This window comes from Leopardus geoffroyi, chromosome B1 (genome assembly GCF_018350155.1).
Source record: "Leopardus geoffroyi isolate Oge1 chromosome B1, O.geoffroyi_Oge1_pat1.0, whole genome shotgun sequence".
NCBI classification, from domain to species: Eukaryota; Metazoa; Chordata; class Mammalia; order Carnivora; family Felidae; genus Leopardus; species Leopardus geoffroyi.
The window spans coordinates 142,432,007-142,504,095 of NC_059327.1; the positions used below are offsets into that span (position 1 = coordinate 142,432,007).

At 40.1% G+C, this 72,089-nt stretch overlaps 1 protein-coding gene across 1 annotated transcript; it reads right to left on the bottom strand.

Annotated features, from left to right (window-relative positions):
• Nucleotides 1-2,529: 2,529 nt before the first annotated feature.
• CXCL13 (C-X-C motif chemokine ligand 13) lies at nt 2,530-8,976 on the bottom strand. Its single transcript, XM_045473655.1, has 4 exons — nt 8,851-8,976; nt 7,012-7,144; nt 4,153-4,233; nt 2,530-3,385 (listed from the first exon to the last, which is right to left on the bottom strand). The coding sequence occupies exons 1-4, from the start codon at nt 8,912-8,914 to the stop codon at nt 3,361-3,363; spliced, it is 303 nt and encodes a 100-aa protein (XP_045329611.1). The 5' UTR covers nt 8,915-8,976; the 3' UTR covers nt 2,530-3,360.
• Between the last annotated feature and the right edge of the window lie 63,113 nt (nt 8,977-72,089).

The window sequence follows — 72,089 nt, forward strand, 5'->3', positions numbered from 1 at the left end:
TTTAATGGATGTTCCATTACATAGGTGTGATTGATTAAATCATTGGCCATTGATGATTGAAAATCTCCAGCCCCTTTCCCCTCCCTGGAGGTCAGAGGTGAGGCTGAAAGATCCAATTCTTTAATCACATGGTTGGTTCCTCTGGAAACCAGCCCCCATCCTGAAGCTATCTATGAGGTAACCAATGGTTACCTCACTAGCATAAACTCAGGTGTGGTTGAAAGGGGCTCATTCTGAACAAAAGACACTCCTATGAGTCAGGAAATTCCAAGGGGTTTTGGAGATCTGTGCCAGGAAATACAGTTTTTGTTATATCACAGTTTATTACAACTCTGGGCCCAACCCCTGGGTTTCTGATTCAGTAGGCCTGGAGAGGGGCTTGAGAATATGTATTTTAACAAGTATCCAGATGCTGCCAATGGTGCTCTTCAGAGGGACTATGCATAGAGAACTTCTGTCCTTGAGGGTCACAAAATGATGTGATATCTCTTTCAAATATTACCCTTCTGACCCATGGGCTTCCTCTCCTTCTCAGTTCCACCAAGTTTTCTGTAAACCAACACATTCATTGTGTTTAAAAGTACCACCAAACTTTACCTCAGAGCAAAAAGCCTTGGGGAATGTACCAATCCTTACACAGAGTTGGAAGCAATAAAATGACACATCTCAGTGACAGGGAAGAGTTGTAGAAAGGAAGGCAATAGAAAATGGAAACCACTAAGGCAGAAGTCATACAGCTGGGCAAGCCATGTCCAGGTGAGGTAGGGCTAAGCCCCTTCAGGGGTTAGAAAGGAGAATTCTGCTTCCCTTTGACATAGAGAATCTTTTCTTTTGGGCTTCTACCAGTAAGATGGGTTTGAGTAGAGCAATTGAGGCTTGGCTCACTTTGTGAGAGGTTCCCTGTGTTATGCTACCAAGAGCTCCCTGCATAGCTTGGCCTTCTAACTCCTGCACTTTGTTTCCCAGAGTTGAACGTCCTGCGTTGGCCAGCATTAGCTTGTGTTTTCCCTTCAGTTCTATTTCACTCTGGATTTTCATTAATTTAATTATGTATGTTTGCATGTATGTGACCATGGATTACCTGAATTTTGCCTTACCATTTCATTATTCTCTCTTTCTGAACCCAAACACGCTCAGATCAGCTAATGATCACTTTTCCTCAGACACTCATTAAATGGCTCAACAAGTTATCCTGCATTTAACTGTGGGTTAAGATCCCTGTCCCCAATCAGACTGAACACCTCCAAATCTACTGTGACTTTTGAGAAGCTGGTAGTTGTGTGGTAAGGAAAGCAAGTTTGAGAACCCTCCCTGGTCCTGTTGTTTCATTTCTAATCCCACATTTCCCCACTGTCTTCATGCTGTCTTCTCAACCCAAGGGAGGCTTGGATCTTCTGGAACTTTGATTGGCCCTGAAAAAAATGGTGGACAAAGGGGCTGAGGTAAGAAATACATATATTTAGGAGTCAGGAGGCCCTGGGTTTGAATTCTGGTTTTGTCTTCTTACTAGTTATGTGATTTGGGGCAAGTAAATGTTCACTTGCATCAACTTCTCCTTCTGTAAAATGGAGCCGGTGATGTCTACTCCCTATAAAGTGTGGTCAGCATTGTGTGGTGATTAGAAGTATGCACTCTGCATGAGTTTGAATTTTGATTTGTTGTTTAGTAGCTGTAAGGCCTCGAGCAAGTTATTAATCCCTGTGTGTCTCAGCTTCTGCCTCTGTAAAATGAGGGTGACATGAGTAGCTGCCTCATAGAAAATGGTAATAGTTCTTATTTGAGGATCCTAAATATTCATCTAGCTGCATTCTCAAAGACCAAAACAAAACTAAAGAGTGATGTGATTCCTGACCTCTAAAAGTAGAAGTCTGGAAAGTGCTAGAATGCAGGATTTTGATGGCATTTTATGATTCCTGTTGTAGACAACAGAAAAAGTAGCATTAATAGGTTCTCTTTACTCCCATCCAAGAAATCTATTTAATAAAAATAAATCAAAAAATAAAAAAGAATTGAAAGCAGGAGCCAGATATAGCTTTAAACCTGGGTGTGTTTGGAGTGGGCCCCCCAAAGTGGCAAGGGGAATGAGGGGCACTAGGGCAGTGGAACCCAGCCTACTGGGAAAGCCCAGCCCTGATGGGAGAGCCAGGCTGCATCCAGGGAAGGAGGGGATGGGGGTTTAAGGGTCTACTTCTTCTGTTTGTCAAACCCAGTGAAAAACTTTGTCAAAGCAAACATTGGAGACTTTAAGAACCAACATAAGTGAAAATAGGTTTTGGTAAGAATTTGGAAATCTCTAGAGGAAATAATGATGAGTATATCAAGGAAAAGAAGCTCTCCTAGTCAAGCATTTTCCCCCTGTGTTAATATCAGGAATAACTTCACTCACCCATTGCCACATAATTTAAAACAACTGTAAAAGGCAAGCATCATGCAAGCAAAAATTAACATGATGAAGTCCTACTTTTCATTGTGATGAGTCAGAGTGTCTAAATTTGAGCAAATGCTCTATTAAGAATGAGTTCCTCATAATTAAGTAAAACGTTTACTTGAGTTTATTGAATAGCATTAGATCAACAGGAAGCATTAAAGAATCAGGTACCAGAGACCAAGGGAAAAAAAAGTCTGTGCAAAAGATATGAGTAAGAAAAGTTCGTCAAAGCAAATGTATAAAAGAAGACATCTGAATATCAGTTTTTAAATGCTTTTCCTGAATATTCTACGAATTTAAGTCTGGAGATTGTTGAATGTTATTAGTTTTTGTCCAGGACAGTAAATCTCGTAAAAGAACTCTTTCGAATGAAAAGGACTCCATTTTTTTCAATAGTGAGCTTTTAAATGGAAGATAGCTACTATGAGAGCCCTCTGTCTCTTATAAAATTCCCTGGGTTTCCCAGGCAGGTTTCAGTCTCTTATGGAGGCCTGCTTTTCTTATGGCGTGAAATGATTGAAATGAATTCCATCATTTCCTTCTTAATTCAAGCCACATGTTCAGATTTGAGGTTTAAATTCTTGTTCCCCTAGTTTCTAGGAAAATTTAGTGTAAACAAGAGGTATACTATTCAAAGAAACCGATGTGATTTATTACTAAGTATCCTCAAGGAAACTTTCTTCCTGATTGATAAGAATGCCAAGTCCAAGTGTATAAGGGTACTATAATTTTTAAAAAGCTCAAGTTGGCCACATCAGCTTCTGTAAGCTTATTTAACATATATTTTCATGCTTGCTTATATGGGGAAGTTCTTTTTCTTGGAAAGACTCAGCCAAATACAAAACTAAAACCCAGAGCAGGAGGAGGGGCATAGGCAGGTGTCCTTAGTAGGGATATTGGCATCAGTTGACTCTTTTCTTAAACGCTGGAGCTCATGGAGTTGAAACAGCACTTTTTCTGTGAAATAAAAACAAAAACAAGAGAGTCATATTCACAGAGAGACTTACTAAAAACTGGTTTTCCTTAAAGATATCAAACAGGGGCGCCTGGGTGGCGCAGTCGGTTAAGCGTCCGACTTCAGCCAGGTCACGATCTCGCGGTCCGTGAGTTCGAGCCCCGCGTCGGGCTCTGGGCTGATGGCTCAGAGCCTGGAGCCTGTTTCCGATTCTGTGTCTCCCTCTCTCTCTGCCCCTCCCCCGTTCATGCTCTGTCTCTCTCTGTCCCAAAAATAAATAAACGTTGAAAAAAAAAATTAAAAAAAAAAAAAAAAAGATATCAAACAAGGACTGTTGTGCATATTGACTTTCCATTTAGTTTATTGAGCTACTGAAATGAGTCACACTTACTCATTTGAAAAGTAATAATAGTGAAGAATGGATATTTGTCTTGGGAATTTCTCATAAATTTAAAATGGTCCCCATTTAGGGGCTTCTAGGTGGCTCAGTCGGTTAAGCATCTGACTTCGGCTCAGGTTATGATCTCACGGTTCGTGGGTTTGAGCCATGCACCGACCGGGCTGTCTGCTGTCAATGCAGAACCCACTTCAGATCCTCTGTCCTCCTCTCTCTACGCCCCTGCCCCAGTCGTGTACTCTGTCTCTCTCAAAAATAAATAAACATTAAAAATAAATAAATAATTAAAATGGTCCCCATTTTGACTACCCATGAAAGGGAAGCCCTTCAGTACAAATTGGAATCTGAAAACCCTTGGGATGTCTGACTTACCTCTGTAACATTTTTATTAATTTTAGTATCCATTTAGCTTGAGGGTTCAAGCATACAACTGACTTATTCTTCTTCCAAACTCTGGGGGGAAAGAAAAATAATAAAAATAAGGCAGTGTTACATTTTAGTCAATCCTGCCCTTAGGGAGAGTGGAGTAGAAAAATATTCCCGGATGAAGTGGAATTGGAGGTGGGCAGTTTGGGATCTGTGTGTGAGCCAGTGGAGCTGAAGATGAGGTTAACAGAATCTTACGTGTCAGGGGTTAATGCTTTGCTGACAATCTTTACATGAATTGGAGGTGGACCAAATAGCTGACTCTAAGATTGGCTCACTTCTAAATCTATATCACATTATCTTTATGTCCCATAAAATAGATGGTTGTCTGTTGAGCTTGGGAGAACAAAATAAACGATAGGAAACACTCTCTTGAGAAAATTTCATTTGAAAAGCAGATCCAATGACATTTAATGTGGGAGAGGTTACAGAGCTGATTGCTCCGAGTGCCCCTGGCATTTTGTTGAACCTCTAGTTAGTGAGGCTTTCACTGCTCTGAGAGATTCGATAACAACAAAAGCAGCAACAATAATAGCTAATATTGATCAAGCACTTACAATGCGCCAATCGCTATCCTCAGCAGGTAACATGGATTATGTCAATCTCACACAAGTCCTTTGCTATAGAACTATTATTTCCTTACATTTAGATGAGGAACCTGAGGTTTAGAGAGTTTAAATAACTTGCCCAAGATGGCACGACAAATGCAAGGGCAGGGCAGCATTCGAATGAAGGTTATCTGCCTCCAGAACCCACACTTTTAGCCACCACTCTACATGGGCAGCATCTAAATAGTTATCAATAAGTGCCAGACACAGTGCTGAATGTTTTACCTGCAGTGAAAGATGTGAGGTCTCCCAGGTGATAGTGACCAGGGACACTCAACCCTCTATCGGGGTGACCTCTGAGCAAAACGATTTCTTCACCTTCACCTTAGCAAGAAGGATCTGTCCATCTAGCTTTGAAACTCCACCCTTGTAAATGAATCTTAGGTCAGAGGTCACAGCATTTTGGGGTTCTTGGGCAGAGTCTTCCAATTTGGTTTTTGAGTTCATGAGGGAAAATAGATTTCTGACCATCTGGACTCATAGCATTTTTACCCTGATTGCTATGTATTTCTCGTAATTTCCAGCTTTTGTTTCTATATCTGGTTAAAATTCAGAAATACAGAATTTGGTGACACGATATAAAATCAAATTTTTGCCCCTTCAAAATGATTATTGTTAATGAAGAGAAAGTTGGGGTGCATTACTTCCTCAGGTTGAGAGGTAAGAGACTTGACTCATGACAGCGGAAATGTAATAAAAGAGAGAGAGAGAGAGAGAGAGGAGAGAATCTCAGGTTTCTATGCAGCCAGAGGAACTGCTCTCAAGGTCATGGCTGGACTTGACATCTCTGAGTTTGAGGCCAATAATTGTGGATTAGTTAGAACCTTCATCAGTGAAGACATTAGGAAAAGTATAATGCCTTTTTAATGAAAAATTTTTGCACACGTTTTTGATATCCCATATTTCTTTTTTACAAGTTGAACACAACTAGTGCGACACCCAAAGCACATATCAAAATGGGACAAACAAAAAGAGGCTGATTACAAACATATCGAATGTCTAAAGAAGTACAGGGGCAGAGCTGCTAGTGAGAGTAACGTCAGGAAATGTGGAGAAAGATGCTGTGCCTAATATGTCCACGAGCTGTGGATGCTTGGTTCATAAAGATAGATCTAGGAAGGAGAAATCAAAGTTCCAAGTAGTGATACACAAAATATCTATAGGATTATTTAAAAAATGCAGTGTAACAATCCAACATTGCTTGTACCTCTCCTCTATGCCAGGTAAGGGATAAAGCATTGGGAGTAGAGAAACAAATAAATCTGGTCCCTGTCTATAAGGAACTTATTTCTGGTGACAGAGAGAATGGGAGAGAGAAAGAGAGCCACAAACCTGATTGCTTCAACACAGTGATGCTATAATAATCACAGCTAACATTTACTGAACATTTATTACATGTACTGTTGTGCCAGGCACTATACTAGGGGCTTTGCATGCAATGTGTAAATTCTCATTTGATGTGCCATGGAAAATGTTATGATAGAAGTATCAACAGATTTCTCTGAAAGTACTGAAAAGGGTCACAGAAACAAGAGGTCATGCTATTTCAGTTAAAGAAAATACCTATTAAACTTGCAGCCACAGCTGACTCCATAGCCTAACTCTTCAATCAGAGTAATGGTATCAAAGTTGGTAGATCTTAAAGCTAAGGGGCCGTCCCATAAAATAGATGTTCAGACCAAGGACTGTAGTGGGTACTTATTTTCTTGCTCTTTAACTTCTGGGGAACAAAGTGTCTGCTTCTGCTGGTGATTTGAATTTGGTAGGAGAGAAGAGGCTTGGAGGGGGAACACCTGGGTGGAGTCCTGGTTCTGTCCCTTTCTAAGGGTTTGCCTCAGGGCAGTTGGTTAACCTCCCTAAGCCTCAGTTTCTGCACCTGCAGAGCAGTGATAACACTAGATGTAACTTAATGTCTGTTAAAGGAATGTGATGAATGAATGTGAATAAAGCACTTAACTCAGGGACGCTGCAAAGTAGGTACTTAACAAATATTGTTGAGTCCCATTATTAGCTTGAGAGTTGTTAGCAACTCTCAAAATCAATCCCTTTAAGATTCTTGAATAAGAATACTATGCTGTACATATGAAATTAATGCAACATTGTATGTCAACAATACTAAAAAAATACTATATGGCAACATTTGATCTGATTTTCATTGGGAGAAAAGAATCACATACATTTTTCTCTTGCAACTTACATGATTTCTTTGTTTGGGCACCCATTCCCAGGAGGCAAGACCTGAAGCTTTTCAATGAGTTGGATGGGGATAAAGGCTGAGGTCTCTTGGACGCATTTACACTTTAAGTTTGTGTTAAAGGCCTCCAGAACACCTGTAAACACAATCAGTTATTTTAATCCCTTTGACATATAATTCATAACTTGAATTTAATTACTGATCTTTCATACGGTGCATTTGAAGATTTAAAAATTTCAAGTTGGCGCTTTCACCCAGATGCTTTTAGTTTGTGTATTTCTGCTTGTCTTGGCTTATTTTCGAACATTTTCTACCAAAACCTTAAAAATAAAATTAGCTTTCTAAAAGTACGACACCTATTGAAATTTGTGATAGCATTATATTGGTGCTCAGGTGATTGTATCATAAAATTTGAGAACCGCTGCTCTGGGGACTTAAAACTCACTTATAATTCATACAGTGTAAAATCAACTGATTTGATCTTCCCTCCAAACACATAAAAACCAAAGACATGAATCCCTTACAGTGTCCCCAGAGTAGTAATAAGCTGTTCTCATCATGCTCACCGCCCCCTTCCTTGTCTCTCCAAGGAAACACCACGGGAGATGATATATAGATATAGATATAGATATAGATATAGATATAGATATAGATATAGATATAGATATATGTATTTTAATACGATATATATATATATATATATATATATATATATATATATATATATATGTATATATGTATTTTAACACGCTGGTCCTTCATCTCGGTTGCAAATTATTACCAATGAAAGCTGACAATAAAAATTCAAGACTATTTTTATTCAATAACAGAAGTCATTAGTACTAGATACTTTTATAAGTCACTCTATCTCATGTATTTTAATGAAGTCTACCCTCTTAAGCCCAGTGCCTAACATAATGCTTGACACATATTTGCAAATAAAAGGGCCCTGGCTCTCAAGGCATTTACAATTTGGTGGAGGAAACAAATGAACAAAAACTAAAATGTCACAGAATGTTGTATTTCACACCCAGGATCCAAACTACATGATGGGAACAGAGGACTTTGCCAGGGCAATGGGACAGCTTTATGGAGGAGGTGAGAGATGAAGTTCTTGAAGAATAAAAATAGCATGTGAAGCAAAATAATCGAAAAACAATGCCTTACACTGTAAGAGCAAAACTTTGTTTTTTATACCTGAGCAGACTATATCATTCAGACTATATCATATCAATCCAAGGCACATGCCTTGGATTTCCTCATAAAAACTTACAACTTCAACTAGATGTTTATCTATTTATACAATCGTCACCCCATTTAGACTTGGAAGTCTCTGTCTTTGCAGAAAGCATGTACTTAAGTACCCATGTTGTGCTTACAGTGGTTCACGTCAGAGCTAGCCAAATAGAATTGCACCAAACGTTCTCTGCAGGAGACCAACCTGTTGAGGTCAATTATCTTTAAACCCTATAAAGGGTTTAGTCGGAAGGGGTAGCACTGAAAGGCAGAGCCAAGAAGATATATACATGGAAAGAATTAGTTATAGCAGAGCTGAATCTGAAAAAGACCAGGAATAGACAAACCAACGATAAGTCACACGGACGCTGAACTTCAGTATCTCTATCTATGGATAATAATCTTAACAACATAAGTGTCTCTAACCTCTAAGAGTTAAATCTCTAAGCATATTACTTTTAGAAACCGAGGAGTACTTAGGTAATCTCCCCCTTCCCATTTCAGTCATATTGCTCCCCATTTTTTAATTAAAAAAAAAAAAAGGAAAGAAATGCTGAAGACTATTTCTGCTCAAAGCACAATGAGAAGATAAGTGAAAGTTCTCACCATGGACTGGAGTGATGCTGTAGACCAACAGCATGAGAAGCAGAAATCCCAGAGAGAACCTCATTCTGCCTCAAGGTGGAGTTCAGACTTCAGCTCTGAGTCTAAACTGTGGGTTCTGAGGACAGAGATTCCTATTTATTTATACCAGTGAGGGCCCTCCCACTGCCTGTGTCTCCAATAGGTCAGCTGTGTCATCAGTTTTAAAAGTCCCCAAATATTGCTGAGCTTGCTTTTTTTTGAACTCCCCTTGCAAATTTTATGAATTGGCTTCAAAGCACTTTAAGTATAATGAAATATGTCTTACAAATATAGATTATAAATGGCAGGGATGCTGCAGAAATTTGGGAGTGGGGAGAGAGGGAAAAGACATCAGACTGGAGGTTCTACAGGTCACTGTGATTGTGGCTTTGATTGCTTCTCTCAGTGAAGGGTCAGCAGGCTTCCTCAATGAAATTTGTTTTGTTAATTTTTATTTTTTTTAAATGTTTATTTATTTTTGAAAGAGAGAGGGAGGGAGAGAGGAAGTGGGGGCAGGGGAGGGAGAGAGGGAGACACAGAATCCAAAGCAGGCTCCAGGCTCTGAGCTGTCAGCACAGAGCCCAAGGCAGGGCTTGAACCCACGAAATATGAGATCATGACCTGAGCCAAAGTCAGACACTTATCCGACTGAGCCACCCAGGCGCCCCTCTCAATGACATTTGAAAGCATGCGCCAGGAAATCAGGGAACTCTGTGGAGCACATCCTTGTGCCCTTGGCCCCTGTAAGAAAGTCTAACCTTTGGCAGGTGCTTAGTAAATATTTGCACACCTAATGAATGTCTCCTTATATACATATTTCTATGCTGACTAGGTTACTGTTTTCCTGCCAGACTTTCCCACCTTTTATTTCATCATCTGAAATATATAATTGCTTATGTAATTTGGTCATTGTGGAAATGCTGGAAGGGGGCAAGTATGTGTCTCCTCATTGGTGTGCCCGCGTCTCGATGAAGGGAGGGAGGCAACAACTTTGAGGAAGAGAATCTTTCAGTCTCAAGTATGCAGGTTATTGAGCTTTAGAACCAGGTGTCAGTGGAGGGTGTCATTAAAATTTCATCAGATACTGAACTCAGTATTACAGTATGTTTCACAAAACATATGCGCAGTTCATTTTTGATCCTCCCAAATGAGCCCATGTGGACAATGAGCTTATAGCCTTAACTCACTTGCTAGGAGTTCTTTGACTAAACAAAAGAAATAAAAGCATGTGGACAATAGGTGGTCTGGCGTAGAGTACCACTGGGCTGTCCTGGGAGTATACAAGTATGGATGTATGAAACCAGACTCATCAAACCACTGAAAGTTATGGTCTTCCTGGTGTGGTTTCCTAAACAATTTGTTTTTTTGTACTCACTTAGCATTGGGGATGTTTAGCATCTTAGATGTTCCATGGTGTATGGGGTTGGGGTTGTGGTAATGTCACACGACCTTACAACAAGTGGTTTTCCTCTTGGCCTGAATGACTGCAGTGACTACTGAAAACTCATCAGTGTTGAGGCAGCCTATCCCCTTGTTTGTGCAGTTTTAGTTGTTAGAAAGTTCTTCCCTATGTATATGTGAAAGGTGCTTCCTTAGTAGTTCAGTCAGTTTCTCCTAATCCAATACTTCATCACTATATGAAAACAATTCTAAATGCCCTTTTATATGATAACATTCCAAATATTTGAAGACACAGTGTGTGTCCCTCAGGAAGCACAGTTGGGTCCCTCAGGAAGCAGACAATGAGATGGATGTTGGAGTGAAAGAAGTTTCTTTTGCTGTTGTTTTCAGGATGACTCCTGTAGTAGGTAAAAGGGCAGGGAGCAGGAGTGGGCAGAGAGAGCCTCAGACTGCAGTGCTGATCCGACAAAGTCTGTGACAACTTCATGGAGATACCCTGAGAAAAGACTATTAGAGGAGCCCATAATGCAGAAATATCCAGGTCCTGCAACCCCTGCCATACTCAGTCACTGGGGCTTCTCAGAAACAGTATGGTCTCTGGTAGAAGGCACAAGGAGATCCCGGAGATATTAACAGCTGGAGGCTGTCAGCTGACTGTACTTTTCACAGCCGGCCAGCAAGTTATTTCTTTAAGGGACATCTGAGCAGTGAACTTCCATGGCTGTCACATAGGGCTATTAAATAGAGGTTAAGAGCACAAGCTATGGAATCACCCGGTCAATGACTTTGGACAGGTCACTTAATTTATCTCTGCCTTATGTTTAGTAGTTTTCACATGGGGATAATACTAATTTTAAAGGATTTTTTGGAGAATGAAATCATTCAATACATGTGGAGTTCTTGGTAGAGCGCCTGACACATATAATACATTCAATAGATAGCCTGTCTGTTCATCCGTCTATCCATTCATCCATCCATCCACCCATTAACAGGTCTTAAGTAACTTCTGCTCTAAAACCCGCATAGACACACTTCGAAGGCAAATATCTCTAGGTCCTTTAACTTATAACACAGTTTGAAATTCTTTCAACTTCTTTCCACCACTTATCTTCAAAAAGAGAAAGGTTATCTTTTTGAAATCTGTTGGGTCTTTTTCATTGTTTCTCCTAAATCATGACTGCTCTTCCTTTTGCCTTCCCATACTTTCACTGAGTCCCACACACACACACACACTCCCGTGTACACACATATCTGAACGCCATAGTACCCCAAGTATGGCTTGGCCAGTGCAAACTAGAGGAGGCCCATTACCTCCTTTGTCCTAGGCACTATTCTATTAATGCCTTCCTAGACTGAATAACATTATTCTGGTCACTTATACTGAGTAGACAGGCAATGAATTTTTTTTTCTTTTGAAAATGGCCAATTTCTATGTCTCACTCATTTCACTCTTGTGCCATTTGATTTTGGGAACCAAGTGTAGCAGTTTTACACTTGCCTCTGTTATATGTACTATATATCTCCTTGTTAGAGCAAAAATGAGTGATGCTGACAATAACAGGAAGAATATAGGGACAAAAGTACCTGAAAGAGGACTCTGAATAAACCCAGGAAATTCCACAATTGTTAAAATAGGACCACTGGGTCAGGGAGCTAATTCCAGAGCAATTCTAAAGTTTGATTTTGGTCTTTTTAATGCCCAGAGTTCTGGATTTAGCTTATACTGACAATAGGAGCCTTATGCCTGCTTCCCCCAAGATAGGATTGGAGGTTGGGCAGCTCTCGGGTAGCCCAATTGTTCTAGAAGTTTCCAGAATGACTCTCCATGATCTCATTTATGGTAGGGGTATAAATTGCAAAGACTTTGAATCCAAGAAGAAAAGTTTGAACCAATGGATTTTATTTTTAAAATAGCTTTTATGGATACCTTTGTTTAAAAATATAAAAATACATAACTTGATTTACACCCTGATTTTTATGATTGGATACATAAAAACAGGAAAAATGAGAAAATTATGGGGAAGGTTTTCCTCCCTGACTTCGGAAATAAGCCAGATTTTCTCCTCAGACCCAAGAAAAACTGAGGAGTTTTGAGCACCTTAATACTCGTGGTCCATGGACCAGCACCATCAGCTTCATCTGAGAAGTTGTTAAAAATGCAAAATCTCAGGTCCTGCACTTTAACAAGATTCCTAGGTGATTTGAATGCACCTTAAAGTCTGAGAAGCACCTGTAGCAGAGCATGAGCCACACACACATTCAAATTGTCTTCAGAGACATGCTTGCCCAAGTAATCTCCTCAGGGTATGATGTACAGATATCCCTGAGTGAAAGCATCCAGGACAAACGTGCCCACTGAGAGCTAAGTGCAGAGCAGTGATATCAACAAGAAAGACACTCCTTCCCAAGACATGAAGAAATGAAATGTCACTAAAATAGAGAGGTGGCAAAACTGGCCTAAGTATCTACCAATCTAGCAGGCCAGTAGTCATTGAACAGGGGAGCTCTGGTAGAGTTAAAAATTCTTACAATGTTTAGTAGTTTGTAACAAAACAGGAGATAAGACAAAGGTCACTCGGACCAAACTGAGAACATTTTCTTTCATGCCATTTAAAAAGCAACCCAAGTAGAAAATAGAAACTTACTCCGTTCTGTTAAGTGTTTTAACCTGCTGAAAATCTGGCATCTATTTGCTTCTGATAGATTGCTGGTAGGTAAGAGCCCAAGTTTTGAAATCAGACCATCTGGGTTTGTCACCCCCTCCAACACTCACTTGCCTTGTCACCATCCCCAAGTCTCAGGTCCTCCTGTATTAATAGGATTATTTACTGTAATACCTTCTTAGAGATTTGTATAGGGAACACAGTACCAAGAAAGTGCTTTGCTTGGTGTTTGGGCAAATAGCAAACACTCAATAAATGTTAGATTTTTTTTACCTTTGTGAAAACACAAAAATTTATGAGATGGTATTGTATTGTATTGTATTTTGATAAGAATACAACATGAGATCTATCCTCTTAAAAATTTTTTTAAGTGTGGGCGCCTGGGTGGCTCAGTCGGTTAAGCGTCCAACTTCGGCTCAGGTCATGATCTCGCGGTCCGTGAGTTTGAGCCCCGGGTCGGGCTCTGTGCTGACCGCTCAGAGCCTGGAGCCTGTTTCGGATTCTGTGTCTCCCTCTCTCTCTGACCCTCCCCCATTCATGCTCTGTCTCTCTCTGTCTCAAAAATAAATAAACGTTTTAAAAAAAATTTTTGTTTAAGTGTACCATACAATATTGTTGACTATAAGCATAATCATGCACAACAGATCTCTAGATCTTATTCATCTTTTTTAAAAAGCAACTTTGGCTTATTTGTGAGTCAAGCTCTTGATGTGAATTAAAATGTCTCTAGGTTTCTGTTGGACATTTATGATTCCTTCAGTTTGAAGGTCCTCTGGTCAAAAAGCTGTTCCTTATTGAGACTGATCACCCACACTTCATTTCTACCCACTTTCAACAAAAAATATTGATCTATTTCCCCTAAGGAGATAGACATGGAGGTTTGTATTAGTTATAAATGTACTGAAGTCTTTTTTTAAAAAAAAATTTTAATGTTTATTTATTTTCGACAGAGAGAGAGCACAAGCAAGGGAGGGAGGGCAGAGAGAGAGAGGGAGACACGGAATACGAAACAGGCTCCAGGCTCTGCACCGTCAGCACAGAGCCCAATGCAGGGCTCAAACCCACGAACTGTGAGATCATGGCCTGAGCCCAATTCAGATGCCTAACCAACTGAGCCACCCAGGCTCCCCTAAATGTACTAAAGTCTTACCTAGAAGGTGTTTTACCTTTTGCCATCAATTTCATCTCAACTGAATTGCTTACAACAGTCTGTTGTTTTCCAGATAATGGTTTCAAGACCAGTATTTGTGGAAAAGGTATTTTTCAAAGATAGTTAAATTTACATTTCAAGTTTTGCTCAAGTTCAACTCAAATACGGTGAACCCGAGACAAAGCTAAAATGTGCCTTCAATTCAAAACGGTGATTTGCAAGAAGACTGCTAGGTGGCAGCATTACTTATGAAAACAGCTTGCTGGAAGGGAAAAAGGCCAGTCCTCAGGTAAAGATCCCGGAGTGCTGATAAGAGTGCTGTGCTGCGTATTCTTTCAACGTTCAAATCATTTATTTGATTTGGTTTGTTGCTTTCTAAAGCTATATTGTGAGATTTGAGATTTTTTGATTAGGCTGAAATGTTCATCAAAGAGGGGAGAAAAACCCCTAAAAATCTGAAGTAATCCAACAAATTCTGGGCCAAATCTAACTTCCTGACCCCAAGATTGCAAAATCAGATGCCTCAGTGCTCTGGCATGCAATCACATTGGGCCTCAGCAGAGCTGGGTGTGAACCTTCTACGATGAGAAAGTTTTCGGGGCGCCTGGGTGGCGCAGACGGTTAAGCGTCCGACTTCAGCCAGGTCACGATCTCGCGGTCCGTGAGTTCGAGCCCCGCGTCGGGCTCCGGGCTGATGGCTCAGAGCCTGGAGCCTGTTTCCGATTCTGTGTCTCCCTCTCTCTCTGCCCCTCCCCTGTTCATGCTGTGTCTCTCTCTGTCCCAAAAATAAATAAACGTTGAGAAAGTTTTCAGAGAACAGTGAAGCTACCACATACCAATGTCAAAGTGTAGTCAAGTTTTCCAGCCTTTTAAAGTACACCACAACGAACATTAGCAAAACAGTCACCTTGTTTCTTTCATTGATTCCCTAATCTATATGTTATTTTCTCATCTGCTTTTCTCACCGAGCATACATATCTTTATGTTATAACCACGTATGGAGTCCTGGATGTTATAAATATAAATCAATGGTTTAATTTTCCAGCAAGAGCACCCCTATTTACTTTTGAAAGTTTTTGGCATATCACTCTGTCCTTTTAACAACTGCTGATCCTCAGCCCTCAGGTGTCTCCAGGCAGTCCTCTTGGCCTTATATTCCTTTTCCAGCGTGTCCCCTTTGTCTAACCAGACACTAAGCTCCTCTTCTCACTGGATACTCTTTCCCCAGGCAAGCATGTCTTTCCCCTGCTTCAAATTGAGATATAAGTCCACTCACATTGGTATCTATCCAATAGCCTACTGGTCATTACTTCATAGAGGCCTTTTTGGTCTCTCCAACCCATCATATTCAAAAATGAACTTAGTCTCTCCAAAATCTGCTCTACCTCCAATATTTTCAGTCTTAGTGAATGGTATCATCATCCACCTAGTTGCTCAGAAGCCGGGAAGTCATCTTTCCTTCATTTCCCTTAATCTTGGTCTCCAATAGTTGCCACTTATATCTGTTACAGTGTCTTGGCTTTGTCCACTTTTCTCCACTCTCACTGCCACTTCCTATTCCAAGCCACCATTGTTTATTGTTGGAACTACCATGGCAACAGCCTCTCTTCCCATCCCTATTTTCACCCTGCTGCCAGTCATCTTTTCAAAACACAAACCTGATCATCTCACTGCTCTGCTTCAAAAGCTTCTCACTGTCCTTAGGTGGCTAAGTCCTTACATGGATCTTGGCCTCCTCTCCAATTTCATCTCCCCTTACTCCCTTGCTCTCTACTCAACTTTTCAGGTGGATTTGGGAACCCTGTGTAATCCCTCTGCCTTCCACTAGGGGTCTGAAGTTCACAGGTTGAGCATCTTCTGCAAGGACTCCAATGTTGTATTCTAAATGGATACTTTCTTCCTCATTGTCAGTACCTTGATATTTTACATGTTTCCTTCTAGCTCTACTGCTATGGCTTTATTTATATTTATTCTCAATAACAGGGTGTTGTAGGTGGGCTAGAAGTGGAACATGGATATTTTTGAAGCTTATAATTAGGTAATACCTTACCTTCCTCCTGAGTAGAACATGTTTACTTTGGACTCTCAACTTGTTGGTGTATAATGAAGAATGTTTCCTCCAATAACCTTGACTCTAGTATATTGACACTTGCTTTCCTGCTATGTAAGGCATCTTTTGCTTAGCTTAATACCTTCTAGGTCCATCCATGTTGTTGCAAATGGCAAGATCTCATTCTTTTTTTTATGGCTGAGTAATACTCCATTGTATGTATGTGTGTTTATAGCTCTATATCTGTATCTATATATCTATATCTATATCTATAATCTATATATCATGCCTTTATCCATCTATGGATGGACACTTAGGTTACTTCCATATATTGGCTATTGTAAATAACACTGCAATAAACATAGGGGTGCATATATCTTTCTGGATTTGTGTTTTCATATTCTTTGGGTAAATACTTAGTAGTCGAATTACTGCATCATATATTATTTCTGTTTTTAAGTTTTTGAGAAACCTCCATACTGTTTTCCAAAGTGGCTGTACCAGTTTGCATCCCCACTAACAGAGCTCCAGCTTTCCCTTGTCTCCACATCCTTGTCAACACTTGTTATTTCTTGTCTCTTGGATACTAGCCACCCAGAGGAGTGTGAGGTGATATCTCATTGTAGTTTTGATTTGTATTTCCCTAATGATGAATGATGTTGAGCATCTTTTCAAGTGTCTGTTGCCCATCTGTGTGTCTTCTTTGGAAAGAGAAGGTCCTTTTTCAGGTCCTCTACCCATGTCTATTTGGAATTTTTTTTTTTTTTGGCATTGAGTTTTTATAAGTTCTTTACATATTTTGTATATTAATCCCCTTAATTGATATATGATTTACAAATATGTTCTCCCATTCAGTGGGTTGTTTTGTTGATGGTTTCCTTCACTGTGCAAAAGCTTTTTATTTTGGTGTAGTCCCAATAGTTTATTTTTGTTTTTGTTTCCCATGCCTCAGGAGACCATTCTAGAAAAATACTGTGAAGGCCAATGTCAAAGAGATTACTGCCTAAGTTTTCTTTTAAGATTTTTATAGTTTTAGGTCTCACTTTTAGGTCCTAAACCATTTTGAAATTATTTTTGTATATGGTATGAGAAACTGGTCCAGTTTCATTCTTTTGCATGTAGCTGTCTGGTTTTCCCAGGACGATTTATTTAAGAGACTGTCTTTCCCCATTGTATATTCTTTCTCCCTTTGTTGTAGACTAGTTGACCATATAAGTGTGGGTTTATTTCAGGCTGTCTGCCCAATGGAACATTTCTGTCCCGTTGACCTATGTGTACATTTTTATGCCAGTACTATAGCTTGGTAGTATATCTTGAAATCTGGGACTGTGATACTTCCAGGTTTGTTCTTTTTTTCTCAAGATTGCTTTGGCTATTCAGTGTCTTTTGTGGTTCCAAACAAATTTTAGGATTATTTGTTCCAGTTCTGTGAAGGCAACATTTTTTTTTTTTTTTTTTTTTTTTTAGTATGACAAGGTCCATAAAGAAGTATCATGGGGTATGGCTTTATTTAGTCAATTCTCTATCCCCACGCAAACTGAAAGACTATTTGGGACCATTGATAGATGATTGGAATGCCAAGCTGAAGACACGCTGTGTGATAACATCTCTGGACAGAAGCATGCTTATTTGAAGTCCAGAACTTATTGTCTTAGGAAGTGGGACAGAGAACTGGGTAGAGGTCATTTCCCCTAACTGTGCTACAGATGATAGTAAAGCTCCGAGACTATGAAGGCTCAGGGTGATAGAGCAGCATCCTCAGAAGGCCCCTACAGTGCAGCTGTGATGCATCCTGGCAAAGAAGCTAGAGCAAAAATCACTGACAGTCTTGTTACACATTTCCCAGAAATCAGTAGGGTGCTTCTTGGGGGCGGTGGACAGAAGTCCTATAGACAAGTGAGTCAGAGTCTTAGAAGTGCAGTATCAATACATACATGGCTACGTTTATAGTCAAACGCTGTGGCTTTCACACTTTTTTGCTGCATTCCTCTGTGAGTCATGAACAAAGAAAGGCTTATTAAATCTCCTTCTATGGTTCAGTTTTATTTAGGGTCCATGCGTGAACTAAGTCACTATCATTGCTCTGTTCTTGCTTTCAAATGCACAGACAATTGAGTGTCTACTATATGTCAGGCATGCAATATGCATTAAAAAAAAAAAAAAAGGTGTGGCCCATGCCGTGTGAGAATCAGCCAAAAATTTAGTACCTTTACTGCATGCACTTGGGTTTCTAAGTGCAACACACGCTGGCCCAGAGTTTAAAAGCACAAATTAGCATTACTTTTACTCAGGGTGATTGGAATGTTCTAGTACAATTTTCTTTCTTTCTTTCTTTCTATTTATTTTTGAGAGAGAGAGAAAGAGAGAGAGAGAGAGCACGAGAGAGTGACGGGCAGAGAGGGGGAGACACAGAATCTGAAACAGGCTTCAGGTTCCGAGAGCTGTCAGCACAGAGCCCAGTGTGGGGCTTGAACCCACAAGCCACGAGATCATGCCCTGAGCTGAAGTTGGACACCTGACCAACTGAGCCACCCAGGCTCCCCAACACATTTTTTCCCCTTAATTATGAAACATAAGAGGTCTTAGTAGAGAACTCAAAAGCAGCAGCTGCCCATACTAAATGAACAGAAATATGAGTCATGTCCATAGACCTTCTATCTACTTCAGTGATAAGCAAAAAGTTTTTGTTTCGTTGGTTAAAAAAAAGTACTGGTAAATGTTTTATTTGTTTGTTTTTTAAATATTTATTTATTTTTGAGAGAGTACAAGCCGGGGAGGGAGAGAGAGATGGACTGAGGATCCAAAGCAGGCTCTGCGCTGATAGCAGCCGTTTGTGGGGCTTGAATTCACCAACCGTGAAATCGTGACGTGAGCTGAAGTGGGACACTCAACAGATGAGCCACCCAGGTGCCCCTGTGCTGGCGAATGTTTCTGGAAATAGTTCTGACGTGTGGCATTTGCTACCCATGTGAGTTCACTGAATGTGGAGTCGGGGATTGATGAGAAATCGGAGCTCACTGGCATTGGCACACCACGGGACCTGCCTGTCAATACAGCCAGAGCAGTGTCCCTAGGATCCATGACATGAAGTGTTTATTCTGTGCCTTGACACTCATCTTAGCGGAGGCCTGGGCGGCCGTCTACAGGTGAATGTCCGCAAGGAAGTTTTTGAGCTATTTTGCTGCCCACAGCTCTAATGACAAAGCTGACAAAATGGATGATTTTGATTCAAGTATCAGTAAACAATCCCTATTTGTGGAGGAGACAAACTGGCTCTAACAACCTTGTCCTCCACAGAAGTAGTGCTACAAGGGCCTTTGCCGTGGCCTCAAGGCATTGGGAGTAGCTCTGAGCACCAGGGTTTCCAGGCAGAGGAGAAGCTGGGCCTCTGTGGGCCAAAAGCCAGTTGTCTAAGAGCTCATCCCCCTTCCCTTCGTTGACTTGCTCTAGTAGTCTCCTGAGATACTCAAAACTAGCCCTTCTGACTCAAAATCTGGTATTCTTACCATTAAGCTGAGCCTCAAGCACTTGCACTGTGGTTCAGTGTTGCCAGGAAGCAGATGTCACGTCTTAAGGAAAAGCAGCCTTGCCTCTATGACATGGCTTGCAGTGCGCATGCACATCAAACAGGAGCACTGCCGCCCTTCTGCTCGTGCACAGAGTGACACTGCTCTTCCTAGTCCCTTCAGCCAGCCCCATCTCTGGGTTCAGCCCCAGATACCTGTTAGGAAAACCTCTGGCAGCTGTCTGTCTGCTCCCATGTCTGGGGCAGTACTGGCCTCCCCTCCCCTCTACAGGTTGAAGGCAGAGCTCTCTATCCGGGTGCTGATACCACTGTGGCAAGCCCTCCTTCGTACAAAAACAACCTCTGTCTTCAAACACTCTCACCTTTTCCCTGGAATTAGGAGACCTAGATTTGGAAGCTCACTGTTCTTGAGCTGACTACTTAAACTCTGAGCTCCAAATTTTCTCATCTGTGAGAAGGAAATAACAGCTGTCTACATGAGGGTGACATAGGAAATTAATGTATGTGAAGGTATTTCATAAAGTATAAAATGATTTTGAAATTCAAGGTATTTTACTATCTCTCCATTACTCTGTTTTTGTGTTTCCATTGGCTTTATAAAGTTGCTGAGATCAACTTCCTGAAAGCCACATGAATTTATCAGCTTGGCTTCGGAAGGCTAGGTCTCCAGGGAATGCCACTCCGTCATCATGTCAGCACCAGTGATGCATCTCCAACTCTGGCGTGACTCCCAACAGGGGGCACATATGGGAGATGACGTGAGGCAATGATTATTGCTCCTTCTTACTGTAAATTGGAGGTGATCCTCTCTACTCCTTGAAGCTTGGTTGGCTCTTAAAATGTTTAATTGGTGCTTTGACAGTTTTGTTTTAACAGAAAGTGATTCATAATAGCACACAATTGGGGAAATGGAGCAAACTTTCAGTTTCTACTCATCTCCTCTGGTCAAAAATTTATCTTGTTGGTTTGAAGAAGAGTGCCCAAGACCACCCAAATCCTAGGGAATGATGGAAGAATAGAGCCTAAAGAGAGGGGTCTAGAGGGAGAGGAAAGAAAGATATGAGTCACAATTACAACTTTGCTCACTTGTTTGTAAGTCATTAACCTCTCTGGATTACTTAAAGTGAAGCTGATCATAACATAATGTACATTTAGCTGCTCAGAATTCAAAATTTCTTGTTTTGGAGAAATATCCCACTGTGTGTCTTGGGGGACAGTAAGTTCTCATTTCCACTATGGAATCTGAAAAGGCTCCTAGTGGTCAGGACATAAGAGCCAGGATGGCAACCTTAGTGATCTCACCCACAGCTTTGAATCTTGAGTGATTCAATGTCTGTGTTTTAACTGGCCTGCCTGTGGCATGACCTCAGCATGGTTCCTGCTGCCCAGTTCCCATGGCCTCCCCTGGATTCCATGGCTTGTCCAATATGCTTCCAATTATTTCTTTAGGTAGCCAGAATTGTTTTTGTTGCTCCTGTATGTCAGTGACAACCTTGAACTCTGTATAGAAGGACATGATTCTGTTTTTTGTAGAGATGAAAATTTAGAGCTCAGTCTAAGTGGTTAGTTAAAGATGAATGAGCTCTCTGATTTAGGTGCCTTGATTTTAAAGTCCATCATTCAGCAGTATTTGCTGCACATCGACTGTGTGCCAGGCTCTTTGCTGGCATGAAGAACATGGTGGTGAATGACATGAATAGAGCAGAGCAGGGCCATGTGAACTGTGGCCTGGGTTCTCTAGGTATCAATACAATTTGGGAGCACTTATACACAAGTGGATTTCACAGTCCCACTGACGGAATCCAAATTTACGGGGGTCAGACTAGAAAAGCTGCATGGTTAATAAGCTCCCCAGGTTCTGAGGATATAATAATGTGTAACATAGTGAGTGTAGTTAACAGTACTGTATTATATACTTGAAGGATGTTAAGAGACTAGATCTTAAATGTTCTCACCACAAAAAAAGATATGGTAACTATGTGATGTGTTGGAGGTGTTATCCAATGCTATAGTGGTGATAATCATTTTGCAATATACAAATGGATCAAATCAACACATTGTACATTTTAAAGTTGTACAATGTTACAGGGCACCTGGGTTGGTCAAGTGCCTGACTCTTGATTTCCGCTCAGGTCGTGATCCCATGGTTGGTGGGACTGAGCCCGTGTTGGGCTCTGTGCTGACAGTGTAGAGCATGCTTGGGATTCTCCCTCTTTTGTCTCTCTGCTCTTCCCCCTGCACACACACTCTCTCTTTCTCAAAATAAATAAATAAAAATTAAAAAAAATAAATTTATACAATGTTTTATGTCAATTACATCTCGATTGAAGAAAAGAAAAAGCTCCCCAGGGGATTCTGATTCTTGGTAAAGTTAGAGAACCATTCCTAATATGGTGATATCAGACATAAATAGTCTGAGTGCATATACACAGTAAATAGTATGAGATAGGTAGGATTGCTTACAGATGAACTTTATATAGCATTAAAATCTTTTAACAAACTCTTTCTTGTCACAAAACAAAAGGACCAGCCCTGTCCTGGGGTTTGGAAAATAGAAGCACACTCGTTCTAAGCCCCCTGAATTTATAATGCTCTCAGTCCTGCCCCACAGAATTAATATGGGGTATGGCTATTGAAGAGGGGCTAATTCATGGGTTACTGTCATGCCAACGGGCCTTATCTTAGCTGTTTGGTTTCAAAGCAAGCAGTAGAAAAAGGAAGGAATTGCAATGTTACTTGTGTCCATGGAATGTGCATTCTTTAGGCCTTTTGGAGGTAAGCTAATGATCAATATTTTGATACTGTGTTTAGCTTTATTAAATTATTATGCCAAGTGCACTTCTATTTAAAACATTTATTTTTTTAAAAAAAGGAATAATACTTGTATTGGCTGAAATTAGTGAAGAGTTCAAACTTCCCGTAAATTGCCTCTGTGATTCCCCCACAGCCATCAGCTTCTTTGAAGTGGAATGGTAACTTGAATAAGCACTTTTGACCTTGGCCCACACATTGTTCTGCTGGAAGGACAGACTCTGCTTTACCTTTGACTGTTTCTTTCTCCTGTGGAAACTGGTTTCCAAAGACAAAGTAGAGACATTTCTCTAAAAGGACATTTTGGACACGCGTGGTAAGTTGTTAGCAATTTATATATAAATTTGGAAGGTGATTCTGGTTCTGAATTAAAAAATATATCTTACCATCTCCTGGAGCCACTCAATGTAAAGGTCTCTGACTTGGAAGTTCCCTGCAAACCCCAAGGGGCTGTGACCACACTTTAATAAAAACCGTCTTCTATGCACTTCAATCATACAGCAAATTTACATGGGCCATGAATTTTGCTACGCGGGAGATGTGAGCGTGGGGAACGTATATGTAGGTGCTGAGGGGGATGAAAGAGTGAAGAGCGGTATCCTTCTTCTGATGCAAGCACAGGCGGTATGTCTGTGTGTTGTCTACTGAATTGAATGAACCTTCTACAAACTTCCTACACTGAATCGATAGAAAAGGAACATTCGATAGGTGAGGCCTTTCAAAAGTTTTCAGTTGAAAACGCCAACATCTTTCAAAGTCTCTCTATGACTCCGGCAAAGCAAACAGCCTTTCTCAAATATTTGCCAATGCCAACTCCATGCCAAGCCCTCGGTGTTTGGCCCTGGGGTCAGGAAGTAAAACTTTGACACAACTTTCAAAAATTTCCTCTACCCCTCCTACCATCAAAGCAAGATCCTTGCAAGCACTTCTGTAAATTACAAAATGTACATGGCCCATAATAATCTGTAGCCTTTCCAGCCACAGGAGCCTGAAATAGAAACTTAGACAGATTGAAAATAGAAGTGTCTCAGAAGAAATTGCTTCAACCTTGGGGGGGATATTTTCATTTCTGGTAGTTGTAAAAGGGAACCTTCTAACTTCATCCCCTTGGGTTTGATTTACCTACATTACTTCATTTAGTGGTTTTAAGGGCAGTGTGCAGTGATTGCTATGGGAGTGTTCAGTTTGGCTCTCATTTTTTGAGGTTGGTGTCTTGGGGGTGAGCAGAACCTGTGAAGTTAACCCAGGAAAAAACCTGAAGAAAGAGGGTCCATAAGGGCAGATGAAGACAATGGAGGTGAGAACCAGATCCTCTCTCTCTCAGTCTAAAGTAAACTCATAGTTTAAAGGACAGAAACCCTAGTGACATATAAACATGCCAAAGACAAATAAGTAAAGAATACAGGTTTAAAAAAAGCAACAACTATATTTTAAAGTAGGTTCCACACCCAACGTGGGGCTTGAACTCATGACCCTGAGATCAAGAGTTGCATGCTCTACCGACTGAGCCAGCCAGGCTCCCCAAAAGATTACAGGTTTTAACTTTCTCACACCATTCACCAAAATAAACTCAAAATGGATAAGGGACCTGAATGTGAGACAGGAAACCATCAAAACCCTAGAGGAGAAAGCAGGAAAAGACCTCTCTGACCTCAGTCGTAGCAATCTCTTACTCGACACATCCCCAAAGGCAAGGGAATTAAAAGCAAAAATGAATTACTGGGACCTTATGAAGATTAAAAGCTTCTGCACAGCAAAGGAAACAACCAACAAAACTAAAAGGCAACCAATAGAATGGGAAAAGATATTTGCCAATGACATATCGGACAAAGGGCTAGTATCCAAAATCTATAAAGAGCTCACCAAACTCCACACCCGAAAAACAAATAACCCAGTGAAGAAATGGGCAGAAAACATGAATAGACACTTCTCTAAAGAAGACATCCGGATGGCCAACAGGCACATGAAAAGATGCTCAACGTCACTCCTTATCAGGGAAATACAAATCAAAACCACACTCAGATATCACCTCACACCAGTCAGAGTGGCCAAAATGAACAAATCAGGAGACTATAGATGCTGGAGAGGATGTGGAGAAATGGAACCCTTTTGCACTGTTGGTGGGAATGCAAATTGGTGCAGCCACTCTGGAAAACAGTGTGGAGGTTCCTCAGAAAATTAAAAATAGACCTACCCTATGACCCAGCAATAGCGCTGCTAGGAATTTACCCAAGGGATACAGGAGTACTGATGCATAGGGGCACTTGTACCCCAATGTTTATAGCACCACTCTCAACAATAGCCAAATTATGGAAAGAGCCTAAATGTCCATCAACTGATGAATGGATAAAGAAATTGTGGTTTATATACACAATGGAGTACTACATGGCAATGAGAAAGAACGAAATATGGCCTTTTGTAGCAACGTGGATGGAACTGGAGAGTGTTATGCTAAGTGAAATAAGCCATACAGAGAAAGACAGATACCATATGGTTTCACTCTTATGTGGATCCTGAGAAACTTAACAGAAACCCATGGGGGAGGGGAAGGAAAAAAAAAAGAGGTTAGAGTGGGAGAGAGCCAAAGCATAAGAGATTCTTAAAAACTGAGAACAAACTGAGGGTTGATGGGGTGTGGGAGGGAGGGGAGGGTGGGTGATGGGTATTGAAGAGGGCACCTGTTGGGATGAGCACTGGGTGTTGTATGGAAACCAATTTGACAATAAATTTCGTATATTGAAAAAAAAAAGATTACAGGTTTTAAATAATTTTTCTCGTGTGCTCTTTTGGCTGGCATCAGCACTGTCAGTAATGAGTAAAGCTAAACATCTTTAAGGCTGAACTAAGCTGACTGGAGTACGAAAACACTAATGATGCTTAACTACTGGAACAGTGACTCTCAGAGGTGGGTAGCAGGTTTGGTACCAGAATCCCTGAGGGTCGGGACCAATCTTCTGTGCCTGCCCCAATTGTAGTGATCCAGTTTTCTGAGTTGCAGTTTGTCTTATACCCCGGGGGTGGGGACGAGGGTGTTAAGAATCAGTAGAATAAAATATGTATCCAAATTCAAAGTAACATATGATTGTCCATTGGAGCTTTTTCTATGAAGAACACAGTGGTGGAGATGGGGGAACAGCCCTCTTGGAAAATTAATGTAGGAGTCACAACATTTAACTGAAGAGACTTTTTCTCTTTCCTGAGTCTACCAAGGGTAAAAAGAGGAAATAAAGATCATACAAAGGAAGCAAGACAGAAATCCCCTTGGCCACCGATGCTAGGGCCCTACTTCGTTCCAAAGGCCTTTACGGAATGGTTATGAGGCTGCGAAGGTGGGTACAGCATTCCTTGAAAGCAGCTGAAAAGGATGGAGAGGTGAAGAATGCTGTTAAAGGTCCATGCCAGTCGTGAGGGCCAGCTCCTCTATCCTGTTCCCTCTGCAGTCAGGAGTGGAAGTTGGCCTTGGCTTCAACTTGTCCACACTGCCACCATCCCTTACATGACCCTACAACCCCAGCCAAATGGACCGGGCAGTTCCATACTCACTGTCCTTGCCATCGCTGGGCAAGGAGTGCCAGAGAACTGAAAAGACAGACCTGGACTTGAATCCTGTCTCTGCCTCTTATTAGATAACTTTGGATGTGTTACTTGCTTTCTTTGGAGACTGGGTTTTCTGATCTTTCAAATGATGGCCATTGGACAATTAAATGAACTGAAGGAGGTAAAGTATTTGACACAGCACCTGGAACAGATAACAGCCTTTGTGAAGATTCCAATTTAGATTCTTTGTCTCACTCCTTTGAGCCACTGTTCTACCAAGTACCCACCCACATTATTGCATTCACCCCTGAGGAAGGCAACCATTTGTTTTTATACATCATTTGTATACATTATCCTTAGCTAGACTGTGAGTTCCTGCAGGAAGAGGTCAAACTTTACAGTTTTGTATTCCTCACACTGTAATTAGAACATGCTCAATGAAAGTTCATGGGATCCCCTGGTTCCTCTGCTGACTGAATGCATAAGTGAATGAATGGGATGGGGGATGGGGGAGAGGAGAAATGAAACTGGAGGTTTTCATTAATAGAGGGGAATGTTCCAACGTAGCATCCTTTTCTTGTTTTGACGGGTTCAGCAACTAAGGCAGCAGATTTACCGGATTTTATTCTGAGCGCTGTTGACTAGTTTGCAAATAAAGGAAGTCTAGGCTGTATTTACTTTTAAAGAGCCAGGCAGGGAAGCCTCCTCAGACTTTCAATACTAGGCTGCTGAGTTGGTTGTGACTAAGAAGAAGAAACCTCAAGCTGCCAGGACACACTGTGGTTTCTCATTCTCTGTCACCTGCTGGAGAGGGCAGCGTCCTCCGCCTCTCACATTTCAGCAGTGCCTTGCCGCAGTGGGTCTGCAGTTGTCTATGAGAGCTGTGCTAGCTAACCAGCCTTCATTCTTGCCCAGTTTTCAACTGATGTCTAGATCCTTTACTTCCCTGGACTTTCTCCTGCCATACAATTATCCCTCAAAGTGTTCCTGGCCAACACTCTTCTCACACGAAGTTAACGGCTCTGTCTTCTATTTCCAATTGAGAAAATGAATTATTTCTCTGAAACCAGGAAAATATGGCTGCTAAGCAATGAGCGAAAAAGCTATTCTTTCTCCACTGTCAGAGACCCTGTTCTGAATATGCACGTCTGGTGAGCCACTTTGTGTAGGTAATTGCCTAGTCTCTTGCCCAGGGCACTTGGTCTTGCTGTCCCTGTGGACAGAGGGGAATTTTAGATCATTCATACATATTGCCCGTTAAATTCTCTTAAGCTCATATTCAGCTGCCTTGGCATGAGATACACAGTAAGCCATGTATAAAAACTAGACCATGATATTCCGTATTATTGCCCAGCCAGAGATACTGAAACCTTACCAAGATGTAAAAAAAAAAAAAAAAAAAAAAAGAAAGAAAGAAAGAATCCTGCTAACATCTTGATTTAAAGAATAGCCCTCTCTTACTAACCTTAGTAATCTTGTTCCTTTAAAAAAATTAAAAAATGATTTCATTGTGTCCCTTTGAAGGAGGAAGAGCAAAGTCTAGCCCAGGATGACCACTGGTATAGTCTGAGGCCTTGTGTCAGGAAATGCACCAAATTTAGACTTTAACCTTCACTTCAAATGAGGTTTTACACACTGACACAGGGACCCAAGATGGGAGTGAAAGGTTTTTTTTTTTCATCCAACTATAAAATTGTCTCATTATAATACTACACAACCTGAAGTAATTTTTATAAGTTACTTTGTAACAGCACAATTGTGTTAAGCTTATATATTTTACAAGTGTTAATTTATTAAATGCAGACACTTAAAATACACTCTATTTTTATCACCTTGTTTTGACAGGTCCTTGTTAAATATACCGGGGCTCAACCTCTGGGAAGTGCTGCATGTGAGTGGCATCTGAGGCCTCGGGAAAACTTCCAGGTATGGATTTCATGTGTCATGATCCTACTTGCTGCATGGCCTTATGGAGGTAGAAAGGCTCTCAGCCAACTGCGGGCTTATTACATAGAGCTTCTCAAATGTGTCGTGCCAAAGTGTACGTGGCCAGTTATTTTACCATAGAAGTCTAGTTCTAAAAAAATATCCTTTAAGCGAGTATTGTTACCTAGTAACAACAATTTTTTTTTTTTAACGTTTATTCAATGTTGAGAGACAAAGACAGGGGCAGAGAGAGAGGGAGACACAGAATCCTAAGCAGGCTCCAGGCTCTGAGCTGTCAGCACAGAGCCCGATGTGGGGCTCGAACTCACAAACCACGAGGTCATGACCTGAGCTGAAGATGGACTCTTAACCAACTGAGCCACTGTGGGGCCCCAATGGTTACCTAATAATTAAGAATTTGTCATGAACGAGGTGTAAAATGCCACAGATTTGGTGTTTACTGGATGGAACGGCTTCTCTTTCCCTGACCTCATGTATTTGAATAGAAAGGAAACGGAGTGTCAAAGGCTGCCCACCAGACTGCCTAATCACCTTTTGTGTGTGTATTATGGGAAAATATGGTGTGGGTGAGGAAGTTTAGGAATCAATACTGCAGCTTCCTGGACAGTAAATAGCAGCCAACGACATCAGCACCAAAGTACTCTGCTGACCTTGAGATTTATCATAATTTAAACATTTTTTGAAACTTAATTTGTCCTTAAGTTCAATATTCCTGACCCGCGTCATCCAAGTCCCCCCGCCCCTGAGCATCCACACTTGGAAAGAAATTTTATTTTTTATGTTATTATTTTATGTATTTTTTAATCATTGAGGTATAGGTGATATACAATGTTGTATTAGTTTCAGTTGTACAACATAGTAATTTGACAATTCTATACATTATTTAGGGTTCACCACGCTAATTGTAGTCACCATCTGTCACTATACAATGTTATTATAATATTCTTGACTAGATTCCCTATACTGTGCATTTCATCTCCATCATTTATTTATTTTATAGCTTGAAGTTTGTAACTTTTAATCCCCTTCACCAATTTCTCCTAACTCCCCATCCTGCTCCCCTCTGGCAACCACGTTTATTCTCTGTTTTGTTTTTTTTTTAATGTTTATTTATTTTTGAGACAGAGAGAGACAGAGTGCAAATGGGGAGGGGCAGAGAGAGAGGGAGACACAGAATCCGAAACAGGCTCCAGGCTCTGAGCTGTCAGCACAGAGCCCGACGCGGGGCTCGAACCCATGGACCGTGAGATCACGACCTGAGCCGAAGTCGGACGCTTAACCGACTGAGCCACCCAGGCGCTTGTTTGTTCATTTGTTTTGCTTGTTTGTTCATTTGTTTTGTTTTTTAGATACTGCATATAAGCAAGAGAGACGTTGAATAACCCAAATAGTAAGATTGAGACTTTTATTAAATAAAGTAACCACCAGCTTTGGTAAAGCCTCTACTTTCAGTGGCCTGACAAGGGTTCTGAGATAACAACGATGCTGCAGGATGGTGATGTGATTCAGGACACTCCTTTAGAAAAGCTTGCAAGGGGTTCTGGGCTTATTACAACATCGTGTGCTCAGCCAGCTGTGTGTCTTTTCATTCTGCAGTCTTTGGAGAAGGAAGAATCTTTAGAGCGTATAATAGGTTCTGCAAAGGTGTAAGTTATAGCTGTCATTAAGGCAGCTTTAGGATTGAGGATAATTGGATTTTAAATGCCTCCTATATCTCCTGTCTTTTGCCATTAAGCAAAGCCTAGGGTAAAGACAGCAGATCAGAGTACCCCACTTCTCTCCTACCTCTTGCCTAAGGGGTAGAAGTCCTTGACTGGATTTTCCATCTCCTTTCAGGCAATTATTTTCTTGCCACAACTCTCCCAGACAGTCAATGAGCTGGATGTTCTGGGCCAATAATAAACTTCATCTCTGAGCTAATTCCTTGCCATTCCTATGCCCCAGAAAGTCCAATTCAGTCAGGGATGTCTTCAGTGAATTTCTCCACACTGTTAAAAATCTATCTTCTAAAGATAATTCAGATTTTTAGAAGGCTTGGAATGATCTGGAATGACTTTTTGTTTTTGGTCAAGTTCTGAGATTATTTTGAGTTCAGGTGGTAATTAACAAAAGAGTATTTTCTCTATTCTCTGCATATTGGAACAATGTCAGCATAAAATGATAAAAGGCTTGGACTGGTCTTCTTTCTTGTTCTGAGCACATATTGGTTTTATCAACTATCTAATGAAGACAGGGCATTTGGGGAATGGCAAGTAGACCAAGGTGATTTGAACAGAATTGGGTGGTGGGAAGAGCTGGATAGGTAAGGGTTAACCAGTGGTTGGGATACAAACCCTGGGTATCATCTATTGTGGCCACACCACAGTTTTTGAAGAATAATATTTAACGACTATTTTAGGCCATTCATCTGTGTGTTGGCCCTAACCTTGAATGCAGTGTTCTAAATCAGTGACATGGGATGGACCTACACCATGAAGCCCCTTTGCCTCTCTACTTTAGGACCTCAACTAGATCAATTTCAATGGCATCCTTGGCCCATTTCCCCAGGGTCCTACCTTGGCTGTCACTTATTTTGTTTTAAAGGGTGAAAGGGGGTATGGAGGGAGAGGATGTACCATCTGTTCTTTAGAAGGGCTCACTGAAATCTAAAACAACAGTAACGAGGAATAGAGGGAAGATGGCGGCGTAGGAGGACGCTGGGCTCACCGCGCGTCCTGCTGATCACTTAGATTCCACCTACACCTGCCTAAATAACCCAGAAAACCGCCAGAGGATTAGCAGAACGGAGTCGCCGGAGCCAAGCGCAGACGAGAGGCCCACGGAAGAGGGTAGGAAGGGCGGCGAGGCGGTGCATGCTCCACGGACTGGCAGGAGGGAGCCGGGGCGGAGGGGCGGCTCGCCGGCCAAGCAGAGCTCCAGAGTCTGGCTTGCAAAAGCGGAGGGGCCTGACGGACTGTGTTCCGACAGCAAGCGCGACTTAGCGTCTGGGAGGTCATAAGTTAACAGCTCTGCTCGGAAAGCAGGAAGGCTGGAGGACAAAGGGAGGGAGAGCTGCTGAGCCCCCGGATGACAGAGCTCAGTTTGGTGGGGAACAAAGGCGCTCGCCAGCGCCATCTCCCCCGCCCATCCCTCAGCCAAAATCCCAAAGAGAACCAGTTCCTGCCAGGGAACTTCCTCGCTCCGCGCAAACACCCAACTCTGTGCTTCTGCGGAGGAGCCAAACCTCCAGCAGCGGATCTGACTCCCTCCCGCTGCCACAGGGCCCCTCCTGAAGTGGATCACCTAAGGAGAAGCGAGCTAAGCCTGCCCCTCCTGCCCCTGTGCACCTTGCCTACCCACCCCAGCTAATACGCCAGATCCCCAGCATCACAAGCCTGGCAGTGTGCAAGTAGCCCAGACGGGCCACGCCACCCCACAGTGAATCCCGCCCCTAGGAGAGGGGAAGAGAAGGCACACACCAGTCTGACTGTGGCCCCAGCGGTGGGTCGGGGGCAGACATCAGGTCGGAGTGCGGCCCCGCCCACCAACTCCAGTTATACACCACAGCACAGGGGAAGTGCCCTGCAGGTCCTCACCACTCCAGGGACTATCCAAAATGACCAAGCGGAAGAATTCCCCTCAGAAGAATCTCCAGGAAATAACAACAGCTAATGAGCTGATCAAAAAGGATTTAAATAATATAACAGAAAGTGAATTTAGAATAATAGTCATAAAATTAATCGCTGGGCTTGAAAACAGTATAGAGGACAGCAGAGAATCTCTTGCTACAGAGATCAAGGGACTAAGGAACAGTCACAAGGAGCTGAAAAACGCTTTAAATGAAATGCAAAACAAAATGGAAACCACCACGGCTCGGATTGAAGAGGCAGAGGAGAGAATAGGTGAACTAGAAGATAAAGTTATGGAAAAAGAGGAAGCTGAGAAAAAGAGAGATAAAAAAAATCCAGGAGTATGAGGGGAAAATTAGAGAACTAAGTGATACACTAAAAAGAAATAATATACGCATAATTGGTATCCCAGAGGAGGAAGAGAGAGGGAAAGGTGCTGAAGGGGTACTTGAAGAAATAATAGCTGAGAACTTCCCTGAACTGGGGAAAGAAAAAGGCATTGAAATCCAAGAGGCACAGAGAACTCCCTTCAGACATAACTTGAATCGATCTTCTGCACGACATATCATAGTGAAACTGGCAAAATACAAGGATAAAGAGAAAATTCTGAAAGCAGCAAGGGGTAAACGTGCCCTCACATATAAAGGGAGACCTATAAGACTCGTGACGGATCTCTCTTTTGAAACTTGGCAGGCCAGAAAGAATTGGCACGAGACTTTCAGTGTGCTAGACAGAAAAAATATGCAGCCGAGAATCCTTTATTCAGCAAGTCTGTCATTTAGAATAGAAGGAGAGATAAAGGTCTTCCCAAACAAACAAAAACTGAAGGAATTTGTCACCACTAAACCAGCCCTACAAGAGATCCTAAGGGGGACCCTGTGAGACAAAGTACCAGAGACAACACTACAAGCATAAAACATACAGACATCACAATGACTCTAAACCCATATCTTTCTATAATAACACTGAATGTAAATGGATTAAATGCGCCAACCAAAAGACATAGGGTATCAGAATGGATAAAAAAACAAGACCCATCTATTTGCTGTCTACAAGAGACTCATTTTAGACCTGAGGACACCTTTAGATTGAGAGTGAGGGGATGGAGAACTATTTATCATGCTACTGGAAGCCAAAAGAAAGCTGGAGTAGCCATACTTATATCAGACAAACTAGACTTTAAATTAAAGGCTGTAACAAGAGATGAAGAAGGACATTATATAATAGTTACAGGGTCTATCCATCAGGAAGAGCTAACAATTATAAATGTCTATGCGCCGAATACCGGAGCCCCCAGATATATAAAACAACTACTCATAAACATAAGCAACCTTATTGATAAGAATGTGGTAATTGCAGGGGACTTTAACACCCCACTTACAGAAATGGATAGATCATCTAGACACACGGTCAGTAAAGAAACAAGGGCCCTGAATGAGACATTGGATCCGATGGACTTGACAGATATATTTAGAACTCTGCATCCCAAAGCAACAGAATATACTTTCTTCTCGAGTGCACATGGAACATTCTCCAAGATAGATCATATATTGGGTCACAAAACAGCCCTTCATAAGTTTACCAGAATTGAAATTATACCATGCATACTTTCAGACCACAATGCTATGAAGCTTGAAATCAACCACAGAAAAAAGTCTGGAAAACCTCCAAAAGCATGGAGGTTAAAGAACACCCTACTAACGAATGAGTGGGTCAACCAGGCAATTAGAGAAGAAATTAAAAAATATATGGAAACAAACGAAAATGAAAATACAACAATCCAAACGCTTTGGGACGCAGCGAAGGCAGTCCTGAGAGGAAAATACATTGCAATCCAGGCCTATCTCAAGAAACAAGAAAAATCCCAAATACAAAATCTAACAGCACACCTAAAGGAAATGGATGCAGAACAGCAAAGGCAGCCTAAACCCAGCAGAAGAAGAGAAATAATAAAGATCAGAGCAGAAATAAACAATATAGAGTCTAAAAAAACTGTAGAGCAGATCAACGAAACCAAGAGTTGGTTTTTTGAAAAAATAAACAAAATTGACAAACCTCTAGCCAGGCTTCTCAAAAAGAAAAGGGAGATGACCCAAATAGATAAAATCATGAATGAAAATGGAATGATTACAACCAATCCCTCAGAGATACAAACAATTATCAGGGAATACTATGAAAAATTATATGCCAACAAATTGGACAACCTGGAAGAAATGGACAAATTCCTGAACACCCACACTCTTCCAAAACTCAATCAGGAGGAAATAGAAAGCTTGAACAGACCCATAACCAGCGAAGAAATTGAATCGGTTATCAAAAATCTCCCAACAAATAAGAGTCCAGGACCAGATGGCTTCCCAGGGGAGTTCTACCAGACGTTTAAAGCAGAGATAATACCTATCCTTCTCAAGCTATTCCAAGAAATAGAAAGGGAAGGAAAACTTCCAGACTCATTCTATGAAGCCCGTATTACTTTGATTCCTAAACCAGACAGAGACCCAGTAAAAAAAGAGAACTACCGGCCAATATCCCTGATGAATATGGATGCAAAAATTCTCAATAAGATACTAGCAAATCGAATTCAACTGCATATAAAAAGAATTATCCACCATGATCAAGCGGGATTCATTCCTGGGATGCAGGGCTGGTTCAACATTCGCAAATCAATCAACGTGATACATCACATTAACAAAAAAAAAAAAGAGAAGAACCATATGATCCTGTCAATCGATGCAGAAAAGGCCTTTGACAAAATCCAGCACCCTTTCTTAATAAAAACCCTTGAGAGAGTCGGGATAGAAGGAACATACTTAAAGATCATAAAAGCCATTTATGAAAAGCCCACAGCTAACGTCATCCTCAATGGGGAAAAACTGAGAGCTTTTTCCCTGAGATCAGGAACACGACAGGGATGCCCACTCTCACCACTGTTGTTTAACATAGTGCTGGAAGTTCTAGCATCAGCAATCAGACAACAAAAGGAAATCAAAGGCATCAAAATTTGCAAAGATGAAATCAAGCTTTCGCTCTTTGCAGATGACATGATATTATACATGGAAAATCCGATAGACTCCACCAAAAGTCGGCTAGAATTGATACATGAATTCAGCAAAGTTGCAGGATACAAAATCAATGTACAGAAATCAGTTGCATTCTTTTACACTAACAATGAAGCAACAGAAAGACAAATAAAGAAACTGATCCCATTCACAATTGCACCAAGAAGCATAAAATACCTAGGAATAAATCTAACCAAAGATGTAAGGGATCTGTATGCTGAAAACTATAGAAAGCTTATGAAGGAAATTGAAGAAGATTTAAAGAAATGGAAAGACATTCCCTGCTCATGGATTGGAAAAATAAATATTGTCAAAATGTCAATACTACGCAAAGCTATCTACACATTCAATGCAATCCCAATCAAAATTGCACCAGCATTCTTCTCGAAACTAGAACAAGCAATCCTAAAATTCATATGGAACCACAAAAGGCCCCGAATAGCCAAAGGAATTTTGAAGAAGAAGACCAAAGCAGGAGGCATCACAATCCCAGACTTTAGCCTCTACTACAAAGCTGTCATCATCAAGACAGCATGGTATTGGCACAAAAACAGACACATAGACCAATGGAATAGAATAGAAACCCCAGAACTAGACCCACAAACGTATGGCCAACTCATCTTTGACAAAGCAGGAAAGAACATCCAATGGAAAAAAGACAGCCTCTTTAACAAATGGTGCTGGGAGAACTGGACAGCAACATGCAGAAGGTTGAAACTAGACCACTTTCTGACACCATTCACAAAAATAAACTCAAAATGGATAAAGGACCTGAATGTGAGACAGGAAACCATCAAAACCTTAGAGGAGAAAGCAGGAAAAGACCTCTCTGACCTCAGCCGTAGCAATCTCTTACTCGACACATCCCCAAAGGCAAGGGAATTAAAAGCAAAAGTGAATTACTGGGACCTTATGAAGATTAAAAGCTTCTGCACAGCAAAGGAAACAACCAACAAAACTAAAAGGCAACCAACGGAATGGGAAAAGATATTTGCAAATGACATATCAGACAAAGGGTTAGTATCCAAAATCTATAAAGAGCTCACCAAACTCCACACCCGAAAAACAAATAACCCAGTGAAGAAATGGGCAGAAAACATGAATAGACACTTCTCTAAAGAAGGCATCCGGATGGCCAACAGGCACATGAAAAGATGTTCAGCGTCGCTCCTTATCAGGGAAATACAAATCAAAACCACACTCAGGTATCACCTCATGCCAGTCAGAGTGGCCAAAATGAACAAATCAGGAGACTATAGATGCTGGCGAGGATGTGGAGAAACGGGAGCCCTCTTGCACTGTTGGTGGGAATGCAAATTGGTGCAGCCGCTCTGGAAAGCAGTGTGGAGGTTCCTCAGAAAATTAAAAATAGACCTACCCTATGACCCAGCAATAGCACTGCTAGGAATTTACCCAAGGGATACAGGAGTACTGATGCATAGGGGCACTTGTACCCCAATGTTCATAGCAGCACTCTCAACAATAGCCAAATTATGGAAAGAGCCTAAATGTCCATCAACTGATGAATGGATAAAGAAATTGTGGTTTATATACACAATGGAATACTACGTGGCAATGAGAAAAAATGAAATATGGCCTTTTGTAGCAACGTGGATGGAACTGGAGAGTGTGATGCTAAGTGAAATAAGCCATACAGAGAAAGACAGATACCAAATGGTTTCACTCTTATGTGGAGCCTGAGAAACGTAACAGGAACCCAATGGGGAGGGGGAGGAAAAAAGAAAAAAAAAAAAAAAGAGGTTAGAGTGGGAGAGAGCCAAAGCATAAGAGACTGTTAAAAACTGAGAACAAACTGAGGGTTGATGGGGGGTGGGAGGGAGGAGAGGGTGGGTAAAGGGTATTGAGGAGGGCACCTTTTGGGATGAGCACTGGGTGTTGTATGGAAACCAATTTGACAATAAATTTCATATATTAAAAAAAATAAAATAAAATAAAACAACAGTAACAAAAAACAAAAACCAACAAACATGACAAAGCAGATAAACAATAACAACAGGTACCCAATAAGCCCACCTAGTCTCTCTGAAGAGTACATTTCAGATAGATGGTTATCCTCAATGCCTTCATTACTTCTACCAGGTACTTTCCCCTATGGCCTACAAAGGGCCTTAATGGAGATGAGCATATCGTGCTTTCTCTGCGAGTCAGAGGGCACAGTCAGTGTAACATCATAATTTATATGCTGTTCAATCTGGTGAAGTAACAACAAAGCCTTATAGCTTTTCATATCCTTACGGCAAATGCATCTGGGATCCAGGGAAAGGACAACTCAGTACCACCAGGTATGTAAGAAGTGTTGTACGAAGAGGCCCTAATTGAAATACAAAAGGAACTGCAAGGGAAGGAGTAGTACATTCTGAAAAGGTTGAGGGAAATTACTTCTCCATCCTTTACTTTTCTGTCTTCAGTATCTGAAGCAATGGATTCAACAGTGGTCATGATTGAATGCTATTTGTCAAACCATAGGGTGGCAGGAACTAGGGAGGAAGGAGAAAATTCTGTCAGCAGATAAAGACTGGGAAGATATCTCTGAGGGATTTTGCATTTGCACTGAACTCTTTTCAATTCCCAAAGGGCTGAGGTTTGGGACTAAACCTAACCAGATGGTCCAGATGGACAAAGAGTGAACCACAAGAGCAACTTTTGTTCTTCTAGCTCAAGGCTTCAGGTATCTTTTCTAACAGCCTCCTCCACCTAGCTCTAGTTCTTTCATGGTCTTCTGACATGAGGGAGGGGAGAGGGGGGAACCTGTCTCAGCCGGATTACTCTGTTTAACTGAAAGAAAGTGTTTCAAGCCTCTGTTCCTTAACGTAAAAAAACTCCAACCCTGACAATACAAGGCCAACAGTATCCTCAGCCATCACCTTGATATGAGTACTTTCTTCTTGAGTTTGGAGGAAGGGGGAGAAAGCCTTGAGATTTTCTGATGATTAGATGGTATCCCAAAAGTCTACATGCCTCCTGTTGACTTAAATCTCTGTGGAATCCGTCAGCCATTAACTCTCACCTATCCTACATTAATAGCTGACTCACTGCAATCTCTCTCTCTCTCTCTTCTCTGGCTCTTGTGCTAATTCTCTATAAAATGCAGCAGGATCATTTTTTTAAAAATTGATGTGATGGTGTCCTTTCCTTTGCTTATAACTTTCCATGCCTCCCTATTGCTTTTAGGATAAAGAACAAAACTCTTACCATGACTTAGAAGACCCTATCAAATCTCTCTAACCTTTCCTTGTATTCTCTTTGTCCTTCCTGCATGCTGCTTGCTGTTGTTTTGCCTGAAATGCCTTCTCTCTCTCTCTCTCTCATTCTCTCTCTCCCTGTCTCTCTCCCCCCTTATTTTCTATGAGAGGAGAAGCACAGGATAAGTAGAAGTTAACTGGACAAACAACTTGCCCATGAACATCTTCCCTGATCCCACTACCCATCTCATCAAGGTCACCTTCCTTGTCATTGTGTGGTTTCTAAGAATTATGCTCTTTCTTTTGGAGTTATGCCCAGTTGAAAAGTGTACATCCATGTAATTCTCCACCAGACTATAAACTCTGTGAGGACAGGGTCTTGTTTGTACAAGGGCCCATGTGGTATAGTGGTTTGTTATGATTTCAAATCCACTTGTTTGTGACTCAAGTGAAGTTGCTTTTGTCTAAAGGTGAACGTGTTTACATTGAGGAAGCTGTTTCAGGATGTTGTCATCTGTTGTTGATAAGCACTCAGTAGCTCAACTGTTGTCAGGTGCCTCTGGGGACTTATAAGTAGAACATATGGAAGAGTGGGTATGATGTAATACTCATTTAAACTTTAAATACCAAGAATTTGTGGGGACTTACCAAGAGTGTCAGGTCTGGGACAGGATACCCTTTGCTGATCTAAATAGCTCTCCAGGGACCTTGAGGCAGTAACTCCTGCTGTGGCAAGGAGATCCTTTGCCTTCAATGGTAAAAGCCATGCAGCAGCATGGTGAAGGAGATCGTTTTGTCTGCCAACACCAGAGCCTTCATTCCCTTAGGATTGTGCTCTAGCAATAAGGGACTTTTGCTTTGTGCTGGCAGCTGGACATCATCTCTTGGTTGGCTAAGCTGACTCCTCCAAGAACCAACTTGTAGAAAGGTACACCTCACCTAAATTTGGACTTCGTTTCTTTCATCTCCCTTTTATCTGGAACAATTGCATAATTAATCTGTCATTGGTTTGGAGTATGTTATTTCTTTATTGGCTTATTAAGAAACACTTTCCTGTATGCTATTGGTTTATGAAATATTATTATAAATTATAATTCCTGAAGTGAAACTGTGTTAAATAAATTATTGACAAAGATAATCTCAGTGTCTAAGCATAATTTTCTCTGAATACAACAGCCCATCTTAGTTAATTATTTGTTGAATGAGTGGGGCAGACTAATATATATAGGGAGGGGAGTAGTCCTTGCGGAAGATCCACGAAATGTCAGAACTCTGGTGAAATTAAAAAAAAAAAAACATTTTCTTAGAGTTTTAAAATTGCTGGGGCACCTGGGTGGCCAACTCTTGATTTCGGCTCAGGTCATGATCTCACAGTTCATGAGTTTGAGCCCCGCATCAGACTCTGCGCTGATGGTGCAGAGCCTGCTTGGGATTCTCTCCCTCTCTCTCTCTCTGCCCCTCTCCTACTCACATGCTCTCTCTCTCTCTTTCTCAAAATAAATAAATAAAACAGAAATATTAAAAAAAAAGGGGGGGGGAGGGTGCCTGGGTGGCTCATCAGTTAAGCCTCAGACTTCGGCTCATGTCATGATCTCAGTTTTTGGATTCATGACTGGCGTCGGTCTCTGTGCTGACAGCTCGGAGCCTGGAACCTGCTTCAGATTCTGTGTCTCCCTCTCTCTCTGCCCCTCCCCACTCATACTCTGTCTCTCTCTCGCTCTCAAAAATAAATAAAACATTAAAATTGTTATGTTAGGGGAATAATGATGATTTTTTCCATTTCTATTTTTTCTGGATTTTCTGGGCAGAACAATGGCAAAGCATTGAAGAAAGAATTAAGAAAAGGGCATTAGACTTCATGACTTACTGCCCTTTTCTAATGACCTTTAGTAGAAGCTTCAGTAGAGTAATGAAAACCAAAATTATCAGCAAAGGAGTAGGAAGGAAAGAAATGTTAGTGAATATAGATTATACCTAACAAGTTTGTAAGTAAAAATAAAGCGGAAAGATAAAACAGCTGACCTGAGAAAGTAGCAGGATCAACAGAAGGTTGTTTAGTTGCATGAAATTTTTTATGCTAATAGAGACCAGGAAAAATCTATAGGCTGAAGGGGAAGACCGTGGTGGAAAGAGACCATAGAGGTTTGTGAGGTTTTTGTCCTGAGAGAAGAGAGAAGAGAAAAAGTATATGATACCTAATGCATATTCAATAAATAATAACATGATGGACCAGTCAAGTCAGCAGGATGAGGTGCCTGGGAGAGCTCAGGTCTCATCTCAGGGGTTCTAAGCAGCTAAGAGCCAGCCACTTGTCCCTGTGCAGGAATATGGAGCTGTTAATCCTGGAGATTATGATCTCAAGACTGGATTTTTATTTGAGAACCCTTTTTTAAAAAATTTGATGACTGATTTAAACAGAAGTTAAACAAAAACACCAATATTCAACCAACTGGCAACCACTTGAAAACCTGTATTTTAGTACATGTTTCTCCAGACCATAGTTGCTAGCATGGTATTTAACAGTTTTTAAGGACATAACATTTACAAATACAGTTTACTCATTTAAAGTGCATGGTTTAGGGGCACCTGGGTGGCTCAGTCAGTTAAGCGTCCGACTTCAGCTCAGGTCATGATCTCGAGGTTCGTGAGTTCAAGCCCCGCGTCGGGCTCTGTGCTGACAGCTCAGAGCCTGGAGCCTGTTTCAGATTCTGTGTCTCCCTCCCTCTGACCCTCCCCCGTTCATGCTCTGTCTCTCTCTATCTCAAAAATAAATAAATGTTAAAAAAATTAAAAAAAAATAAAGTGCATGGTTTAGTTGTTTTAAGTAAATTCACAAACATATGCGATCATTACCACAGACAATCCTAACATATTTTCATCATTAAAAAGAAATCCTGGACCCTTTAGTTATCACTTTTCTATCTCCCTACTTTCTCACCCCTAAGCAACCACTGATCTACTTAAGTCTCCATAGAATCACCTATGCTGGACACTTCATTTCAGTGGAGTTGTTTATTATGTGGTCTTTTGGGACTGGCTTCTTTCACTAGGAGATGGGTTTTTTTTTAATGTTTTATTCATTTTTGAGGAGGGAGGGAGAGAGAGAGATAGGCAGAGAGAGATGGGGAGAGAGAGAGAGGAGGACAGAGGATCCAAAATGAGCTCTGTGCTGACAGAAGTAAGCCCTATGCAGGGCTTGAACTCATGAACCACATGACCTGAGCCGAAGCCAGATGTTTAACCAACTGAGCAACCCAGGTGCCCCAGGAGATGGTATTTTTTAAGTGAAAAAGTAGGAACATGAAAAATTTGGCAAGCTTTTAATCTCAGTGAAAGGGAGAGCCAACTTGTCCTAATACCAAGGTGAGTAGGGAAGAAAAGAGTATGTCAAGGTTTAAAAAAACATCCTTTGGAAATGAAGGAAAAGCAAAGCCAGATAAAAGTCCTGAAAGTATTCTGCAGCTGCAGGTATAGGACAGACACCTCAAGGATCAGTCTGTGTGAAAACTTTGATTTTGATCATCTGTACCAGGGCTGAGAGACTGCTGGTATGCACAAGCTTGGCTGTATCAGTAGTTTGCACAGCTGAGGACTGGTTGGATTGTGCCTGTGCCCTGCTTGTGGCTAAAAGATATAAATATCACCCTGAGTTGCACAGATGTTCTTCAGGATGTTAGCTTTGAGTAAGTCCTTGCTTCTAGTTACTAGCATTGCTTAGAACAAGCAAGAAAAGAGAGAGAGAGAGGGAGAGAGAAAGAGAGAATAATCTAAGGATCTTGGGTGCCTAACTCCAAGACCTCCAGGGTTATCTGCTTATAATAAAAACAATCATCCAAAAGCACCCACTGCAAAGAAGCAGAGAGTTTCAGGCAGCTAACACACCATTCCCAAGGGAGCTTAGGTCTAATTTCAAGGGCTTGGCACTCATTGCAAAAAAATTCTTCCTCAACAGCCTACCAGGAGACATGACTCTGGAATTTTCAGTAAAACCACAAGAGCAAAGAAGGCTGTTTAAAATATGGGGTATGAGTTGGACACATTGCTAATAAAGATTGCAAGACTCCTGGGGGCTTCCAACAGCAAAATACACTGAGAGAAGATCAATGACTTTTTTAAAAATTTAAATCCAAATTAGTTAACATATAGTGTAGTAATGGTTTGAAGTGTAGAATTTAGTGATTCATCACTTACATATAACACCAAGTGCTCATCCCAGCAAGTGCCTTCCTTAATGTCCATCACCCATTTAGCCCATCCCCCCACCCCCCATCCCTCTAACAACCCTCAGGGAAAGTAAGATAGATAAGGAGACAAACCGTTAGAGAGAGACAATTAAATACAGAGAGCAAACCGAGACTTTCTGGTTAGTATCTGATGATGGTTGCTTCACCAGTGTCAGGACTGCCCTTGGACCCAGGGACAACCTTGTATAGGCAGAGGACCCGCAGTTTTGATGGGGTAACAACAGCAATACTTGCCTTATCACAGAAGTGGTCCCCCGCTCTACCATTCCAAAATTACACCTAGACAGGAACTCCTTAAGAGCCTTCTGAACAAAAAAGTATTTTGTGTGGGTAAAACTCTATCAGTTAGGATGATGAGTATCTGAAAGCCAAAATAAGGGTGCCTTCAATGGGACAGAAGTGCATTTCCCATTTGGGGCCAGCTTGAAGGAGGGTGGCCCAGGGCCATCCAGAAGCTCTTCTTCACCATCTAGCCACTTGGGCCCGTTTACCTCACTGCCCTGGGGAAATGAGTGTGGCCCATGCAGTGCTGCCATTCTGGCCTCACATTCTCAGCTTGAGGCAGCAGATGGAAGAAAAGATGATGAAATAAGTTCAAAGAGCATTCCCACAGCCCCATTAAAGAATGCTCAGAGATAGCCATCTAACACTTCTGTTTATATTTTGTGGGCCAGATTTAGTCATCTGGAGATATGCAACTGCAAGAGAGGTTAGGGACCACACATTTTTTTCTGTACAATTACACACCAGCTAAACCTTGACAGTGTGATTATGCTGCTGGGAGAGGAGGGGAGTGCTGGTCCCTCGTTCCTGTGGCACACACTGCTAGTTGCTTCTCAACGTCCAGATTAAAAATGGGGAGAAAGTGTATTGGATTATCTGGCATCTATTAGTGACCAGGAACGTGAAGAAACGACATTTGTTGCCTAGGGAGAAGGGGAAGGAGGCAAGGAATGATCACATAATAGACATAGAGGGCATCCAGCCTTGTTTCCTGAGTTTGCATTTGAGAATAACAAGGCCCAGGAAAGCTGAGTGACTTTTCAAAGGTCATGCAACCTGCCAGTAACTAGCACCCAGCACTGATTCCCAACTAGCGTCTTCTTGTGCCTCTTGGATACCCAGGGCCCCACAGATGTGGAATATTTCTCTACTCCATGGAGCCTGAGCATCCAAGAGGTTGCTCACACTATAGGTGGCAGATTCAAATAGGATGGACTGGAGACAAAAAGCGAAAAGAAAGAAATTCCTGTTTACTATTACTGCATCCCTTGTTAGTGCTGGCCATTGAAGTTCCCCAAGTCTATAAATCCTGACACTCTTCTACCTCTGGGCAACTTTGCCAGTAGCTTATTTTGCCTCTGCTTCAGTCTCTTCGGTGATGGTGGGACTACTTTGAGGTAGCCCACCCTAACTTTATGCTGTTTTAGTTGTTACATAAGTCCCGATACGGAGGAAAAAATAGCTTCCCTCCATTTTGTGAAGAGGCTCTGAATGGAGTATAAACCATGCCAAGAATTTTTTTGTGGGGAAAGTGGTTACTATTCTTAACTGACTATCAAAATTTGGGACATATACCGGAATCCTGAAATTTCCTTTAATAACTTCATTTGCAACCTAATTCTAGAGGTACAACTTGTCGAACATCTCAAACCATTCTTATGGTTGTGTTTATGAATTCATAGATGACTGGTTCACAAATTTGACATGTTGTTATTTAAAAGGCTGATTTAGGATAAAAGGAGAAAGGAAACACGCTAAAATTAAGAGAGGGAGGGACGGGAACTGTGAAGTATTTTGGTAGTTTATGTGCTTGTAGGAAAAACAGAAGCTATAAATTGAAGAAGAACCTTCAAGGGTCTCTATTTTCTCATTTCACATTCTAAAAATTTATTTTTATAATTTAAAACAAAGTATATGGTAAATTTTATGGTTATTTATATTTATCACAATGATAATGTTCTTAAAAAGGGGGAAACAGGGGGCACCTGGGTGGCGCAGTCGGTTAGGCGTCCGACTTCAGCCAGGTCACGATCTCGCGGTCTGGGAGTTCGAGCCCCGCGTCAGGCTCTGGGCTGATGGCTCAGAGCCTGGAGCCTGTTTCCGATTCTGTGTCTCCCTCTCTCTCTGCCCCTCCCCCGTTCATGCTCTGTCTCTCTCTGTCCCAAAAATAAATAAACGTTGAAAAAAAAATTTAAAAAAAAGGGGGGGGGAAAGAAAGATGTGGTCTAGGGAATAGAAGCACAGCAATAGTTTTAGAGTTGATATGCCTTGAATTACACTTGGTCTCTTCTCTAACCCCTATTATTTGAAGGAACAGTGCAAATTCAGGAGTCAAAGTTTTGTGCAATGCTTTGCTTTTGTAACAGGTATATCTTTTTTTTTTTTATTGAAGTATAATTAACATACAATGTTCTATTAGGTTCAGGTGTACAACACAGTGATTTGACAATTGTATACATTACTCAGTGCTCGCCATAAGTGTAGTTACCATCTGTCACATATGACATTGTTACAATATTATTGACTACATGCATAGTCATATTCATGCACATTTCATCTCTGTGACTTATTTATAACTGGAATTTTGTACCTCTGAATTCCCTTCACCTATTTTGCCCATCTCCCCACCCACCTGCCTTCTGGCAACTGCCAGTTGTTCTCTGATAGGTGTACTTTTTTAAACCCTGGAATGGACTGGTAAAAAAGAGGTAGGGACATACGTTTCTAGCCCTGGATGTTTTAGAACATTTTAAGTATTTTTATTTTTATTTTATTATTTTTTTAAATCTTTATTTACCTTTGAGAGAAAGAGAGACAGAGTTCAAGTGCGGAGGAACAGAGAGAGAGAGGGAGACACAGAATCCAAAGCAGGCTCCAGGCTCTGAGATGTCATCACAGAGCCCAATGCAGAGCTTGAACCCAGGAACCGCGAGATCACGACCTGAGCCAAAGTCAGACACCCAACCGACTGAGCACCCCAAGTATATTTATTTTATAATAAATAATTAGATTACCCCAGAGGGCTGTACACATTTGACTCTCCACAAACACCACTTGCTGACACATTCTTATTAGAATTATATCAATAGAGGTGCCTGGGTGGCTTAGTTGGTCAAGCATCCCAACTCTTGAATTTGGCTCAGGTCATGATCTCATTGTTCGTGGGATCCAGCCCGAGTCAGGCTCTGCACTAACAACACAGAGCCTCCTTGGAATTCTCGCTTTCCCTCTCTCTCTGCCCCTCACTGGCTCGCACATACATACTTTGTCTCTGTCTCAAAAATAAACATTAAAAAAAGAATTATGTCACTAAGGAAGGTGTGCTGTCATCATCAACTATGAGCTGAATCATACAGAAGTCCATCTGGATCATAAACAAAAGTGTATGAAATTTGACACATAGGCTCAGATGTTGAAGAGTGTGTGGGATAGGAGAATCCTCCAGGAAAAGACATATTAAAAAGCCCAGTTCCTGCCTTCCAAGAAGGCTTTTCAAGGTCTGTGATTTGTTCCTGTTACTTGTGCTTCTATGAAGCAGTTATTTCATCTTCTCTTGGGAAACTAATTACATGTCCATTCAGTGGACTGAATTTCTTTAATGCCAAACCTGATTGCCATCATTGTATCAATTTTCTCACATCGCACAGTCATTGGCATGCTCTCCTTTCTTGACAACAGGAGGTGGTAAGTGGCAAAAACCATGACTGGCATAGATAATTACTTAGGTCCTCTTACCAATTAGATTGTGAGTCCTTTGACAGCAGGCTCCATTGTGTTTTATGCATGATCGATAGTCAAATAATTGTTGGATGCTGTAGAAAGCAGAAGGAACAGTTAATTCCAGGTTTGAATGGAAGGGTTGTCATTTGTAGATGCTTCTGAGATGGCCCTATAGAGATTTTTTTTCTTTTTTTCTTTTTGGAAAGACCTGGTGCAAACAAATAAAAGAATCTTTCTTAAACTGGGAACAAACTTACAGCGAGCATTTGGCACAGAAAAGTTTCAATTACGTTCTGTCCAGTGCTCCACAAATACCAAATACCAATATCATCTTTTCTCTACTGACCCATATTGAACATGAGTTGTGTTTGGGGAGGAGGAGGGACATGTGACCTACCTACAGCTAACTCATTTTCTCCTGGTTGTTTTAAAATGACAGCCAGAACAATGATTTTTAAACATTTAATTTTAGTTGCAGAAACTCGTTTTCTTTTTGCAAGCTAATTCTTATTCATCTTTCCTGTATTGAGACTAAAATGGGCGAAAGTACGGTTGCCCAAGTTGTAATCAGCAGGAGCCTGAGACCCTCAACTGAGTCCTGTCTTTCCCCACAAGACCTTTGAGTCTGTCAGCTGACCGGCAGACTCAGTGGAACAGTTTGAAGACCGCTGACAACCTGACGTGGCCTGGTGGAAATCCATGGAAAATTGCTTGTGAAGCAAAATGGACTCAGGAAAACCCCACTTGGACTCCTCAAGGTCTGTGACTGTTTATTTGCTGCTGCCCCTATCCCATCCCCCACCCCTTGGGGAATGGGGAACTTTACTGCACTAAGGATTGCACCACTGGGGACTTGGCCTTTCCCCTTCAACTTCTCTAAGGGGGACTTTCAGCACAATATCTGCTTCATCCACCTCTGGGTGTACAAAACTATTGCACTGGGGAGGGGGACTCTGTTGTCATTAAGAGTTTGGGCTCTAGAGTCTGCCTGCCAGGGTTCTTAACCCAGGTTCCAGGATTTGCTAGGTGCAAGAGCCTAGGGCAGTCACTCTCATTTTGTCCCCAAATTTCCTCACTGGTGATATAGGAACAGTAATAGCACCTGCCTCACAGGGTTGCTGTAAGGATTAGGGATGACTTTCAGTCCCTTAGAGCAACGCCAGGCACAGAGTAAATGTTTTGTAAATACTGGATGTCATTAGGAACACATATTTGCTTGCCTGATATAGAACAACTAGCTCAAGTGACTCACTTCTTTTGCTCCTAATTTTCTGGGTCACCTGAATTTTCCTTGCTAGCTTCACATCAAACATGTGGCCTCTGCGATCACATCCATGTATATGTAGGTTTGAGAAGTACCATCCAATTTCCACATTACATTGCATTCCTTCTGCTCTCTATGCAGCAAAACTTTAATGACAATTCCCAGAAGCTTCTAGAAATTCCAACTTTGATTGGTGTTTTGTTTTCCCAAAGATACTTTGTTTTTCAACTCCTGTAGTTCCTTTAGCTTGACTTCTCTTTCTTGTATCATGAAAATCTATATTTCAAACAATCTTTAATTAGTACAAAGAGGACAGGCTACATAATTTTCAGGACCCATTGCAAAATGCAAATGTAGGGTACCTTGTTCACAATGATTAAGAATTTCAAGGCAGTGACAGCAGAGCATTAAACCAAGTGCAGGGCCATGAAACTGGCCCTGAGTACAAACATATTTAAAGTCTTTACTTTCTTTATGCCACAGTCAGATAGGATATTCAATTTACATAATGAGATTTTGTAACCTGCAAGACCCAGAAACCTGGCCTTTACTGCCTACTTGCTTGTACTCACTAACCTTTGTCTTACATTTTTCCTTAAGTTCTTCTATATGGCTTGCCTCCTAACTCAGGCAATGAGACCTGAAACCACCACTCAGGTGATGGCAACCTGACCACCAAGGCCCTTTGAGTTAAAACCCCTGACTTGCACCTGCACAGATGGACCATGGAGTGACCACCTCACCACACCCATGACCAGAATTGACTTTAGCCTATTTTAATACTAAAATCTCTACTCCAGACCTCAGCCTTATTTACATAACATACAATGTATGTATAGGCATGTTTCCTTAAAGTGCATGTGTGACCTTATGGCCTCCTTTACATATGATGACAAATATTCATCCTAACTCCAAACAAAAGGCACCCATTAACCCTCTCTCGGGGAGTCACCACTTTGGAAGCCATTCCCTGTGATCTTCTTACTTGCTGCAAATAAAGTTTTCTTTGTACAACAGACAACTCAGTGTGGTTTCTGTGACTCACCAAGGAGTGAACTCACATTGGCTCAGTTAAAATTTCTCTTACTTTCATGTATGAAGCCTCGAGGAACAGAAAGTATGTATGTTCCAAAGACATTTGTTTATTTTTCCCACAGATAATAGTTCTAAACCAAGGACAAGAGATTCTTTCTAAAGATCCATGTAACAGATACCTGTAGAAGAAAATCACATCTCTCTCTCCACTGGGAAAGGAGTTGACTCAGTTTTTTTTTTCTTGGATTTCCCAATGACATTTCATTTTCATAAATATCACAGAGTCCATCTTTCACCTGCCACCAGTCTTATAAAAAATTTCACTATTGCTAATGGTGTTATATTCACTATAATCAAGATTATTCACTTCTACATGCTTCTTTTTTTGTGTGAGAAATCTCTACTAAGAACTGGGCTTTTTCTGCTGCCTTAATGCTGATTCCCTCCAGAAGCAGAGCCTGAAATAAGGATTTAATTATCGATAGTTTGTTGGGAGGTGCAGGGAAATAGGAAAGCAGCCAAAAATGATGAATTATTAAACCATCTATCACAGCAGTCAATTGGAAATTAATCCTGCAAATAAACTTTGAGATACTTTAAAACACCACAGAATTATCTCACCTGGAGGCTCAAGGGGGTAGGGCCTTTAGACATTAATTGAGAACTGCTGAGAGGGGCAGAGCTAAATCTAGGCAGTGCACTCTGGGATGGTATGGTCTCCGGGATGGGAAGACGCTGAGATTGCCTGCTATATCTACAATAGAACATTGGAAAGAGAGTCTTCAAAGCAAACAGCTCTGGGTTCCAAGATCAGCATAACTGATTTGAAGAATGATTTGGGGTGAGTTAACATCTGAGACTTATTTCTCATCTATAAAATAGAAATACCACATTTACCTACCTTTGGTGGTGTTGGGATTATGAGAACCATATGAAACATCAGACATAACCATTTGTATATACAGCTACCATTAAATTGTTTTTTAAATTTTTATTTATTTATTTTGAGAGAGAGGAGAGAATGTGAACGAGAACAAACAGGAGAGGGGCAGAGAGAAAGAGAGACAGAATCCCAGGCTAGTTCTGTACCATCAGTGCAGTGCCCAATGTGGAGCTCAAACTCACAAACTGTGACATCATGACCTGAGCCGAGATCAAGAGTCAGACACTTAACCCAGTGAGCCACCCAGGCATCCCTAACTTGTTTTTTAAAACCAGTATTTCTGAAACCTAATATTCATGACAATCACTTGAAAATCTTGTTAGAAGGCAGATTCTGACTCAGCATACCTGGATGGGGTATGAGGTTACGAGGTTCTGCAATTTATAATAAGCTCCCAGATGATACTGATCCTGCTGGTCCCTGGATTACACACAGCAAGATTTCAAACCATTCTAAAATTTCTCTTTAACCACCGTATACAATAAGTCATAAAACATTTTCCCTAGGTCTGTTGAGTTTAATCATAGTAAAAAAAAAAAGTTTGAACACATCCACAAGAGCCTTATGTGTTAGCCTTATATGGAAAATAACCAGCTGTGTTAATCACTACTAATAAACTTAACTGCTTGGAGTTCCCAGAACAGAGTTACACAAGAGACAAAGTGCAGAGTGAAAAATATATAGAATAGATAAGGATTTCGGCATTATGGGAAATGTAAGAAAAGATAAAAGTTGCATCATTATTAGAGAATGAGGAAAAAGAAGAGATCCCAAAACATATTTCTAAGCAATTCATGACACATGGCACTAATACAAAATTGATGTGATGTGCTTTGAGATGTCTCCTATGTGCAATACATTATGAAGGGTAGAGATGTAAAAGCATGTATGTGCTGTTTATAGTCTGTCGAGGGGAATAGAGCCAAACGTGAAGATGCTAAGCAGTAAAAACGTGAATAAATAGTTCTTAGCGGGAGAGATTTGTTAGGCATAGGGAGGTTATTTTGGTCTGGAATACCTGGGGGAAAATATAGTTGGTGATTTCAGCTGAGCTTTCAGAGGACAGGTAAGTCTTGCTGTGAATATTGTGGAAATGTATAGGGAAATAGTCATGACTTTAGAGAAATGATTTTATAAAATGTGCCTCAAAAAGAGCCCTGTTTAGGAGTATGTGTTGTCAGTAACAGGGCTTGGTTAAGAACAGTGGCACACAATGTACTTATTGACCCTTAGCTGAGGGAGAGGGAGGTAAAACAGCAGGCGGCCAATAGTATTGTAATCATTACAATCATGGAACTTGGAGGCAGATCTGGATTCACACAGATTTTTAACAAAAGAACTAGTTGTGGGATTTAGAAACACCCTTCATCCTATTCACCTTAAATCTCTATTTTCTTATGCATAAAATGATAATTTCATGATTTCTAAATAGGATTGAAGTGATGCTTAGGTAATTCATGAAAGGAAATCCATTGTATATTTCTTAGTACGGACCTGCTTCATAAGTGGATAGTAAACATCAACTTCATTGATGGATAGTAAACATTAACATATTCAAAACAGAAAGGACAAAATCCTGCAGAGAGGCTATATATATATATATATATATATATATATATATATATAATTATAGTATATATAATTATATATATATGTATATATATATATATATATATATATATATATATATACATATACATACTGTACCTCCTTTGGGAATTGTCCCTTTTTTCCCTTATCATGCCCAGCATGCCTCGGCTATGTGTGGGACAATTTATAAGCCCAATGGCGAAGTGGGTGGTGGGGTCAGATCCTGAGGCAGGCACATGTTGTCTTTATATAATTATTATATAGTATATAATATAATATATAATATGTCTCAGTTTATACTGTCAATGACATACACAGAGCAAATTTTAGTCCTTTCATAAAAGAGAAGGGCGTATGATTATTAAGATGTGCTGTCCAAATTCCCCTCCAGGGATAAAGAAGCTATTACCCCGATTCTGGGAGTGCCTCTAGCTGAAGAGAGCCACCTTGCCAAAGTCATGCTCCTTCTTTGGGTTGTCCACATCAAGTGACTGTTGGCAGAGATTTAAAGGCTCAGCCTTCTCACTCCAGTTGTGAACAATTCTGAAGGGTTGTTTCATCTTCACAAACCTCCACAGGATCAATAGAAGCTTTACTCAGACTGCATAACATCTCAATTTCTCCCTCTGCCTAATCATATATCCTCCCCTTCCCTCTGCACTTGTTGAACCTTCTGCAGAATAATTTCCATCTTAGAGTCTGCTTCCTGGAGAATCCAACTGTGACAGATGGTGCTGCTGGTGGTGGGTGGAGGACAGCTAGCCATTGACACCAGGTGGTAGTGCAGGTGTTAAAATGATCACAGGTGATGAAGTTGGATGCTATACTGGTAAAAGAAAATACATTAGCTGGTATTGAATTCTGCCATTGGAGAAATAGGAAAATACCATAAAGACTGTGGAATTGAGTGCCTTTTCTAACTCATTTGATGTTTTGGAGAAAAGATAAGCTAGAGGTGAAAAGAGGAGATTCACCTTAATAGCATATAAAGAAACTCTCATCTCCCACAGCATGAAGGGGTGAAAATATTGAGGACCAGGAACTAATGTAAGAGTAGCTGAACTTCAGAGGAGGTTAAACTCTCAACCTAAGCAGATCTGTTATGCCAAGCTTGTAACATGTGGGATGGGGACACCTGGGTTGATCGTTGATTGCTTCTCTTCTCCTATAAAACCTTAAATCTCCAGATTCCCAGGAGCCCTACAGAAATAGTTTGCTCCTCCCTGTTAAGGGCCAGAACTCTTCACTAGCTTGAAGACAATGCAGAAACCTTTCCCTTGCAAGACAACATGTGCCTGCCTCAGGATCTGACCCCACCACCCACTTTGCCACTGGGCTTATAAGTTGTCCCACACATAGCTGAGGCATGCTGGGTATGATAAGGGAAAAAAGGGACAATTCCAAAGGAGGTACAGGACTTAGCCATCCTTTATAAACATGTACTGGAAGATTATAGATGGTTTCTGAGTGTGCTGGATCAAGGGGTCAGAAAATACTGTTCGAAAAGAGAGCTTATCAATTTGAGAAACTCCTTTAGGATACGTGATTTAAAATTTTAGCAAGAACACAAAGGAATGGTGCAAACACACCTCTACCATGGCTCTTAGATGCATGAATAAAGCAATAGTTCATACTAAGTAGGAGTAAAAATACCAAAGTTGCCATAGCAGATGGTAGAGGAAGAAAATAAAAGGCTCAGAGAAGTACATAGCCTAGAATGGGTACACTATGAAGGCTGGAAAACCCGCCAGACATCTGTCTCCCAGAGTGTGCACCATTTACCCAACCAGTAAAGATGTCCCTTGTAAGAGGGCCACCAGCATCAGCAAGAAGTTCAGTGTTGGCAATTCTTAGCAGGTAAGTGCTGACAGTAGGAAATGCCATTACAGAACTGGGCTAATTGATAATAGCACTCCTCCAACCCCCCAGGTGCACATCATAGAAGACAGGTGTTAGTTCTCAATCATCCAAAGCCAGGTTGATAAAATTATCATAATGTATAGCAATGCCAAGAGGGTAATGATGAATCTGACTTACAGGTAAGTGTGGAGCTGATTAATAGAAAACTGTGTCCCTCGGGGAAAAATAGAAGGGTAACCAACAGGGCTACTACTCAATCTGTGTAATCAAAAGAAGTTGAGGATGGATGATTGCATGGTTAACAGCAGTTACCTTAACATATAGTCATGGTCCATGGTTCACTTCCCAGATTTGAACCATTTTTTAGGCCTGGAGCCCCAAAGTTAAAGAAAATCCACGTACCAAGGACTCTGCCATACAATGTCAAATGCACACAGGGATGATTTCTCCCAGTCCTTTTCCAGGGTCATTTACATAAATAAATGTACACTATGGAAAGAGTCCTATTGGACATGATCTGAAAATATTGATGCTGAGATCTGAAGCACCATTGTGGCTCCAATAGAATGGACGTATAAGGAGCCCAAGGAATAAATGGATTCAGTGGATAAACTGACATTTTAATTTAAAGATTTGTATCTTATACTCAGGAAAATCGTGTTGTTTCCTTTCTCTCTACCATTTCCCATCTTCTTGAATGGTGGACCTAATCTGTATTATTTGAATTTTTCTCATATTTTATGTCTTTACAGTGTAAAAGATTCCTTCAACTTTTTATTTGAATATTTTTATAAGCTTATTTTTGCGTTGATTTTAAAAATCAACTTCACTGAAGTTGAATACACATAGAGTATAATATATCTACTTTAAATGTTTACTTTGATGGGTTTTGACACATGTATATGTCTACCACCTGATCAAGATATGGAACATTTCCATTACTCCAAAAAAGTTTCTTCATCCCTCTTTATTGTCAGTACCCTTCTTCCTCACACCAGACACAAATAACTGCTGCTTTCTTCTGTCACTATGAATTAGTTTTCCTCTTCTAAAATGTGACTTAAAGGAATCATACAGTATATATTTTTTGGTATCTGGCTTCTTTCACTCAGCATGTATTTGAGATCCATGGTGTGTTTATCAATAGTCTGTTGATTTTTTTAAAATGTTTATTTTTGAAGGAGAGAGAGAGAGACAGAACCTGAGTGGGGAAAGGGCAGAGAGAGAGGGAGGCATAGAATCTGAAGCAGGCTCCAGGCTCTGAGCTGTCAGCACAGAGACCGATGGGGAGGCTTGAACTCAAATGGTGAGATCATGACCTGAGCCGAAGTTGGGCACTTAATTGGCTGAGCCACCCAGGTGCCCCAATAGCCTGTTGATTTTTATTATTAAGTAGTTTTCTAGAGTATGGATATATCATGGTATATTTAACCATTCATTTATTCATTTATGTTGTTTGTAGTTTTAGGCTATTATGAACAAGGCTGCTATGAATATTCATGTATAGGTGCCTTTGTGTGAACATATGTTTGCATTTCTTGTTGGTATATACTTAGAAATAGAATTGGGTCATATGACAAATATAAGTTTAACTTTATTTTTTATTGCAGTATAGTTGACAGACAATATTATACTAGTTTCAGGTGAACAACATAGTAATGTGACATTTATATATATTATGAAATAATTACCACAGTAAGTCCAGTTACCAGCTGTGACTATACAAAGTTATTACAATATTATTGACTATATTCCCTATGCTGTGTACTTTATATCCCCATGACTTGCTTATTTTATAACTGGGAATATGTACCTCTTAATCCCCTTTACCTCTTTTGCCTATCCCCACCCTTTTCTCCTCTACCAGCCATAGTCTGTTCTTTCTATTTATGAATCTACTTGTGTTGTTCATTAGATTTCACATATAAGTGAAATAATACAGTATTTGTTTTTCTCTAACTTGATTTACTTAGCATAATAACCTCTAAGCCCATCCGTATTTCACAAATGGCAAGATATCATTATTTTTTTAATGACTGAGTGATATTCTATTGCCTAAATATACCATACCTTTATCAGTGCATCTGCTGATGGATACTTATGTTGCTTCCATATCTTGGCTATCATAAATAAGACTGCAATGAACATAGAGGGTGTATTTATCTTTCAAATTAGTGTTTTTGTTTTATTCAGATAAATAACCAGAAGTGGCATTGCAGGGTTGTATAGTAATTCTACTTTTAATTTTTGAGGATTCTCCATACTGTTTGCCATAGTGGCTGCACTGGTTTACATTCCCACTAATAGTACACAAGGTTCCCTTTTCACCACAACCTTGCCAACACTTGTTATTTTTTGTCTTTTTGATAATAGCCATTCTTACAGCTGTGGGGAGATATCTCATTGTGGTTTTGATTTTCTTGATAACTAGTGGTTTTGAGCATCACTTCATGTGTCTGTTGGTCATCTGTAGATCTTCTTTGGACAGATGTCTATTCAGGTATCCTGAATTTTTAATTCAATTATTTTATTTTATTTATTTATTTTTTTAAATTTACATCCAAATTAGCATATAGTGCAACAATGATTTCAGGAGTAGATTCCTTAGTGCCCCTTACCCATTTATCCCATCCCCCCTCCCACAACCCCTCCAGCAACTCTCAGTTTGTTCCCCATATTTTTGAGTCTCTTCTGTTTTGTCCCCCTCCCTGTTTTGATATTATTTTTGTTTCCCTTCCCTTATGTTCATCTGTTTTGTCTCTTAAAGTCTTCATATGAGTGAAGTCATAAGATTTTTGTCTTCCTCTGACTAATTTCACTTAGCCTCCAGTTCCATCCACATAGTTGCAAAAGGCAAGATTTCATTCTTTTTCATTGCTGAGTAATACTCAAGTGTGTGTGTGTGTGTGTGTGTGTGTGTATACACACACACACACACACACACACACCACATCTTCTTTATCCATTCATCCATCGATGGACACTTGGGCTCTTACCATACTTTGGCTATTGTTGATAGTATTGCTATAAACATGGGGATGCATGTGTCCCTTTGAAACAGCACACCTGTATCCCATGGATAAATGCCTAGTAGTGCAATTGCTGGGTCATAGGGTTGTTCGATTTTTAGTTTTTTGAGGAAACTCCATACTGTTTTCCAGAGTGTCTGCATTCCCACTAACAATGCAAAAGAGATCTTCTTTCTCTGCATCCTTGCCAATATCTGTTGTTGCCTGAGTTGTTAATGTTAGCCATTCTGACAGGAGTAAGGTGGTATCACATTGTGCTTTTGATTTGTATTTCCCTGATGATGAGTGATGTTGAGCATTTTTTCATGTGCTAGTTGGCCATCTGGATATCTTCCTTGGAGCAATGTCTATTCATGTCTTTTGCCCCTTTCTTCACTGGATTATTTGCTTTTTGGGTGTTGAGTTTGATTAGTTCTTTATAGATTTTGGATACTAACCCTTTCTCTGATATGTTGTTTGCAAATATCTTCTCCCATTCTGTTGGTTGCCTTTTAGTTTTGCTGATTGTTTCCTTCGCTGTGCAGAAGCTTTTTATTTGATAAGGTCCCAGTATTAATTTATTTTTGCTTTTGTTTCCCTTGCATCCAGAGGCATGTTGAGTAGGAAGTTGCTGTGGCCAAGATCAAAGAGGTTTTTGCCTGCTTTCTCCTAGAGGATTTTGATGGTTTCCTGTCTTACATTGAGCTCTTTCATCCATTTTGAGTTTATTTTTGTGTATGGTATAAGAAAGTGGTCCAGGTTCATTCTTCTGCATGTTGCTGTCCAGTTTTCCCAGCACCACTTGCTGAAGAGACTGTCTTTATTCCATTGGATATTCTTTCCTGCTTTGCCAAAGATTAGTTGGCCATATGTTTGTGGGTCCATTTCTGGGTTCTCTATTCTGTTCCATTGATCTGAGTGTCTGTTCTTGTGTCAGTACCATACTGCCTTGATGATTACAGCTTTGTAGTATAGCTTGAAGTCTGGGATTGTGGTGCCTCCTGCTTTGGTTTTCTTTTTCAAGATTGCTTTGGCTATTCAGGGTCTTTTCTGGTTCCATACAAATTTTAGGATTGTTTGTTCTAGCTCTGTGAATAATGCTGGTGTTATTTTGATAGGGATTGCATTGAATATGTAGATCGCTTTGGGTAGTGTCGGCATTTTAACAATATTTGTTCTTTCTATCCAGGAGCATGGAATCTTTTTCCATTTTTTTTGTGTCTTCTTCAATTTCTTTCATAAGCTTTCTATAGTTTTCAGTGTATAGATTTTTCACCTCTTTGGTTAGATTTATTCCTAAGTATTTTATGGTCTTTTGTGCAACTGTAAATGGGATCGATTCCTTGATTTCTCTTTCTGTTGCTTCATTGTTGGTGTATAGGAATGCAACCGACTTCTGTGCACTGATTTTATATTCTGTGACTTTGTTGAATTCATGAATCAATTCTAGCAGTTTTTTGGTGGAATATTTAGGGTTTTCCATATACAGTATCATGCCATCTGCAAAGAGTGAAAGTTTGACCTCCTCCTGGCCGATTTAGATGCCTTTTATTTCTTTGTGTTGTCTGATTGCAGAGGCTAAGACTTCCAATACTATGTTGAAGAACAGTGGTGAGAGTGGATATCCCTGTCTTGTTCCTGACCTTAGGGGGAAAAGCTCTCAGTTTTTCCCCATTGAGGATATTAGCGTTGGGTTGTTCATATATGGCTTTTATGATCTTGAGGTATGATCCTTCTATCCCTACTTTCTTGAGGGTTTTTATCAAGAAAGGATGCTGTATTTTGTCAAATGCTTTCTCTGCATCTATTGAGAGGATCATATGGTTCTTGTCCTTTCTTTTATTGATGTGATGAATCACATTAATTGTTTTGTGGATATTGAACCAGCCCTGCATCCCAGGTATAAATCCCACTTGGTTGTGGTGAATAACTTTTTTAATGTATTGTTGAATCCAGTTGGCTAATATCTTGTTGAGGATTTTTGCATCCATGTTCATCAGGGAAATTGGTCTATAGTTCTCCTTTTTAGTGGGGTCTCTGTCTGGTTTTGGAATCAAGGTATTGCTGGCTTCATAGAAAGGGTTTGGAAGTTTTCCTTTCATTTCTATTTTTTGGAACAGCTTCAAGAGAATAGGTGTTAACTCTTCCTTAAATGTTTGGTAGAATTCCCCTGGAAAGCCATCTGTCCCTGGACTCTTGTTTTTTGGCAGATTTTTGATTATTAATTTGATTTCCTTACTGGTTATGGGTCTGTTCAAATTTCCTTTTTCTTCCTGTTTCAGTTTTGGTAGCATATATGTTTCTAGGAATTTGTCCATTTCTTCCAGATTGCCCATTTTATTGGCATATAATTGCTCATTGGCATAGAATTGTTCATTCTCTTATTATTGTTTTTATTTCTGCTGTGTTGGTTGTGATCTCTCTTCTTAATTCAGGTATTTTTAATCAGATTATTTGGGGTTTTTTTTTTTGGTGTTGAGTTATCTAAGTTTTTTATATATTTTGGATATTAATCCTTTATTGAATATATCATTAGCAAATATCTTTTCCCATTCAGTAGATTTCCTTTTCATTTTGTTGAGGTTTCCTTCACTGTACAAAGCTTTTTATTTCGATGTAGTCCCAATAGCTTACTTTTGCTTTTATTTCCCTTGCATGAGGAGACATCTAGAAAAATGATGCTAAGGCTGATGTCAAAGAGATTGGTAAGTTTCCTTTTGGGAGTTTTATGGTTTAAAGTCTCACATTTAGGTTTTGTTTTTGTGTTTGTTTGTTTTGTTTTTTGTTTATTTTGTTTATTTAATTTTTTTTTTTTGAAGGAGAGAGAGACAGAGCATGAGTGAGGAAGGAGCAGAGAGAGAGGGAGACATTGAATTTGAAGCAGGCTCCAGGCTCTAAGCTGTCAGCACAGAGCCCGATGCGGGGCTCGAACTCACGAACTGTGAGATCATGACCTGAGCCAAAGTCGGACGCTTAACCAACTGAGCCACCCAGGCGCCCCTCACATTTAGGTTTTTAATCCATTTTGATTTTATTTTTGTGTGTAGTTTGAGAAGATGGTCCAATTTCATTCTTTTATGTGTAGCTGTCAGTTTTCCCAGAACTATTTATTGAAGAGACTATCTTTTCCCTACTATATTCTCTTGCTTCCTTTGTCATAGATTAATTGACCATATACGTGTGGATCTATTTCTGGCCTCTCAATTTTGTTCTACTGATCTATGTGTCTATTTTTCGTACCAGTACCATACTGTTTTGATTACTATAGCTTTGTAGTACCGTTTGAAATCTGGGATGGTGATACCTCTGGGTTTATTATTCTTTCTCAAGATTGCTTTGGTGATTCAGGGTCTTTTGTGGTTCCATACAAATGATTTGTTCTAGTTCTATGAAAAATACTATGGTATTTTGAGAGAGATTGAATTAAATCTGTTTGCTTTGTGTAGCATAGTCATTTAACAATATTAATTTTTTTAATCCATGAGCTTGCAATGTCTTTCCTTTTGTTTGTGCTGTCTTCAATTTCTTTCATCTGTGTCATAGTTTTCAGAGTACAGATCTTTTACCTCATTGGTTAAATCCTAGGTATTTTGTTCTTTATGGTACAATAGTAAATAGAATTGTTTTTCTAAAAATTTCTCCTTCTGCTAATTCACTATTAATGTATAGAAATGCAACAGGTTTCAGTATATTAATTTTGTATCTGCAACCAGTTCTAATAGTTTTTTTGGTGGCATCTTTAGGTTGTTTTTTTTTTTTTTTTACCTCTAGTAAAATATCATTTATAAATATTTAAAACATCATTACTTATGTTTTTTTATCAGTTTAGATGCCTTTTACTTCTTTTATTGTCTAATGGCTGCAGCTGTACTTCCAGAATTATGCTGAATAAAAATGGTGAGAGTGGACATCCTTGTCTTGTTCCCAATCTTAATGGAAAAGCTTCCAGTTTTTCACCATTAAGTATGATGTTAGCTGTGGGTTTTGTCATATGTGACCTTTATTATGTTTAGGTATGTTCCCTCTAACCCCACTTTGCTGAGAGTTTATGTGTGAATGGGTGTTGTATTTTTTTCCAGATGCTTTTTCTACATCTATTGAGATGATCATATGTTTTTTATCCTTTCTCTTGCTAACGTGCTTTATCACAATGGCTGATTTGTGAATATCAACAATACTTGCATCCCTAAATAAAGCCTACCTGATTGTGGTGAATGATTTTTAAAATGTATTGAATTCTATTTGCTAATATTTTGTTGAGGAATTTTGCATCTATGTTAATGAGGGATGTTGGTCTATAGTTTTCTGGTTTTGTAGTGTCTTTGTCAGGTTTTGGTGTCACTGTGATACTGGCTGCATGGAATGAATTTGGACGTTTTCCTTCCTCTTCTATTTTTTTTTTTTTTTGGAATAGTTTGAGAACGATAGGTATTAACTCTTTTTAAATATTTGGTAGAAATCACCTCCAAAGCCATCTGGTCCTGGACTTTTGTTTTTTGTCTTTTTTTGGATTACTGATTCAACTTTGTTACTAGCAATCCCTCTGTTCAAATTTTCCATTTCTTCCTGATTCAATTTTTGAGGATTATATGTTTCTAGGAATTTATCCATCTCTTCTAGATTGTGTAATTTGTTGGCATATAATTGTTGATAGTAGTCTTTTATACTCCTTTGTATTTCTGTGGTGTTGGTTTTAATGGCTCTTCTTTCATTTCTGCTTTTATGGATTTGGGTTCTCTTTTTTGATGAATCTTGCTGAATGTTTATCAATTTTGCTTATCTTTTCAAAGAAACAGCCCTTAGTTTCATTTATCTTTTCTAATTTTTTTTGTCTCCATTACATTTATTTCCACTCTGATCTTTATCATTTCCTTGCTTCTAACTTTGGACTTTCTTTTTTCTCTAGTTTCTTTAGGTGTAAGCTTAAATTATTTAAGATTTTTCTTGTTTCTTCAGGTAGGCCTATATCACTATAAACTTCCCTCTTAGAACTACTTTTGCTGAGCCCTATAGATTTTGGAGCATTGTGTTCCTGCATGTAGCTGTCTCCATGCATTTCTTAACATTTTCTTGGATTTCTTGGTTGACCCATCAGTTGTTTAGTAGTATTGTTTAGCCTCCACATGTTTGTTTGGCTTTTTTTTTTTTCAGTTTTTCTTTTTGTAATTTTAATTTCACACCATGTATCAGAAAAGATCCTTGATATTGATTTCAATCTCAAATTTATTGAGACTTGTGGCCTAACATGTGATCTATCCTGGAGAATGTTCCATGTGCACTTGAAAAAATCTGTATTCCGCTATTTTTGGATAAAATATTCTGTATACAGTTGACCTCAAACAATGCTGTGGTTAGGGGTACCAAGGCCCTGCACAGTCTGAAATCCATGTATAGCTTTTGACTCCAAACACTTAACTACTAAAAATCTACTGTTGAGTAGAAGACTTATCAACAACATAGTTGATTAACACATATTTTGTATGTTATATGCATTATACACTGTATTCTTTTAATAAAGTAAGCTAAGCAAATGTTACTAAGAAAACCAAAAGGAAGAGAAAATACATTTACAACACTGTACTGTATTTATAAAAAAAATCCACATAGAAGTGGACCCATGCAGTTCAAACTCATATTGTTCAAGGGTCAAAAGTATATCTATTAAATACATATGGTCTAATGTATCATTTAAACATTTTTTAAGGTTTATTTATTTTTGAGAGAGAGAGAGAGAGAAACAGAGTGCTAACAGGGGAGGGATAGAGAAAGAGGGAGACACAGAATCTGAAGCAGGCTCCAGGCTCTAAGCTATTAGCACAGAGCCTGATGCAGGTCTCAAACTCACGAACTGTGAAATCATGACCTGAGCTGAAGTCGGAAGCTTAACCAACTGAGCCACTCAGGCACCCCTCATGTATCATTTAAGGTCACTGTTTCCTTATTGGTTTTCTGCTTGGATGATCTATCCATTGATGCAAGTGAGATGTTAAAATTCCCTACTATTATTGTATTATTATTAATTTCTCCCTTTATGTCTGTTAATATTTGCTTTATATATACATATAAGTGCTCCTATGTTGGGTGCATAGATATTTACAGTTATCTAATACACTTGTTGGAATGATCCTTTTTTAATTATGTAATGCCCTTCTTTTTCTCTTGTTACAGTTTTTGTTTTAAAATCTATTTAATGTAAGTATTGCTACCTCAGCATTCTTTTTGTTTCCATTTGCATGGAGTATCGCTTTCCATACTTTCTTTTTCAGTCTGTATGTATCTTTAGATCTGAAATGAGTCTCTTGTATACAGCATATACATGAACCTTATTTATTTTATTCATTTAGTCACCATATGTCTTTTTGTTGTAGCATTTAGTCCATTTACATTTAAAGTAATTATTGATAGGCGTGTACTTTTTGCAATTTTAACTGTTTTCTGGTTGTTTTGTAGAACTTCTCCATTTCTTTATTCTTCTTTTGCTCTTTTTCCTTGTAATTTTATGGCTTTCTTTAGCCTTATGTTTATATTCTTTTCTCCTTTACTTTTTTGTGTATCTATTTTACGTTTTTGGTATGTGATTACCATGTGGTTCATATATAACACATATAGCAGTCTATTGAAGTTGATGGTTGTTTAAATTGAAACACATTCTAAAAGCTCTACATCTCCTCTTTTTATATTTTTGATGTCATATTTTACTTTTTATTTTTGTGTGCCTTAAGTAATTATTGTTGATGTAGTTGATTTGAATATTTTTGTCTCTGAACCTTTATACAAGCTTTATAAGTATTTGATTCACTATTTTTACTATATTTTTGTACCAGAAAATATTCTCTTTCATAATTTTCTCTCTTCTAGTTATGGCCCTTTATTTTCCACTGACAGAAGTCGCATGAACATTTCTTGTAATGCTGGGTTAGTGGTAATGCACTACTTTAACATTTTTTTCACCTAGGAAACTTTCTCTCTCCTTTAATTCTGAATGATAATCTTGCAGGGTAGAGTATTCTTGGTTGTAGGGTTTTTTCCTTCCAGTACTTTGAAAGTACAAGTTGTTTTTTCTCTTGCTGCTTTTATGATTCTCTTTTTAAGTTTTGATAATTTATTATAATCCATCTTTGGACCTCTTTAGGTTCACCTTATTTGGAGTTCTCTGTACCTCCTGGATCTGGATGTCTGATTCCTTTCCCAGGTTAGGTAAGTTTTCAGCTATTATTTCTTCAAGTAAGTTTTTCACCACTTCATCGCTATTTTCCTTTCTAATGTGAATGTTAGTAGCTTGATGTTATCCCAGAGGTTCCTTGAATTATCTTCTTTTGCTAAAATTCTTTTTCTTTTATTCAGTTTGGGTGATTTCTATTACCCTGTCTTCTACATGGTTGATCTGTTCTTATGCATCATCAAATCTGCTGCATCAAATCTGTTGATTTCCTCCTATTGTATTTTTTCATTTCAGTTATTGCATTCTTCAGTTTTGATTGGTTCATTTTTATATTTACCATCTCTTTGCTGACGTTCTCACTGTGTTCATCCATTCTTCTCCCAAGATTGGTGAGCATCTCTATGACCATTACTTTGAAACTTTTTCTGGCAAATTGCTTATCTCCATGTTATTTAGTTCTTTTTTGCGGGTTTGTCTTTTTCTTTCATTTGGAACTTATTCCTCTGTCTCCTCACTTTTGCCTGACTCTCTCTCTCTCTCTCTCTCTCTCTCTGTCTTTGTGTGTGTGTTTGTTTCTATGTATTAGGTCAGCTAAATCTCCTTGTCTTACATAAAAGGTGTCATGTGAGACCCAGAAGTGCAATACCCCTATTACTTGACCCAGGGTGTCACCTGCATGAGCTGCTTGTGCCCTCCTATTGCAGTTGGGCCACTTGTGGGTGGGACTGGTCTCCCAGCCTGGCTGGCTGCAATACACATTCATGATTGCTGTGGCACACTGGTGAGTGGGGCTGATCCATAACCACCAGGGGTGGGAGCCTCTTTGGGAGGATACCAGTCCCAGCCAAGGCCACCCACTATGTGTGCCAAGGTGGGAGCCACTCCAAGTGTGGATTTTGGTGGTAGTCCTGGCCAAAATCATCTGCCAGGTGCAGCCAGGCAGGAGCTATTTTGGAGGGGTGCTGAGTGGGGCCAGCTCATAGCAGAACACTGGGGTGGAGTGAACAGTTCCAGTCAGGTAGATGGAGAGTGTTAGAAATAGCAACTGCCAGCACTGGGTCAGCTAGGTAGAAGAAGAATAGGAAAAATGGCACCTGCCAGTTCTTTCATTTCCAGAGATAGTTTCTATCCTGGCCCCTTTGGCCCATGCCCTAAAATTAATCAGTAACTCTCTGTGTATGGCCAGGTGTTTTTCAGACTACACTTTCATGCTGAGACTTGGAGTGAATGAGTTTGTGCATGGGCCCTTTAAGAGGGGATTCTCAGTTTCCTATAGCCCTCTGGCCCTCTCAGAGTTAAGCCCGGCTGATTTTCAAAGGCAGATATTAGAAGGTTTGTCTTCCCAGTGCGGATCCCCAGGGCAGGAGTGCCTGATGTGGTGGGGTTTGATTCCCTTGCTCCTCAGGGAAGGCCTCCATATTTGTGATAGCCCTTCCTTCTGAGGGTTGCCCCACCAGAGATGTGGGTCCTTTCTAGACTACATCTTTGCCTCCTCCCACGCATTCTGATGTGGCTTTGTCTTTGTATCTTTAGTTACAGAAGAACTGTTCTAGTCTTCAGGACATTTAAAGAAAAGTTTTTCCATATGTAGTTGTAGTTTTGTGGTGTCCATGGGAGAGGGTGAGCTCAAGATCCTCCTACTTTTCCATCTTGATCCCCATCATCTCTGTAAGTTAAACTTTCTCAGAATCTGCCAAACTCTTTTCCAAAGTGGTTGTACCATTTTCTTATTTGCCCTAGCACAATGTGAGGGTTCTAGTTGCCTTATGTTCTCACCATTGGGTATTCTTAGTTTTTGTTTTTAGCCATTTTCTTGGTATATAATAATATGTCAGTGTGGTTTAACTTATATTTCCCAGATGACTAAAAATGATGAACAAGTGTTAATATATGGACTGGCCATTATTATATCTTTTTTATTTTTAGGGTACAATTTTATTTTTACTTGTCTCATGATTATCAAGTTGTGAAAATCATTATATATTCTGGATACAGGTCCTTTATCAGATATATACAATGCAAACATTTTCTACCAGTCTGTTGGCTTGTTTTTTTTTTTTTTTTTATTTACCTAAGGGTGATATTTGAAATACATAAGTGTTGGAGCGGGAGGGAAGATGGCGGCGTAGGAGGACGCTGGGCTCACCGCGCGTCCTGCTGATCAATTAGATTCCACCTACACCTGCCTAAATAACCCAGAAAACCGCCAGAGGATTAGCAGAACGGAGTCGCCGGAGCCAAGTGCAGACGAGAGGCCCACGGAAGAGGGTAGGAAGGGCGGCGAGGCGGTGCATGCTCCACGGACTGGCGGGAGGGAGCCGGGGCGGAGGGGCGGCTAGCCGGCCAAGCAGAGCTCCGGAGGCTGGCTTGCAAAAGCGGAGGGGCCTGACGGACTGTGTTCCGACAGCAAGCGCGACTTAGCGTCTGGGAGGTCATAAGTTAACAGCTCTGCTCGGAAAGCGGGAAGGCTGGAGGACAAAGGGAGGGAGAGCTGCTGAGCCCCCGGATGACAGAGCTCAGTTTGGTGGGGAACAAAGGCGCTCGCCAGCGCCATCTCCCCCGCCCATCCCTCAGCCAAAATCCCAAAGAGAACCAGTTCCTGCCAGGGAACTTGCTCGCTCCACGCAAACACCCAACTCGGTGCTTCTGCGGAGCCAAACCTCCGGCAGCGGATCTGACTCCCTCCCGCTGCCACAGGGCCCCTCCTGAAGTGGATCACCTAAGGAGAAGCGAGCTAAGCCTGCCCCTCCTGCCCCTGTGCACCTTGCCTACCCACCCCAGCTAATACGCCAGATCCCCAGCATCACAAGCCTGGCAGTGTGCAAGTAGCCCAGACGGGCCACGCCACCCCACAGTGAATCCCGCCCCTAGGAGAGGGGAAGAGAAGGCACACACCAGTTTGACTGTGGACCCAGTGGTGGGCTGGGGGCAGACATCAGGCCGGACTGCGGCCCCGCCCACCAACTCCAGTTATACACCACAGCACAGGGGAAGTGCCCTGCAGGTCCTCACCATGCCAGGGACTATCCAAAATGACCAAGCGGAAGAATTCCCCTCAGAAGAATCTCCAGGAAATAACAACAGCTAATGAGCTGATCAAAAAGGATTTAAATAATATAACAGAAAGTGAATTTAGAATAATAGTCATAAAATTAATCGCCGGCTTGAAAACAGTATACAGGACAGCAGAGAATCCCTTGCTACAGAGATCAAGGGACTAAGGAACAGTCACGAGGAGCTGAAAAACGCTTTAAATGAAATGCAAAACAAAATGGAAACCACCACGGCTCAGATTGAAGAGGCAGAGGAGAGAATAGGTGAACTAGAAGATAAAGTTATGGAAAAAGAGGAAGCTGAGAAAAAGAGAGATAAAAAAATCCAGGAGTATGAGGGGAAAATTAGAGAACTAAGTGATACACTAAAAAGAAATAATATACGCATAATTGGTATCCCAGAGGAGGAAGAGAGAGGGAAAGGTGCTGAAGGGGTACTTGAAGAAATAATAGCTGAGAACTTCCCTGAACTGGGGAAGGAAAAAGGCATTGAAATCCAAGAGGCACAGAGAACTCCCTTCAGACGTAACTTGAATCGATCTTCTGCACGACATATCATAGTGAAACTGGCAAAATACAAGGATAAAGAGAAAATTCTGAAAGCAGCAAGGGGTAAACGTGCCCTCACATATAAAGGGAGACCTATAAGACTCGTGACGGATCTCTCTTTTGAAACTTGGCAGGCCAGAAAGAATTGGCACGAGACTTTCAGTGTGCTAGACAGAAAAAATATGCAGCCGAGAATCCTTTATCCAGCAAGTCTGTCATTTAGAATAGAAGGAGAGATAAAGGTCTTCCCAAACAAACAAAAACTGAAGGAATTTGTCACCACTAAACCAGCCCTACAAGAGATCCTAAGGGGGACCCTGTGAGACAAAGTACCAGAGACAACACTACAAGCATAAAACATACAGACATCACAATGACTCTAAACCCGTATCTTTCTATAATAACACTGAATGTAAATGGATTAAATGCGCAAACCAAAAGACATAGGGTATCAGAATGGATAAAAAAAACAAGACCCATCTATTTGCTGTCTACAAGAGACTCATTTTAGACCTGAGGACACCTTTAGATTGAGAGTGAGGGGATGGAGAACTATTTATCATGCTACTGGAAGCCAAAAGAAAGCTGGAGTAGCCATACTTATATCAGACAAACTAGACTTTAAATTAAAGGCTGTAACAAGAGATGAAGAAGGACATTATATAATAGTTACAGGGTCTATTCATCAGGAAGAGCTAACAATTATAAATGTCTATGCGCCGAATACCGGAGCCCCCAAATATATAAAACAACTACTCATAAACATAAGCAACCTTATTGATAAGAATGTGGTAATTGCAGGGGACTTTAACACCCCACTTACAGAAATGGATAGATCATCTAGACACACGGTCAATAAAGAAACAAGGGCCCTGAATGAGACATTGGATCAGATGGACTTGACAGATATATTTAGAACTCTGCATCCCAAAGCAACAGAATATACTTTCTTCTCGAGTGTACATGGAACATTCTCCAAGATAGATCATATACTTGGTCACAAAACAGCCCTCCATAAGTTTACCAGAATTGAAATTATACCATGCATACTTTCAGACCACAATGCTATGAAGCTTGAAATCAACCACAGAAAACAGTCTGGAAAACCTCCAAAAGCATGGAGGTTAAAGAACACCCTACTAACGAATGAGTGGGTCAACCAGGCAATTAGAGAAGAAATTAAAAAATATATGGAAACAAACGAAAATGAAAATACAACAATCCAAACACTTTGGGATGCAGCGAAGGCAGTCCTGAGAGGAAAATACATTGCAATCCAGGCCTATCTCAAGAAACAAGAAAAATCCCAAATACAAAATCTAACAGCACACCTAAAGGAAATAGAAGCAGAACAGCAAAGGCAGCCTAAACCCAGCAGAAGAAGAGAAATAATAAAGATCAGAGCAGAAATAAACAATATAGAGTCTAAAAAAACTGTAGAGCAGATCAACAAAACCAAGAGTTGGTTTTTTGAAAAAATAAACAAAATTGACAAACCTCTAGCCAGGCTTCTCAAAAAGAAAAGGGAGATGACCCAAATAGATAAAATCATGAATGAAAATGGAATTATTATAACCAATCCCTCAGAGATACAAACAATTATCAGGGAATACTATGAAAAATTATATGCCAACAAATTGGACAACCTGGAAGAAATGGACAAATTCCTGAACACCCACACTCTTCCAAAACTCAATCAGGAGGAAATAGAAAGCTTGAACAGACCCATAACCAGCGAAGAAATTGAATCGGTTATCAAAAATCTCCCAACAAATAAGACTCCAGGACCAGATGGCTTCCCAGGGGAGTTCTACCAGACGTTTAAAGCAGAGATAATACCTATCCTTCTCAAGCTATTCCAAGAAATAGAAAGGGAAGGAAAACTTCCAGACTCATTCTATGAAGCCAGTATTACTTTGATTCCTAAACCAGACAGAGACCCAGTAAAAAAAGAGAACTACCGGCCAATATCCCTGATGAATATGGATGCAAAAATTCTCAATAAGATACTAGCAAATCGAATTCAACGGCATATAAAAAGAATTATTCACCATGATCAAGTGGGATTCATTCCTGGGATGCAGGGCTGGTTGAACATTCGCAAATCAATCAACGTGATACATCACATTAACAAAAAAAAAGAGAAGAACCATATGATCCTGTCAATCGATGCAGAAAAGGCCTTTGACAAAATCCAGCACCCTTTCTTAATAAAAACCCTTGAGAAAGTCGGGATAGAAGGAACATACTTAAAGATCATAAAAGCCATTTATGAAAAGCCCACAGCTAACATCATCCTCAACGGGGAAAAACTGAGAGCTTTTCCCCTGAGATCAGGAACACGACAGGGATGCCCACTCTCACCGCTGTTGTTTAACATAGTGCTGGAAGTTCTAGCATCAGCAATCAGACAACAAAAGGAAATCAAAGGCATCAAAATTGGCAAAGATGAAGTCAAGCTTTCGCTTTTTGCAGATGACATGATATTATACATGGAAAATCCGATAGACTCCACCAAAAGTCTGCTAGAATTGATACGTGAATTCAGCAAAGTCGCAGGATACAAAATCAATGTACAGAAATCAGTTGCATTCTTATACACTAACAATGAAGCAACAGAAAGACAACTAAAGAAACTGATCCCATTCACAATTGCACCAAGAAGCATAAAATACCTAGGAATAAATCTAACCAAAGATGTAAAGGATCTGTATGCTGAAAACTATAGAAAGCTTATGAAGGAAATTGAAGAAGATTTAAATAAATGGAAAGACATTCCCTGCTCATGGATTGGAAAAATAAATATTGTCAAAATGTCAATACTACCCAAAGCTATCTACACATTCAATGCAATCCCAATCAAAATTGCACCAGCATTCTTCTTGAAACTAGAACAAGCAATCCTAAAATTCATATGGAACCACAAAAGGCCCCGAATAGCCAAAGGAATTTTGAAGAAGACCACCAAAGCAGGAGGCATCACAATCCCAGACTTTAGCCTCTACTACAAAGCTGTCATCATCAAGACAGCATGGTATTGGCACAAAAACAGACACATAGACCAATGGAATAGAATAGAAACCCCAGAACTAGACCCACAAACGTATGGTCAACTCATCTTTGACAAAGCAGGAAAGAACATCCAATGGAAAAAAGACAGCCTCCTTAACAAATGGTGCTGGGAGAACTGGACAGCAACATGCAGAAGGTTGAAACTAGACCACTTTCTGACACCATTCACAAAAATAAACTCAAAATGGATAAAGGACCTGAATGTGAGACAGGAAACCATCAAAACCTTAGAGGAGAAAGCAGGAAAAGACCTCTCTGACCTCAGCCGTAGCAATCTCTTACTCGACACATCCCCAAAGGCAAGGGAATTAAAAGCAAAAGTGAATTACTGGGACCTTATGAAGATTAAAAGCTTCTGCACAGCAAAGGAAACAACCAACAAAACTAAAAGGCAACCAACGGAATGGGAAAAGATATTTGCAAATGACATATCGGACAAAGGGCTAGTATCCAGAATCTATAAAGAGCTCACCAAACTCCACACCCGAAAAACAAATAACCCAGTGAAGAAATGGGCAGAAAACATGAATAGACACTTCTCTAAAGAAGACATCTGGATGGACAACAGGCACATGAAAAGATGCTCAATGTTGCTCCTTATCAGGGAAATACAAATCAAAACCACACTCAGGTATCACCTCACGCCAGTCAGAGTGGCCAAAATGAACAAATCAGGAGACTATAGATGCTGGCGAGGATGTGGAGAAACGGGAACCCTCTTGCACTGTTGGTGGGAATGCAAATTGGTGCAGCCGCTCTGGAAAGCAGTGTGGAGGTTCCTCAGAAAATTAAAAATAGACCTACCCTATGACCCAGCAATAGCACTGCTAGGAATTTATCCAAGGGATACAGGAGTACTGATGCATAGGGGCACTTGTACCCCAATGTTCATAGCAGCACTCTCAACAATAGCCAAATTATGGAAAGAGCCTAAATGTCCATCAACTGATGAATGGATAAAGAAATTGTGGTTTATATACATAATGGAATACTACGTGGCAATGAGAAAGAATGTAATATGGCCTTTTGTAGCAACGTGGATGGAACTGGAGAGTGTGATGCTAAGTGAAATAAGCCATACAGAGAAAGACAGATACCATATGGTTTCACTCTTATGTGGATCCTGAGAAACGTAACAGGAACCCATGGGGGAGGGGGAGGAAAAAAGAAAAAAAAAAAAAAGAGGTTAGAGTGGGAGAGAGCTAAAGCATAAGAGACTGTTAAAAACTGAGAACAAACTGAGGGTTGATGGGGGGTGGGAGGGAGGGGAGCGTGGGTGATGGGTATTGAGGAGGGCACCTTTTGGGATGAGCACTGGGTGTTTTATGGAAACCAATTTGACAATAAATTTCATATATTATAAAAAAAAATAAATAAAATAAAATCTTCCAAAAAAAAAATGAAATACATAAGTGTTTAATATTGATGAAGTCCATATATTAATCTTTTCTTACATATTTTGTGCTTATGTTGTATCAGTGAAATCTTTGTCTACCCCAAGTTTGTGAAGATATTTTTCTATGTTTTGTTGTATAAATTTTATAGTTTTTGTTTTTAAATTTCAGTTTATCTTCCACTTAGAGTTGCATTTTACATTTGATGTGAAGTAAGAACTGAGATTTATATATATATTTTCCATATGGTTTATTAGTTCAAACACTATTGAAAAGACATTCTTTTCACCATTGAATTACTTTGTCACATTCAATTTTTGAATTATTTTTAAATTATTAAAATGTTCTTTATTTTATGTCAGTTTTTATATGTGTCTTTCAAGGAATTTGTCCATTTCATCTAAGTTCTCCAATTTGTTATATAAATTTGTTTATAATAGTCCCTTTTTGTCCTTTTAATGTCTTATAGTAATGTTTCCTCTTTTCCAGTTTTGATTGCTTGTATCTTTCTTTATCTTTTTTTTTGATTAGTCTGATTAGAAGCTTAATAATTTTTCAAAGAGCCAGCTTTTATTTTCATTAATTTTCCCTATAAATTATGTTTTCCATTATGTTGATTCCATTAATATTTTTATTATTTCCTACATTCTACTTACGTTGGACTCAACTTATTTTTCGTTTCTTCTTAGAAAGCTTCCTAATGTGGACTCTGGCATCACTAATTTTAGACTTTTTTTTTTTTAATTGTGGACTTTTATTCTTTTCTAACATAAACATTTAAAGCTCAGCTTCAGCTGACATAGCATAATTCCTACAAGTTATGCTGTATTGTATTTTCATTATTATTTAGGTAAAATATACCCTAATATTTCTCATGATATATTCTATAATACAGGCATTATTTAGAAGTGTGTAGTTTAATTTACAATATTTATGGCTTTTTTTAACATTCCTTTGTTATTGATTTCTAATTTATTCTGTTGTGGTCAGAGAACACACTCTATGTGATTTCAGTGCTTTAAAATCCTTTAGGCTTGGGGCGCCTGGGTGGCGCAGTCGGTTAAGCGTCCGACTTCAGCCAGGTCACGATCTCGCGGTCCGTGAGTTCGAGCCCCGCGTCGGGCTCTGGGCTGATGGCTCAGAGCCTGGAGCCTGTTTCCGATTCTGTGTCTCCCTCTCTCTCTGCCCCTCCCCCGTTCATACTCTGTCTCTCTCTGTCCCAAAAATAAATAAACGTTGAAAAAAAAATAAATAAATAAATAAATAAAATCCTTTAGGCTCTTTCTGGTACAGCATATGGTCTTTGTCAGTCCTCCATGTGAATATGAAAATAATATGTATTCTGTTGGGTGCAGTGTTCTATAAATAT

Bases quoted from the DNA above. Each gene is read 5' to 3' on its own strand.
- CXCL13 (XM_045473655.1), bottom strand. From the start codon at position 8,914: ATGAGGTTCTCTCTGGGATTTCTGCTTCTCATGCTGTTGGTCTACAGC. The intron at 4,234-7,011 runs GTAAGTTGCAAG...CTTTCCCCCCAG, and splicing joins TGCCCAAACAAAGAAATCAT to AGTTTGGAAGAAGAATAAGT. The intron at 3,386-4,152 runs GTAAGTCAGACA...TTTATTTCACAG, and splicing joins TTAATAAAAATGTTACAGAG to AAAAAGTGCTGTTTCAACTC.